The 72,089-nt window shown below is 41.6% G+C and overlaps 1 long non-coding RNA gene across 1 annotated transcript; it reads right to left on the bottom strand.

Moving 5' to 3' along the window:
* Positions 1-15,099: 15,099 nt before the first annotated feature.
* LOC137429211 (uncharacterized) lies at positions 15,100-45,547 on the bottom strand. Its single transcript, XR_013623713.1, has 3 exons — positions 45,480-45,547; positions 16,671-16,798; positions 15,100-15,266 (listed from the first exon to the last, which is right to left on the bottom strand). It is a non-coding gene; the product is annotated as an uncharacterized LOC137429211 (long non-coding RNA).
* Positions 45,548-72,089: the final 26,542 nt, after the last annotated feature.

Raw genomic sequence — 72,089 nt, 5'->3', positions numbered from 1 at the left:
AGGCATTGCACCGGGCTCCAAGGGACACCATGGTGTCCAGGTTCAGAAACCCACCAATCAGGGTGAAAGGGGCAGAGTTATGGGCTCCACCAATCGGGAGCCAGGAGACCTCCAAGATTTCCCCCCTCCCCCTTGGAGGGTGAACAAAGGTTTTTTTAAAAAGAGATTGATTCTCTCTCTTGGGTGTGGCTGACATCGCAGGCGGTCACGGTTTCTGCTGGCTCTTGGACATTGTGGACACTTTGCTCTCTTCACGGTCTCTCTCGCCCCACTGAGTACGTGGACATTAGTGCTCTTGGCTGGTCTCCCTCTCGCAGGCCTATGCACCTGCATTGTTATATTCCGGGCCTGGATTGTTGGCCTAGCACGTGTGCTCCACTCCTGGGGCCTGGGTCACTCTTACGTGCTGACGATCGACCTCACTCTGCCGGTCCGGGTTGGGATCGTCGTTAGCTGCTGGTGCTTCTCAGAGAATGTCTTTGCGTGTCTTTGCGCCAAGCCTCTGGGACATTTGGCGCCGCAAGGAGAGGCATTTGGGAGCACGTAGCCTTTGTGCTATCAGGTTCCTTCATTGTTTGTTACCCTCCCCTCCCCCATAAGTGTTCTGGGCCCATGTGATATTTATCCGTAGTAATTGTAATAAGGCGTAGAATAAGCTACGTTTCTGCTTCTCGTCCTTTTTTCTTTGTTATTAAAATAATCACATTGTAAATATCTGTAATAAATCAAATTGTTAATATCTGTAATAAATCATATTGTTAGAAACTTTTCCTTTCTCTCTGTCCGTGAATGTCTCTTCTCGATTGATCTGCCATTGTTCGTATCCAGTTTAACATCGACTGTAACGGCTTTAGCATCCCTCTGGCGGTGACCAATGGTTTCGCTTGGCCGTGTAAATTTCCATCAGGGAACAAAGGAAACCGCTTGAGGGTACGTACGGTACGTTCTCCGATTGGCGTTCATAGTTGCTGATTCACAACCTGCTAAGCACGAAGTTATTCGTGTGCGGCAGCCGCAGGTCCGGTAAGTTGGGAGAGAATGGAGGTTAACCCCCTTGTAGTAAACCCAAACGCCGGGCCATAACATTTGGTGTCTAGGAGCGGGATTCCTCCGAGCACCGTAATAAATTGGTGCCGACAGTGAGATTCCCCTCTGGATACCGTAACAAATTCGGTGTTCAGGAGTGTAGATGTTGAGATTTTCCGTGGATACCGTAAAATTTGGTGTCTGGAGTGGGATATTGGAATTCCACTCCGGCCGCCGTAACAATATATTTTTTTACTCTGTCTATCTGTCTGGCAATCAAATAAAATTGAAAATCATTCCAAACAGGAAAGTTACTGTTTTACGGACGTCATAAAAGACACAAACAACAGGCGCGAAGAACTAACATAATGTGTTAAATAAGGTGGTGTAAGAGACACTGCATTGTGGTAAACTTCCGAATGTTTTGTTAATTCTACGACCTTTAAAATCTTTATTATATTTTAATTCACTGATATACTTGAACACTAGAACACAAATCGCCTTTTTGGCACTTCCAAAAATCTACCGTTTAGCAGGACTTGGACAAAATATTATGGCGTTTTACATCATCTCGACCAATCAAATTTGCTGCTTGCTCTCTCAGCATTAGGGAATATAGAGATTTAGACAAATGGCAGCTCACAGAAAATATAGTTCGTGCTCAAAAACACAACAAGCAATAGTTTTAAAAAACCCTTCCCATGTACTTCTTTCTCGAGACTGCAATTCAATTTTGAACTTTTGTTTGTAATGTTGGGCCATGAACTTTTGTTTAGACAAGAAGAAAAAGACATAAAATGTCATAACCCCTGTGGTTTTAATAATTTTGCGATATGGAGTTAAAGGCTGCCAGTTGGCCATCTTTTGTCGGATTACAAAACAAAATTTGCATATGTATACTCTCATGTATTGTCTTTGCACCAAGTTTGAACAAAATCGGTCCATGCATTTCTGAGAAATTTTTGGGAACACATCTAATGAACAAAATGGCCGCCAGTCAGCCATCTTGGATCTCATCCAGAAAAAGAACTTACGTGCATATGTTAAGCCCCCATTTCGGACTAAGTCCTCCGGGGGATAATAATGTTGTGCAATAAACTTTTTTTATAAATAATGTTGGGTATTGCACATGATATGAGGCCCAGAGTTATTATATGTACAATACATTACCTGTAAATAGGATTTTTACCTCCGCCACCGAAGGTCGATGGAGGTTATGTTTTCACCCCCGTCTGTTTGTTTGTTTGTTTGTGAACAAAATATCTCAACAATGTGTGGACGGATTCGGACGAAATTTGGCAGAGATGTAGCGTATATGACAAGGACCAAATGATTAGATTTTGGTGAAGATCCGGATTCGGATCCGGCTACTAGAATTTTTCTGAAAATCGCAGAGCGAGAACCAGAATTATTTATTTGGTCTGGGAAGTCCATGCGAGGTTTCTTCTTCCTCAGCCTCTTTCAACCTTGGATGAATATGCGTTCTTGTGAAAAAAAGTTGGAATTTTGCCAAATCTGTTTTATTCGTTTGTTAATATACCTCAGCCATTGACAAACCTGGAACTAAGTCTTTATAAGTTCATCAAATACTGACACCGTGAATGACATTCGCTGAGCTAAATGTTGATATCTCTTCTGAGGTGAAAAAAAAACCAAAAAAAAAAAAAGGTTTTAAAGCATTATACGTATCAAACGATACATTTTATGAAACGGGAAACCTAATACACACTATGGTGATTTTAAAATGACAGAATATGTCTTTATTAGAAAAAAAAATGAACATTGAAGACGACGCTGCTAAAAAAAATACACCGCTCGAACGCATAACCATGAGTTTAAACTACATTCACAACAAATATGAAAACTATTTTCAAATCACAATGTTAAATATAGAATATATAGAAGATAATGTTAAAAAGAAATGAGCCCTATCTTCCAATGGTAAAAAAATCCTTCAAAAAATTCCTGGATCGGGAATAATATCCTGAGCTTCACTAAAAACTAATCAATTCTTCCTTATCCCAAGAGCAATCATCCCACCAACTTTCATCCAAATCCGTTCAAAACTTTTCCAGATATCTTGTTCACAAACACACGAACACACACACACACACACACACACACACACGGACACGAGTGAATGCATTACTCCCTGGCGGAAGTAACAATCACCGTTGCCTTCAACCACTCAGGTGGTTGAAATTATTTATGTCACGTCACATCGATGCCATTCGCACTCTGATATCCACTATTTTGTTGTTCCATTCCAATCAATCTCGCAATGCAACACAGAAACTACAAAGCTACTACTACTTTAACGACACAAAATATTCCCACCTTATTGTCAGATTGGCCGGAGAACGGTTTTGTCCCAAGTCTTTTACGAGGTTAAACAGCCCAGGTTATAGACAGCTCAAAGGTGAGTGCACACACCTCTCGGCTATCCTCCCAGCTCATTATTACATCAGAGTGCTTGGGAATTGGGATCCAAATTGCTCTTCACCTCATTGTGGCAACATGTTTTGTCTGAACGGTGGGAATATCTTCCCCAGAAAAGCAAAGGGTATGCATGCCTGAACAGCAAATGAAGGATCAAGCAATCTTTTGTAAGCTACCTGGATTACCAAGTAACACGAACTTTTTGCAACCTACCTTTATTTTTCGGAAAAGGTGTCCTGGAATTGTTTTTGGAGTGGCTGCCAATCTCGCTTACACCATCAATGAAGGTCAACCTACATCACTGATTGATCTACATCCTTGTGGTTCAGTCTTCCCAGACTCGTGGATTGTTTCCGATTTTATTTCCACTTTTGTACAATCAATTTTATATTATTTTGTATGTTGTCGGTAGTACGAGAAGTCCATCAGTCTCATCATCACTCTTCACCCTTTTTGTTACCTCCACCACCAAATGTGCACCACTGTTTGTTTTCACCCTACATTGTCTTGACTGTCTGTCTGTTTGTTTGTCCGCACGGAACGTGAGTATGCTTTTCTCTGCAACCATTGGTCCAATTGGCAATACATTTTCACCATATGAGCACCTCCTCCTGTATAATTTTTAATGACAATTATGACGTCATGGGTCACGTGGGACGGCACCATTTTGGAAAACCCGAAAAACTTTGCACTTCCATATCTCTGAAACCGCTTCATGGAAAAAATTGAAACATGGCTCATTGTCAAGTACTCCCATGGGGAACAATATATATTCATGATGTTATAGAAATTATGTTTACATACATTTCTACTGCCGTGTGGTCATATGGTGGTTAGATGCCTCCTGGTAATCTTCCGTCTCCATTACCCTCGACAAACATGGCGAAATGGAAATAATGGTGAATATTCCACCGAGATGCAACCAATGCTCCCCAGAAGCTGGTCGTAGGTCTCGGCAGGTAAACCCATCGTGAAATGTTGATTTTCAGGAGACGAAAATACCAATGCTTCGGGGTGACCAGAGCGGTGGTTAAACAAAATGAATATTCCACCAGCAGAAAGTGATCTAAAATGGCGAAAGAAAAATAAAACCCCAGGAAGTAGGAAAAGTTTGTCGGGTGGTCGTGAACAGCGAGCCGTTGATTGGGACTCTGCTGTTAGTCGCAAGGGAAACCCAAGAACAGTGAAGTACAGTATTCACTCGCTCCATGCTATCGCACCTTTTAGCTTCAAACCCCTTGAGAGAAGAGAGTCCACGTAACCCTCTGCTTCTTTACCCTCGTGCGACCTCCTCTGGTGTACTCAGAGTTGTCTGGTTGTTCCTGGTTTTAAACCACGCCACACTAACCAAACGTTTGCTAGGAGCACGTCAGTATGTAAGGGACGAGATTGGTGAATTGATTCTGCCTGCACCGTCTGTTCAGGTAGAAAATGATGCAAGTGAAACTAGATGTCACTACAGTGTCATCAGTTATGGCGTCATATCCGATCAGTTTGAAATTTATTGAACGAGATCTACACAAAAATTGAAGGGAAGAAATAAATTGATGACGTCATCGGTCACGTGTTTCGGCAGCCATATTGAATTGAACATAAATCTACGTTGTCATTAAACCGCTCAAACCCAGCGGCTTAAAAACACCACACAAAATACACCACACAAACACGTCCCAGGGAGGATCTGCAATCTCTGATTGCTCTTTCTTGTTCTTAGTGTTGCTTCTCTATGATTCATAAACAAAAGCCAATTCTTGCCCAACACTTCACTAATAAAATTTTCTCAAGGATACAATATACGTCACTACATCAGTTAAAGCTTCTATAATTCGCTGCAAATCCTTGAAACAACGGGCCACAACGAATTTGGTCCACTGACGGTGGATCCACATATCTCCGAAGCTCCTAAAGCGGTGATGCAAACCCGGCAGGTAGCAGAACCCAATCGGGAGAAATTCTCCATTTATCCAACAGGTTCCTTTACCGCAGGTTCTCTCCTGTGATTCACAGGAATTTGGAGCGTGAATTAAAATGCTAAAAAATATATGTCAAGAAAGGAATTACAATATTAAATCCATTACCGGTCACTGTTTTGGGCAAACGGTTTGGAGTCCTTGGAATTGTTTTTTTTTGGTGGACGGATTTTCTGACGACAGAAAAATATTTTCAATTCCACCAGAATCGGCTTGTGTTCCGAGTGGGAATTGTTTTCCTCTGTCATTGTAATCCTCGCGCATGCAAAGGCCACTTGCAGGTAGACATGTAGTTGAGGTAATCTTCCAGAAGTGCTTCGTGCATCATGTTTATAATTTTGTTTGGAAATTTTTCACTCGAGCATTAAATCTGTAATTTAAAAGCACAGACGCTTTTTGTCCTTGCAAACGAGATTGAACAATAAATACAGCAATCTACGTCGTGCAGGGAACACTGGGGTATTTGTGACTCTTGTTCGAGTTGCTGCCCCAAGATTCTTCCGCATTCCAAAAGGGTCAGTGGGATCACATTGGTTTGGGGATAGTCAGGGGGAAAGTCAGTGTGACATCTCCATGGTCTCTCCAAGGAAGGTCCTAATCTTCCTGATTGCCTTCGACATGTGGTCGTTATGGTTCACATGGGGTCTTTGCTGCAATCTCGAAGATAGGCCTCGTGTCATGATGCCATGGTCGGTCAACGCGCTCGAGGGGTAGAAGGTCAAATTCAACTCAAGCACTTCTTCAATTCAGAGTTACAACAGATTGGCACTATATCATCGATACCTGTGATGAGATGTGCTGTTTCCAATGTCACAGCAACGCTTGCCTACCGGAAGGGTTGTAGTGAGTGTCCGCGGTGTCCCATAACCTTATGAGGGTCGTTGGGATACCGCAGTGTTGTTTCCAAATCTCCCATTACACCCGGTGTTGCCCATCGTTTCTATATCGCCAATTACACCTGGTGTTGCCCATCGTTTCTATATCGCCAATTACACCCAGTGTTGCCCATCGTTTCTATATCGCCAATTACACCGGGTGTTGCCCATCGTTTCTATATCGCCGATTACACCCGGTGTTGACCATCATTTATCTATAGCCAATCACACGCGGTTTTGACCATCGTTTCTATATCGCCAATTACACCCGGTGTTGCCCATCGTTTCTATATCGCCAATTACACCGGGTGTTGCCCATCGTTTCTATATCGCCGATTACACCCGGTGTTGACCATCATTTATCTACAGCCAATCACACGCGGTTTTGACCATCGTTTCTATATCGCCAATTACACCCAGTGTTGCCCATCGTTTCTATATCGCCAATTACACCGGGTGTTGCCAATCGTTTCTATATCGCCGATTACACCCGGTGTTGACCATCATTTATCTATAGCCAATCACACGCGGTTTTGACCATCGTTTCTATATCACCAATTAGACCCGGTGTTGCCCATCGTTTCAATATCACCAATTAGACCAGGTGTTGCCCATCGTTTCTATATCGCCAATTACACCCGGTGTTGCCCATCGTTTCTATATCACCAATTACACCTGGTGTTGCCCATCGTTGCTATATCACCAATTAGACCCGGTGTTGCCCACCGTTTCTATATCCCTAATTAGACAAGGTGTTGCCCATCGTTTCTATATCGCCAATTACACCCAGTGTTGCTCATCGTTTCTACATCGCGAATTACACCCTGTGTTGCCCATCGTTTCTATATCACCAATTAGACCCGGTGTTGCCCATCGTTTCTATATCGCCAATTACACCCGGTGTTGCCCATCGTTTATATATCGCCAATTACACCCGGTGTTGCCCATCGTTTCTATATCACCAATTACACCCGGTGTTGCCCATCGTTTCTATATCGCCAATTACACGAGGTGTTGCCCATCGTTTCTATATCGCCAATAACCCCCGGTGTTGCTCATCATTTCTATATCGCCAAATAGACCCGGGCTGCCCATCATTTCTATATCGCCAAATAGATCCGGTGTTGCCCATCGTTTCTATGTAGCCAATTAGATCCAGTGTTGGCCATCGTTTCTTCTTGCCAATTACACCAGGTGTTGCCTATCGTTTCTATATCGCCAATTACACCCTGTGTTGCCCATCGTTTCTATATCGCCAATTACACCCGGTGTTGCCCATCGTTGCTATATCACCAATTACACCTGGTGTTGCCCATCGTTTCTATATCACCAATTAGACCCGGTGTTGCCCATCGTTTCTATATCCCCATTTAGACCAGGTGTTGCCCATCGTTTCTATATCGCCAATTACACGCGGTGTTGCTCATCGTTTCTATGTAGCCAATTAGATCCGGTGTTGCCCATCGTTTCTATGTAGCCTATTAGATCCGGTGTTGCCCATCGTTTCTATGTAGCCAATTAGATCCGGTATTGCCCATCGTTTCTATGTAGCCAATTAGATCCGGTGTTGCCCATCGTTTCTATGTAGCCAATTAGATCCGGTGTTGCCCATCGTTTCTATGTAGCCAATTAGATCCGGTGTTGCCCATCGTTTCTATGTAGCCAAATAGATCCGGTGTTGCCCATCGTTTCTATGTAGCCAATTAGATCCGGTGTTGCCCATCGTTTCTATATTGCCAATTGCACCAGGTGTTGCTCATCGTTTCTACATCGCCAATTACACCCTGTGTTGCCCATCATTTCTATATCGCCAATTAGATCCGGTGTTGGCCATCGTTTCTATGTCGCCAATTAGATCCGGGTTGGCCATCGTTTCTATATAGCCAATTACACCCGGTGTTGCCTATTGTTTCGATATCGCCAATTAGATGCGGTATTGACCAACATTTCTATATAGCCAATCAGATCCGGTGTTGCCCATCGTTTATATATTGCCAATTACACCCGGTGTTGCCCATCGTTTCTATATCGCCAATTAGATCCGGTATTGACCAACATTTCTATATTGCCAATCAGATCCGGTGTTACCCATCGTTTCTACATAGCCAATCAGATCCGGTGTTGCCCATCGTTTTTATATCGCAAATTAGATGCGGCGTTGCCCATCGTTTCTATATAGCCAATCAGATCCAGTGTTGACCATCGTTTTTAAATAGCCAATTAACTCCGGTGTTGCCCATCATTTCTTAATCGCCAATTAGACCCGGTGTTGACCAAAATTTCTGTATTGCCAATCAGATCCGCTGTTGCCCATCGTTTCTACTTAGCCAATTAGATCCGATGTTGCCCATCATGTCTATATCGCCAATTAGACCCGGTTTTGACCATCATTTCTATATTGCCAATCAGATCCAGTGTTGACCATCGTTTAAATATAGCCAATCAGATCCGGTGTTGCCCATCGTTTGTATATCGCCAATCAGATCCGGTGTTGCTCATCTTCTGGGCCAGATTTTTCGATCAACCCTGGGAATCGAACCAAGACCATTCAGAGCAATTCGGGCTCTAACCCACTTAATCACCGCGAAGTCCTCACTCTAAGAGCGGCTCACAGTTTGTAGAACGCGCATTGCTCAATGGGAAGTTTTCATTTTTAAGGTTTTTAAACCATTGTAAACATTTGCACGAGTAGTCCGGCAGCTAAGCTAAATATAGCACAACAATTGTGCATTTTGTGAGGAAAGCACGAAATTTGGCACACTAGTAGACTATCATATTATGAAAAGATCTGGATATTGGGCCATCTCAGGTTCAGAGATTTGATTTTTGCAAGATTTGCAGATTTTGCAGATTTGCAAGCTGAGATTGCAACGCCAGGGACGGCCGACTCCTTCCTGCGAGCTGCCCACGTCACCCGCACAAGAAGAGCTCATCAAATCACTGCAGCGGCACTGCACATCCTGCAACACCGTGCGTATGAACGCCACTGCATGACATATGCTGATGATGCAGAAGACCTGCCTGAGTTCGAAGACCGGTGTCACCAGAGAGGAGAAGACATTCCCAACTTTCAGTACTGGGCAACTGTGCTGGAACTAGAGATGTTGGTACTGGTCTACGTGCGTTCTCTGCGGCAGGCTTCATTCACGATGTACCTTGATGCCCTGACGGAACTGGTCCCATGGTTCCATGCCTTAGACCACACACACTATGCCAGGTGGGTCCCTGTTCACCTGAGGGACATGGTTGCACTCCCAATGAAGCACCCAGATGTAGCCAGAGAATTCAGGGCTGGCAACTTCACTGTACAGAAGACGAAGAAGGTGTTCTCTTTGATCCCACTCGAATCGAAATCTAGCAAAAATCAAATCTCTGAATCTGAGATGGCCCAATATCCAGATCTTTTCATAATATGATAGTCTACTAGTGTGCCAAATTTGGTGCTTTCCCCACAAAATGCACAATTGTTATGCTAAGTTGCCCCACTAGAGGTTCAAATCTCACGTGAAGGGACACATATGGTCATGTCGAGAGAGCCGGGGGACGGGTGACTGAATAGGATGGATCAGATCATATTCAGATCAATAAGCAGTGTTAAAATCGAATCTTTTCGGATCGATTCTGCGTTGCCATCTAAACTTGGAGGACTTGATTCAACCACGTGATCAAATATAAAAAACAACAAGTACACATACATTCAAAGTACACCGCCCCCATGCCAAATAATTAAATATCCGACAGCGCGGCATTGCCGGGGCGCCTACGGCACCCGGCAATACCGCAGTGCACCTCATAGAGGCTGCATTGGGAGGGAGAGGTGTACGCTAATTGATTGATTAATTGTAGAATTAAAATCAATAAAAGATTATCACAAATTATTTTCTTAATCAATTGGCTAATAGCATAACTAAACCACTCGTGCTTCATCCGAAGATGTATCTTTTAGGAATTTAATTAAATAAGTCATTAATAAAAAATTAAATAACTAATTGATTCACCAATAAATAATTAATCGATTAAATGATTAATCAATAAATCAAAAATATCCTTGATAGCCACATCACTTGGTCACTGTCATATCCAAATATTAGCTTCCCAGCTCAAAAGGTGCCTGAGATATTGGCCAAATGAGAAAGAAAATAAATAAATGATTAATAATGAAAATAAATAAATAATTATCATTAAAAAATTGCATTATCAATCAATTCGGTCACAGAACACATAAACCACCACCATTTCATCAGAATCTGTAACTGGGGGGGGGGGGAAAAAAATTTGGGTCATAAATCAAATAATTAAATAATTAATCGATTAATTGATTAATTGATTAATTAATAATTGATTAATCAATAAATCAAAAATATCCTTGATAGCCACATCACTTGGTCACTCATGTCCAAATATTAGCTTCCCAGCTCAAAAGGTGCCTGAGATATTGGCCAAATGAGAAAGAAGATAAATAAATGATTAATAATGAAAATAAATAAATAATAATCATAAAAAAATTAAATTATTAATCAATTCGGTCAGAGAACAAATAAACCACCACCATTTCATCAGAATCTGTAACTGAAAAAAAAAATTTTTTTCTCATCAATCAAATAATTAAATAATTAATAAATAAAAAATAATCATTAAAAAATTAAATTATTAATCAATTCGGTCAGAGAATGCATAAACCACCACCATTTCATCAGAATCTGTAACTTAAAAAAAAAATTTTTTTTGTCATTAATCAAATAATTAAATAATTAATCGATTAATTGATTGATTAATTAATAAATCAAAAATAGCCTTTGCAGCCAAATCACCTGGTCATTGGCATGTCCAAATGTCAGCTTCCTAACTCAAAAGGTGCCCGAGTTAATGGTCAGAAGAGAAAGGAAATTTGATTAATTAAATAAGTACTTAATTAATCGCTAATAATTAAATAACTCCTCAATTTATTGATTAATCAAAAAAAAAAAGTACCGTTTTTGACAAAGCACTTTCTCACTATTGTGCCAAAATTTCAGCTTCCTAGCTCAAAGGATGGCTGAGATATCGCCCGGACAAACAAGAAAGAAAACAAACAAACAAGAAAGAAAGAAAGAAACCAGAGTGAAAACTGAGTACTCTCTTTCAGCGTGCGTCACTGCCGAGCCCCCTTTGGTGCCCGGCAATGACGATTTGCAATGCCTGGAGATGGCATAGGAAAGGAGCGGTGTACAATACATTCAAAGTACACCGCCCCATGCCAAATAATTAAATATGCTGCAGCGCGGCATTGCCGGGGCGCCTCCGGCGCCCGGCAATACCGCAGTGCAGCTCATTGAGGCTGCATTGGGAGGGAGAGGTGTACACTAATTGATTGATTAATTGTATCATTAAAATAAATAAAAGATTATCACAAAATATTTTCATAATCAATTGGCTAATCGCATAACTAAACCACTAGTGCTTCATCCGAAGATGTATCTTTTAGAAATTTAATTAAATAAGTCATTTATAAAAAATTAAATAATTAATTGATTACTCAATAAATAATTAATCGATTAATCAATAAATAATTAATAGATGAAATGATTAATCAATAAATCAAAAATATCCTTGATAGCCACATCACTTGGTCACTCATGTCCAAATATTAGCTTCCCAGCTCAAAAGGTGCCTGAGATATTGGCTAAATGAGAAAGAAAATAAATAAATGATTAATAATGAAAATAAATAAATAATAATCATAAAAAAAACTAAATTATTAATCAATTTGGTCAGAGAACACATAAACTACCACTATTTCATCAGAATCTGTAACTTAAAAAAAAAATTTTTTTTGTCATTAATCGAATAATTAAATAATTAATCGATTAATTGATTAATTAATAAATCAAAAATATCCTTTGCAGCCAAATCACCTGGTCATTGGCATGTCCAAATATCAGCTTCCTAACTCAAAAGGTGCCTGAGTTAATGGTCAGAAGAGAAAGGAAATTTGATTAATAAAATAAGTACTTAATTAATCGCTAATAATTAAATAACTCCTCAATTTATTGATTAATCAAAAAAAAAAAAAACGTTTTTGACAAAGGACTTGCTCACTATTGTGCCGAAATTTCAGCTTCCTCGCTCAAAGGATGGCTGAGATATCGTCCGGACAAACAAACAAGAAAGAAAACAAACAAACAAGAAAGCAAGAAACCAGAGTGAAAACTGAGTACTCCCTTTCAGCGTGCGTCACTGCCGAGCCCCCTTTGGTGCCCGGCAATGACGATTTGCAATGCCTGGAGATGGCATAGGAAAGGAGCGGTGTACAAAAAGGATGGAAGTGGAGCATAAACAAAGGTGAAAAACTTTATTCGTGGCATCGATATAAATTTCAACCTCGTACCGAAGACATTTAATCGGAAGTTTAGATGTAAAGAAGCTGGCAGGATGGCCTAGAGGTAAGTGCACTCACCTTTAAGCTGTCTATCTTAGGTTCGAATCCCGACCCAGCTATACAACTGCCACCCTGGTATCTCGCAGGCAGGTGATTCATCAAGGTTTGTGCCATCCCTCGGATGGACGTTAAACGGGAGCCCGTCTACCGGGATTACCTCGTGGACGTTAAACGGGAGCCCGTCTACCGGGATTACTTAGTAGACGTTTAGGGTCCCCACGGTGTCCTTCACAAAGACTGGGCGAATTATCGCTGGCACCCTGGACAAATTACAAATCTCATACCCCAACTGGGAGGGGGATGGCAAACTGCCCAGCATGACCTTGGCATAGAAACTGCTTTGTCAGAACCAACGCTCTGCAACACATGTGTGGGACATGGGTCATGTGTATGTAACACATGTGTGGTACATGCGTCATGCGTACAGATGAGTCCAAAGCACACACGAAAGGAAAACCATGTGAAGCTTTTATTTAGCGATCTTGCAATATGACGGACGGAAAGCTTATTTCTAATACTAGGGCATGCCCGTACTATATATATATCTAAAATTATATCCCCCCCCTCTATTTACATGAAATGGTTTGGTCCAAAGCGAACGGCTTGCGAGTACGGTGACAATCCCCCCCCCTCTATTTACATGGAATGGTTTGGTCCAAAGCGAACGGCTTGCGAGTACGGTGACAATCCCCCCCCTCTATTTACATGAAATGGTTTGGTCCAAAGCGAACGGCTTGCGGAGTTTGGTAAAGAAATCGCCATAGCGTGCACAAACGCGCAGGAAAGCGAAAGAATCGCAAATTAGTTTTAATTAGTTTTAAAACATAGTTTAACGCCAACATAGTTTGCCAACGTGAAATAAATGAATACGCTCTCAAATGTGCCGTCCGAGGCAGAGTCTGTTCGCCACGTTCGGCACACGTGATAACTCGCTGCTCTCTGATTGGTTGAATCGTTTTTTGGACATAGCTCGGTAACTACTTGTCCGATTAATATGAAACCTTGAAAAGGCACATCCTCGGGTCCCCAGCAATATACCTGGCAAGTTTCAAGTATATCGGACTCGTGGTTGTCGAGAAACAGCGGTCACAGACAAACACACAGACATACACACATACACACACACACACACACACACACACAGAGATTACTGGAATTATAGATAGACTAGGGCATGCCCGTACTATATATAAGCTAGGACGTGCCCGTACGTGGGTGCCCGTTCCTTGCCAAAAAAAAAAAAAAAAAAAAATTTGTGTAGGGGTGTGTGTGTGTAAACATCCTAGGGCGTGCCCGTACGTGGGTGCAAAAAAACATGCGTGCAAACAACAACAACAAAAAAAAACTTTGAAACCACGTGGCAGTAACGACCACAGAACCCCCCCCCCCCCTCTATTTACATGAATGGTTTGGTCCATTCGCAACGACCACAGAACCCCCCCCTCTATTTACATGCAATGGTTTGGTCCATTCGCAACGCCAAAGCGAACGGCGAACGGCTAAATCGCCATAGCTCGGTAAGTACTTGTCCGATTAATTTCAAACCTTGAAAAGGCACATCCTCGGGTCCCCAGCAATATACCTGGCAAGTTTAAAGTATATCGGACCCGTGGTTGTCGAGAAACAGCGGGCACAGACAAACACACACACACACAGACACACACACACACACACACACACACACACACACACACACACACACACACACACACACACACAGAGATTAGTGGAATTATAGATAGATACACAAACACATAATATCCGCAATTTTCATCTAATTGACTTGAAATTTGAAGAGGATTTGCATATTCGGTCACAGAATTCACCCACCAATTATATTTGAGGTCAACATAGGCCAAAAGGTCAACATAGGACAAAGGTCAACAACTTAAAGCGGAGTTTCTAAAATCCTCAATTTTCATCCGATTCACTTGAAATTTGAACAGGATTTGCATATCCGGTCACTTAATTAAACCACCAATTATTTTTGAGGTCAACATAGGCCAAAAGGTCAACAACTTAAGGTGGCATTTCTAAAATCTTCAATTTTCATCCGATTGACTTGAAATTTTAAGAGGATTTGCATTTTAGATCATTGATTTCAACCACGAATTATATTTGAGGTCAACAACTGTATGCGGGGGTGCACCATCCTGCATAAACGAGGTCATGCTGAGCTGGTTTGGGGTGACCTTTTGGGCTAGATCATGATGGAACTTCTGGAGCACGGCCCGGTAGTGCTCACCATTGATTGTCACCGTCCTGCTGTTGTCATTCTCAAACCAGTAAGGTCCTAGCATTCCCGATCTGGCATTGAAGGCGCAGAAGCATGTGACCTTAGGCCCTTTCAGGTACCTCTCAGTAATCTCAGGTGGTTTTGCCCAACCCCTCCCTCCCCCCCCCCCTCCCCTGAAAATGTATGTTTTAGTCTCATACCACAGTGCCACCACTTTTGTCTTCTGCTCCACTGTCAATGGCATAGTTGATCTGCGGAGCTAGAAATCCAGAGAACAAATACCACGATAACATCACCAAACCCTGAAAAGGAAAATGGTATAGGTCAAAAAACAAATAAATGGCAGGAAGTCAATAAGTTGTATCAATCTTTTTGAAAAACCCTGTATATATATATATGTATGCGTGTCTGTGTCTGTGTGTAAGTGTGTGTATGTGTGTGTGGGTGTGTGTTTGTGTGTATGTGTGGCATGCATATATCTGTGTATGTCTGTTTGTGCATATATGGGTGTGTTTGTGTATATCTGTGTTGTGTGTGTATGTGTATGTGTGTGTGTGTGTGTGTGTGTGTGTGTGTGTGTATGTGTGTGTGTGTGTGTGTGTGTGTGTGTATGTGTATGTGTGTGTGTGTGTATGTGTGTGTGTGTGTGTGTGTGTGTGTGTGTGTGTATGTGTATGTGTGTGTGTGTGTGTGTCTGTGTATGTGTGTGTGTGTGTATGTGTGTGTGTGTGTGTATGTGTGTGTGTGTGTGTGTGTGTGTGTGTATGTGTATGTGTGTGTGTGTATCTGCGTGTGTGTGTGTGTGTGTTTCTGTGTTGTGTGTGTATGTGTATGTGTGTGTGTGTGTCTGTGTGTGTATGTGTGTGTGTGTGTGTCTGTGTGTGTGTGCGCGTGTGTGTGAAGGCAAAGGGGGTAAAGCAGGGGTTTTAGGGCAAGGGGCCGGGGTGTGATGAAAAGAGTTAGGAAGGACATCAGGACGTCATATCTACACCTCCTTTCCCTCCTTCCCTCCCACTGTGTGTTTCTGTGTTGTGTGTGTATGTGTATGTGTGTGTGTGTGTCTGTGTGTGTATGTGTGTGTGTGTGTCTGTGTGTGTGTGCGCGTGTGTGTGAAGGCAAAGGGGGTAAAGCAGGGGTTTTAGGGCAAGGGGCCGGGGTGTGATGAAAAGAGTTAGGAAGGACATCAGGACGTCATATCTACACCTCCTTTCCCTCCTTCCCTCCCACTCCTCATTACATTATTGTATTTAAATCATTTTCATGCCGATCTTTAGTATTGACTGAGGGATCGACTTCAAATGTGTAGATTCATTAAGTAAATATTTTCTCTGAACATTTTCCCCTCCCACGCCCCCACCCAATCTATGTCCACACACAGTCCTTTTATCGTAATCCAAATCATTATAAAATGCATTCATCGATTTACATTTATAATTACGCTTCACTGATTCCCATTAACGATTCTTATTTATCCTCCATCCCGTGTATCTCCTTGTTCCACACATCTCTGAGTATCCCACGGTCTCTTTGAAAAGGAGTAGCCCCGGTCCAGTTGTAATTATCCCTGCCCTCTATCGGTGGGACATTGGAGCCTCAGAAGTTATGCCACCTGGATCCAGGTGCGAGATGCATGAGAGTAAGAGATGCATTTGAGAATATGTAATGTCTATAATGAGTATAGATTTAAAAAACCTTTTATAAACGACCTTTTAGGGTGTTCCATTATTCAGGATAGGTCTTTAGATTGGTGTTGAGATGGAAAGAATAATCCCTCCTGGTACACACAAACTCCCGAAAGACGATTTATTCCATCTCCTCTTCACTGGAATGTCATCTGTTGGAAAAATATTTCAAACATTCAACTATTCCTCATATAAAGTGGGTTCGTGAACACCACCGTATCGTTTTGTAGGTGAGTTTTATGAGTTCATTAACATTATGGCTTTTTTTTGTTTTCGGCTCCATGCAGTGAAAACCAGGTTTTTGAAAACAACCTCTTGATAAAGACCAGTCCGACAACATGGGTTTGATGATTACATACCTGTCCACCGGAGAAAGAGAAATAGGTGTGCCATGACGTCATTTGAAGTCGATTTTAAGACCGAGTCAAAACGAAAAAGATGGCAAAGTTGTATTGAGGTTGGAATAAGCCAAGGAAAGGTAAGGTCTGTTTCACAGGACCAGAATGCTACATTTCGTGGATGAGTTGGTGTAAAGGACCAAGGGAGTCGCAGTTGTGACGTGGAGGAATAAATTCCGATGGAAGTATGTAGAGCACAAAGGTGCAGACAGCACTGAGGTGTCAGAGGAAGGACTGTTATTTGTCAGAAATGCCAAACTTTGGCTAGGTAGGAATTATTAAGGAAGTCATTGTGGTTTTCTTTATTTATTTTTTTGTATACAAGATCGAGGCTCATGTAAGACCAAAAGACAAACTGACACATAAAACATAAAACATATGATAAAGGGAGCGGGAGACAAATGGGGAGAGAGCGGGAAGCACACAAGTACAACATTTGAGAGCAGGGACATCGGTAGATCTGTGGGAGGGAGAGGGCTTGGGGGAGGAGGCATAGGAATGGGGGGGGGGGGGGAGGGATGGGAGAGGTATAAAACACATGGACACTGCTAGGACTTCCAGGAAAGAAGTTGGTATTTCAAAAAAGTGGATCTGGGGTGAATTAACGGGGGTAGAAAATATCAAGGTTTTGGATGGGGGAAGATAATATATGGTGGTGAACAGCTGTTTTAAAGACCTGGAGGGAGGAGTGGGATTGAAGAGAGTGAGGGAGTTTGTTCCAGAGGCGGGCGAAAAGAGGAATGAAAGAGTGAAGGTGAGCAGAGAGTCTTGATTTTGGAATTTAGTGGTGCAATTGTGAGCAAGATATCTCAAAATGTTGTGGACGGATTCGAACGACACTTGGTGACAGATTGGGTGTGTGACAAGGATGACTTGATTAAATTTTGGTGAAGATCTGGATCCAGATGCGAGAGTTTTCTAAGTGATTCTTCATCATTTTAGTGTAGCAGCATAGCAAACCTGTTGTGCATTTTGTGATACAAGCACCAAATTTGGCACAAATGTACATTAATATGTTGCGAACATTTTCAGATATTGGGCCACTTGAAATTCCGTAATTTTTTTTTTCAAATTTTTTCAAATTTCGTAATTTCAAATTTTTCGGGTGACACCGTCACAATTTCGGTCTTCGAGGCCGGCCGATATAGTGGGGCGGCTTAGCCCAAATATTCAAAAGAATTGTGCATTTTGTGATACAAGCACCAAATTTGGCACAAATGTACATTAATATGTTGCGAACATTGTGTGGTCAGCAATGAAGACGAGAGTCTGAATTACATGTATGCAAAAGACCTTGTGAACCAGTGAAGCAAATACACGGGTAAGCATGAATTAAATCTAGGGCATGATATAATTTCCATGATGTTTACCTCTACACTCAATGGTGGAAGGAGGTAATGTTTTGATCCCAGCTTGTCTGTATGTCTGTTTGTCTGTTAGTCCACAAAATTCCAGACAAAGCTTGTAGTAGTGGTAGTTGTAGTGGTAGTGGTGATAACAGAAATTGTTATATAGAACTGAACTTATATTATTATTATATGCAGAAAATAACTTCATTTCTATATGCCCTGCAGTGGACAGGTTAATTGGTTTATGCACTGAAGGGGTCACCCTGGTGTGCACTGCTGTGTTCTGCATCACTGAGTTGTTCAGGTATGATGTACTCAGCACAAGCTTCCGGTCGGCCCGGAGGTGGGAGTGCGGGGCCTGTCACGGAACGTCAAAACAAACGGCCTGCCGGGGCCGCCCAAAAGTCGGGCGTGAGGGGCGCGTCCACTAATGGAACGCCTCTCGCTTCCCAGATCGAGGGCCACGTGGTCAGGAGAACCTCGTCCCTTCCGGTCACACTTTGCCTATCGGCCGGCCTCGAAGACCGAAATTGTGACGGTGTCACCCGAAAAATTTGAAATTACGAAATTTGAAAAAATTTGAAAAAAAATATTACGGAATTTCAAGTGGCCCAATATCTGAAAATGTTCGCAACATATTAATGTACATTTGTGCCAAATTTGGTGCTTGTATCACAAAATGCACAATTCTTTTGAATATTTGGGCTAAGCCGCCCCACTATTTGAGATTGAGCCAAAAACGATATACATTATACAGTATAGTATATCTCCAAAGTTATGGACGGATTATGACGAAACGTAGTGGATGAGTTGGGTAGGTGACAAGAACTAGCAAGTTGCCCGTGCCCACATCGGATTCTAAACGGGGTAGGGATGGAGCTGGTAAAAATGCAAATGGCGTCTTCTGTCATCGAGAGAGCAACAATTCACATTCATTGCCACATCTGATGCAATTTAAATGCTTTAATGATGGCGAGGTGCTCCATTTGAAACTGGTTCTTCGATATATGTAGCTTTTTGATGCCTAGGGTCCGTAATAAAAAATATCTTGCGGTGTCAAAACAGTGACCAATTACAAATTAATACTAGGATTCCTTTATGTACTGAGTGGTGGAGCAGGTAAAGCCTTGTTGCATTGCCCTTCTGCAAGTACACTGGTGTGGGTTAGATTTCTATTTCCCCTCAGAAGAAACTTTGTCACTCCTACAATGGAGTAGCGACCTGTCAAGGATTGCTTCACAGCCATGAAAATGATCATTCCCGATGATTTGTCTTGAGTATGGACTTCCACGATCACATGTTTGGACGGTTTTTAAAAAGTACTTGCTTCAGCCAAAAGCCAAAATAGATTGGCTTCACACCCTTTAGATTGTCACTCAGAAAAATTCAGGTACCAATGTGATTGGTTAGAGAATATTGTTACAGATAAACGGGTGGGTTTCAGGAGGTTTGAAAGATCCCACTCCTGACACCAGAAATGTTATGGATAAACAGAGGGTGTTCAGGGGGTTGGAAAGGTCCCACTCCTGACACCAGAATGTTATGGTTCTCCTGTCTTCCTTTTTTGGGTGTAGCCTCTGGATAATTCCGAGAGGACAGCGTGGCAACTAGACCCCGGACGCCATTTGCAACTATTAACTCTGGCTGGATCCTCCTGCCCAAAGTCGGTTTACCATACCTGTGAGATCAGCGAGGCAAATGGGGGCAGTTATGTGACATACCCAAGTCAGTCGGCCGAGCGAAACCAACATCACGTAAACGCACCTGAGATTGAACTTAGATAACAAATCTGAGCTGGCCAAGTGCCTCAGCAGTCTCAAGTCACTATCAAAATGGACAGAATAAGTCAAGACATCATTTCCTAAATAAATGGCCTTTATTACCAGGCCAAGCAGGTATTTACACGCAGTTGAGACAAGGGCATTGCATATATGCACAATAATTACAGCACTCATACATTCCCCTTAACCCTACGTGAACATTCACGCCCTTAGATTCTTATCTGCAATGACTTAACAAATTTCAGTACATATGTCGGCCCCATGCATCCAATCTGGAAGGAAGAGATTGGTGATTGGCAAAGAATGATGGGCAGAATGATTGGTGATGAATATGAGCTGATAAGCAAATAAACAGATGGGGTAAAGGGTGGACCCCTGCACATCTTACACTTGTTGACTCTGGCTTCCACGTCCTGACTGAAGCTAAAGGACCCTCCAAACTTGCTCCCCTCATGTACCTTACATAGCTGCGGCCTCAGTGTTTCCCCACAGGGCTGTGATGTCGATGGCAGTATGTGTAGTGTGTGCCTACTGACATAGTACCAAAGGTTCCCAGGGCAGGTACGGTGCTGTGCGCTCGAGTATTTTCATCCACCACCTCAGCCTTTAAAGACCCCCAAGACACTCTTTTACATGCTTTTTACATGCTTGAGAGAATAGACCCCTTAAGACCCCTAAGACTCTTGAAACCCCCAAATATCCTTCAGTAGAACCGTTTAAAACCCTGAATACCCCAAAGACGCTTTAGACCCCCGTAAGATCCCAAATATCCCTAAGACCCATAAAAATCCTTAAATACCCTTAAAGACACCGAAGGCTTTTAAGACCCTTAAGACCCTGAAGACAGTTTAGACCCCAAAGACCCTTAACACCTCAAAGACCTTTTAAGACCTCTGAGACCCATAAGACCTATGAAAACCCCTAAGGCCTGCCTACCTACCAGAATCACCTCACCTCATCATTTTCCTCTATCTCTTTCTCTCCCACACCCCTCCCTGTCTCTTCCCCATCACCTCCCATTTTTCCCCCGCACATCCCCCACCCCTCCTCATCTCCTTCCCCTCATCCCTCCTCCCTACCTCACCTCCTTGGCCTCCTCTCCCTCACCCCTTCCTTCCCCCATCCCCTCCACTACCCTCCTCCACCCCTCCCCTCACATACCCTTTCCCTCCCCCCTCCCATTCTCTATCTTCCCTCTTCTCTCTCTCCTCCTCTCTTAATATTCCCGGCAGCGAAGCAACCCTGCGTTGCCCGGCAATGCCAGGTACCTCTGTTGCTGTGTGTGTGTGTGTGTTATGTATATATATATATATAATTATAATTAATTATAATTACAATTATATATATGTATATATATATTTTTCCAGTAAAAGCAGTTGATTTGAAGAGCGAGTCATCCCATTAATTATGCCTTGAAAGGAATCACTTATTAAGGTGGGAAAGGATTATCTCTGGAGGAGCCTCAAACAGAGTGAATAACAAATCGAATGAAATCCCCAAGGAGCGTTTTGTTAACATCGAAAGTTTCCTTTGTTTTCAGCAGACGTGAGACGTAATGGAAGCCAGGAAGGTTTAAATCGTGCCAGCTCCTGAAAGTTAACTCGGGTCACAATCAGGAAGGTCATGTACTTCCCACCAGTATCTTTCACTTTGAGATGAGGAACAATGACGTCCAGTCGGAAGAACTTAAGTGCAAGGTCAATTCGTCTCCGTTTTTTTAAATGATGACGGATCGGGGTGAAGCAGCGAAACATAAAATGATAACTTTATCTTTGTTTTCCACCGAGAGATTTCCTTTTCAATTCAGTCCGGGTTTATCTTCCTTGTTTTTTTCAACCCAGAGATTTTCCTTTTCCACTTCCTCACATTTTCCTTTCGGTTCATCTAAGGCGAATACTTGAGTTTGATGTTTATGAGGATTGGGTTCCGAGGAATCAATTGAAATCTTATTTTGGGAAGGATAGGCAATCAAAATAAATAATCTCTAACATATCTCTAACTTTGACATGCGGAACATTGACTATGGCAAATAAAAACGCAAATCAGCTTTAAAGAAGAACTCAAATGCAATTTTTTTTTCTCTTAAAACTATTGAAAATCATTACTCACTGTCTAATTTGAAGTGGGGAAAAATGGATGTTTTTGCCAATCACAAAGTGTCGATTTTTGAATTTGCCCGTGACGTCACACCCAGAACGCCCACCTTGATCCTCATGGCGGTTTACATAGAGAATGTGATGTCTGATACTGATTCCACCATCATTAGCAACTCTGAAGGTTCTCAGTATGTTGAAACTGATACAGTGCCTTCAGAAAGTATTCACACCCCTCACTTTTTTCACATTTTGTTGTGTTACAGCCTGAATTAAAAATGGATTAAATTGACATTTTTTGTCACTGATCTATACATAATACCCCATAATGACAAAGTGAAAACATGTTTTTAGAAAAAAAAATTCACAAATGTATTCAAAATGAAATACAGAAATATCAAATTTACATAAGTATTCAACCCCTGAGTCAATACTTTGTATAAGCGCATTTGGCAGCGATTGCAGCTTCGAGTCTTCTTGGGTATGTCTGTATCAGCTTTGCACATCTGGATTTGGGGAGTTTCTCCCATTCTTCCTTGCAGATTTGCTCAAGCTCGTTCAAGTTGGATGGGGAGCGTCGGTGAACAGTAATCTTCAAGTCTTTCAACAAATTTATCAATGGGATTCAAGTCTGGGATTTCATGTTTTTGGGTGGTGGCGGTTTGTATGCAGCCTGTGGCTGTTTGGCTGCATCATTTTCTGGGGGTGTGGCTGTGCCGCTGATGCAGTGACCCCCATCACCAGTCATCTGGTAATCAATTTGCTGACCCCAAAAGGATGACAGGCTGAGTCAACCCACCTGATGTTAATTCGACAGCATGATAGGGGCTGGGGCTTGAACTCAGGACCCTAAGATCTTAAGCCAGCCACCTTAACCATTAAGACAACAGCAAGCTTATTTTCACATTCTTGTTTTGAAACCAACCATTCCAGTGTTGCTTTGGCTGTATGCTTGGGGCCATTGTCATGTTCCAATGTAAAGCTTCGTCGCAGTCTAAGGTCCTTTGCCCTCTTTTGAAGCAGGTTCTCGTCTTTTTGCAGGTTTAAAGCAGGTTCTCCTCAAGGATTTTTTAAAATGGAAATAGCCTCAAACACGACATAAAGACACTCTAGGTAAGGGGCTAAGGCAAGGTTACAAAAGGATAAGGATAAAGCAAAACAAAATAAAGATAAATAAAATAAATATAAATACCAAGAAAACATCCAAGACACAGGAAGTAGCATAGGTCAGGTAAAATGAGATTAAACCTCAAAGTTGTAGAAAGCAAGAATTGACATTTTGCCTGTATTTGGCTCCAATCATTGTTCCCTCTATCCTTACAAGTCTCCCAGTCCCTGCTACTGAAAAGCACCCCCATAGCATGATGCTGCCAGGAGGAATGATGTTAGATGGGTGATGAGCTGTGCTCGGTTTCCACGAGACATAGCGCTTTGCATTCAGGTCAAAGACTTCAATTTTCATCTCATCAGACCACGGAATATTTTGCCTCATGCTCCCAGAATCGTTCACATGCCTTTTTGCAAACTCCAGGCATGCTGTCATGTGCCCTTTTTCTTAGGAGTGACTTCTGGCTGACCACTCACCGATAAAGCCTAGATTGGTGAATTGTTGCAGAGACTGTTGTCCTTCCAGCAGGTTCTCCCATCTCAGCCAAGGAACTCTGTATTTCTGTCAGAGTGGTCATTGGATTCTTGGTCACCTCCCTGACCAAGGTCCTTCTTGCCCGGTTGCTCAGTTTGGTCAGACGGCCAGCTCTAGGAAGAGTCCAGATAGTTCCATATTCTTTCCATTTTCTAATGATGGAGCTCACTGTGCTCTTGGGAATTTAAACACTCTAGAAATTATTTTATACCCTTTTCCTGATATATGCCTCCTCACAATTCTATCTCAGAGTTCTACGGACAGTTCCTTGGACTTCATGGTAGAGTTTCTGCTCTGACATGTACTGTGAACTATTGTACTGTTACGGACGCGGTTAAAGATGTTATATTTGCCGAGCGGAGGCTCCGCGACCGAACAGTTATTCCCCGACTCTAAAACCCGATTGACCCCAAACTTTGGCCGGATCGCGCCACCGCTATTCAATCGGGAAAACTCTAAAGCGACCGAATGCAAAGAGGAAAAGGAATAAGACGAGAAAAGGGTTGAAAATACTACTAAATTTATTTACCATTTACAGGCTCAAAATAACCAAGGAAGAAGGAAAGATAAGAAAATAATTTACAGAAGATATTAGAGACATAGTGCAACGCTAGCTTACCTACAGTCTTAATTAACCCAGGGACAGAACAAACAAGGACAGACTCACGTGGGGAATGATGATAGGACTGGCAGGAGGTGAATGGCTGGAGGGAGAGGAAGGTCCACGGGTACGGCAGCACGATCGGCGCGTTTAGCAGCCGTCGTTCTTTCGCGTCCTGCTCAAGAACTGCCGTCAAGGCCCCAAGCTGCTGTGGCTGCTGCTGTGGCTCGAGCTGCTGTAAATGCTGTTTCGGTGGCTCGAGCTGCAGCTCAACTCTGGACTTCTCTCGGACTCAACTCAAAGCGCCTCTCTTGGACTCAACTCAAAGCGCATCTCTTTGACCCAACTCAAAGCACATCTCTTGGACCCAACTGCTTGGACTCCCTCTCGTCTGCGCTTGGGAACGCCCCACCGGCGGGTTATATAGGCCCCGCCCCTCAACCTTTTCGAACCTCCCCCAAACGTTCTCTCTCCGCCCTCTCAAGCCAAACCCCTGGCTCATGGTTGGTCGAGTGGGGCGGGCTCACTCCTCCCCTCTATGACGAGGTGGAGACACGCCTTTCTTCTCCGACCCTGCCTCGTGGTCAATGGCGGCAATTGGAGGGGAGGTAATTGCCAATCGACGAAAGGGGGAATGGAGGTTTTGGGAATGGGAATGAAGGGAATCTATCTCTTTCACTTGGTGCAATGGAGTATTTAAGTTAATGGGAGACACAGCCTTACTCTAAGACACATAATAAGATATAACTATCGAACAGGGGTATTCTATGATTGGCTGACGTGTATGCTTTTGGACTAATTATGGGACGCCCTTTTGACCTTTACACAACTCTGGAGGCAGGAGGCGCAGAATAACCAATAATAATAATAAAGCACACAATAAAAAAATACAGTCCTCATATCCGCAACACTGCACCCTCCTCCTCTTAGGCACGTCCCGGGCCTACAACTTTTATTTAGTGTGACACGTAGGTGTAGTTCCCTCTACTTTTAACCTGACCCTGAGTGCGACAGTTTTTAAAACATAAATAAATGTGTCCCGCTGCTCCATTGCACCCTGCCTAACAGACTTACGCCCACAGTTAACCGAATTGCGGAATGGTCTTCAAACTACACACTGACGGTGGGGAGCATTATTTACAATGACTCTGCTTTTATTTACAAAACTAACCCAGGACCTGTAATTGTTCTTTCTGGGGGGGGGGGGGGGGAGACAGTCTGCTCTGCATCGACGCACCATGAAAGCACCCAAAAACGCACCAATACACCCCCAAGCACCAATCGGTGCAGTCATCACTGTTCATCAATGTTCAATAATAAAAATAAACCAACAACCCCTAACCCTGCAGGTGGTCTCTTGCTCTTCGGCTCCCTCTGCTGGCTATTATTATCTCTTCCAGTTGTTGTCATTTTCTTTGCTTTTCTTACTGGCGGCCTATTTGCAATAAAGCTTGCCCAAACATGTCCATTTTATTTTCTTTATTTATGGCCCACAGGGCCGACTACGTGTGGTTCACCTGTGGGGCATCGGTGCCCTGTGGCCAAGGTCCGCCAGCAAGAATTCGGGCCCTCATGGCCGGTTCCAACAGAGGGGCCAGGCCCCAACCCATGGGGTCCATAAGTGGTGCTCGGCCACTGACATGTGGTCCATAATGTGGTGCATCGATGCAGACAGCTGGTTCTGAGAGTTCCGGGCGCACAATGGCCGACTCACGCACGCTCCCCTCGGCGCCCAATGGCGCACAGGTCATGTGGGAGACAAAAGGGGGAAGACAAATGAGCGAGGGGTAAGGTCACAAGGGTACACATCAATAAGGCAATGCAAGGTGAAATGCGTACGGAGAGCGAAGTGAGAAAGCTCGTCCCTACCGTATGTCACCCCCCCTGTCACCTACACTACCCTTGCCCTTACCCCATATGTACAAAAATCTACACATTACCAATTCGTTGCTAATGTCTCGTCTTCCCATATTTCCCCAATACCAAATTCGTCACCACAATCCCTCTATCCAAAATTTGCCATCACCCAATTCATCATCAACCCTCATAAGGAGGAAGAGATGGAACATCAAGCACAATGTCACACCCACGTCATGATGCGTCTCACAAGCCAAAACATTTGCACATAAAAATAATTAAACCAACCTGGCATGGTGTGGAGTACCTGTCACTTCAGGTGAGTGGATGCAGATGGTGCGAGGAGATCCTTCATCCTATCTACCCTCTAAATGACTTTAACACTCTTTACTCTACCCGGGGTCTTTCCCTGCCAATCCATTGGCCAACTTACACTATGGGTTCTAAAAACCAAATCCCATTGACCAAACTGTGGTGCTTCTCAATTTGGGGTCTCACTCCCCCGATTCATCCCCCGGTGCCCTTGCACAATTTCTGGGCTGTGACGTGTAGCTCTCCCAGCAGGTCTACCTACCTGTACACCTCCACCACTGCAGTTGCCACCCGAGCTTACCTAGCTCCTCACCCTAACCTAACTAACTGGGGAAGGCCCCTCCTGGCTCTGTCACCCCTTGGTGCCCTCTGGCACTGGGCTACCCGGGTCCGTCCTCCGGATCCTCAGGCCCCATCCACAACAACTCTACCGGCTCCCAGAGCCCACCTGCGGCCTCACCTGGCCGACATCCTCACAGTGGTGGAGTGCCCAAACCAACTACACACACTAACAGGCTACACGCCCAGCCATTTCCACAACACTAATGCACCCATCCAAATACCATTCTTTCACCTCGCACCACAGATGCCAATATCCAACCACAATTTACCTATACCCTCTACCTAACACTTACACTACCCGCCCCGGGTATCCGTGATGGGGGTCCACTCTTCCCCCATTCACACCTACGCACCATCCACTCCACTCCATAGTTTCCATCATACTCACTCCACGACCATCCATTCCAATACTCCATATACTCCACACTACCATTTATTCCATACACCTGTTCCTCATACCTGTTGTTGCACACCTGTGCAATCACACCTGGTGCCACCTGCACCCTCCTTCTCTCTGGACCATTTGGTCAATACAACTCACATCACCATCACCATCACTCAAACACTGCTCCATACACCTGTCCAGTTGCACACCTGTGCAATCACACCTGTTCACCACACACTTTTCACAATACTCTTCTATACACCTCCAACACTCACACGGCATCATCTGATCTACCTGTTACCCTGCTAACTTAGTGCTCCCCGTCTTCCCTTTAAACTAAGCACATACCACGTCATTATCATCCACACAAATCTACCTGCGTCCCCACTACAGGTATCCTTGTCACTAACTAATCTTAACGTTACCTAATGTCAGCTTCGCTAGATCCCTACACATTATCCAAACCCTCCCTCGGCGAGCTTACACTGCCATAAACCCCATAAGCTAGTGCTCCTTTGCCCCCCCCCCCCCCCGCCTGTGAGAGATGGCAAGGTTGCCATCCCACCACATCGGGGAGGTCCCACTATCAATTTTGCTCGTCCGAATTCCAACAATCAAAAATTTTCTATCCCAAAATTTCGAATCCAAAAACACTATCAGTATCATCATCATCACAGTCCGCTATATCCTAGCCTCGGTGCATCATGACATCATTAAACTCGGCTTCGTAAAGCCGAGCAATGAATTCGGGTGGTTTGGTTGCCTGCAGGTTGAATCCGTCCGGCTTTCGGTTCAAGGGAGGTGGTTTGGTCGGGCCGAGATTCCACGCACCATCTCGGCACGGCACCTTGCGGTCCCGGGCCCGATGGCTCAATCTCCCTCGGTCGGAACCCCGTCCCCACGAGGGGGCACCGTTCCGCTTCCTCCCACTCGCCCTTGAACCGGACCGGTCGCCTGGCCCGACAAGGCCCGGACTCGACCGTGCGGGGCGGGGCCAAGCCCGAATCGGCAACGACGCTTCGAAGAGAAACGACGCAGCTTCGATCCGCGCCGGGCCTCGCATCCAACAAAGCACACCGCGCCCCGAGTGCTCGCATCGGCTATCCGTCGCCCTAACCGCTAACCCGGTTACCGTCGATGCTTCACCTGCATGCTCACACGCATACGCTACCCCTTTTACCCTCACAAAACCCGGCGTTCCAACGCCGTCCGTACATTCCACCAACGCTCTCCCTGTTACACACCACACCTCTCGCGCACACTCTTGCGCACACCTCGGTCCACACCTCTCCTCCGTTACATCCTCCGTAACACTCACCATGGGCGTGCACTCTGGCATCCATCCACTAACGCGCTCAGATGGGCTCTCCCACACTCGCGCCATGACCAACTCAGGTGTGCTTCCTCGCACTCAGGTGTGCTTTCGCTCTTTCACGAGCCTCGATATTGTATACAAAAAAAACAAAAAAAAAAACACCCTCAACCATTCCAAGCGTGCATTCTCGCACCCGCTCCACCACCAACTCACTCCCCGGGTCACTCTCCGTACACACCGACGTGCATTCTCGCTCGCACTCGGTTTCACTCCCACAATTTATAACACACCCACTCGCCGACGCACACTTTTTCCTCCCACGCGTGCCATTTCCACTCACACGGGACCCTTTACCAACGCCCGGGTGCCATATCGATCCCAATCGCGCAACAATTCTTTTGTCGCTAAACATCCTTTTACAAAATCTACCCGCACAATATACAGCACGACTCACCTGGGGGATCCTTTTCTCCACGCGAACCTGCAAACTTCCATTTGGATTAGCGAGTACATCATCATGATTTGAGCAGGGACTTTGTACATATTCCATTTCTTCCTCCCGCCGCGAGTGGTTTTCTAAGTCCCCGGTCTCTTCAATTTCAATGCCCACTTCCACTTTTTCTTTACTCACCTCGACGACCGTTGGTTTTAATAAAATTCCCTCTACCTCATCGGTCGCCGGCTTTTCCAAACCTCGTGTCGCGATTTCTACCCCCGTCATTGTACCCGCGCTTTCCTCCGCTTCGCTCAACCAGCGCTTCTCGACCCGCGTTACCTCCTCGTGCACCCCTGGGACCCTCTCGCCCACCATGCGATCCATGGTCTCCCTACATCCTTGCATGCGGTCACCCATTCTGTTCGCAATTTTGCCGATTCGCTCCATTTTTCTTCCTAGCCTCTCAAATTTAGCTTCTAGCCGTTCCCCCATTTCTTCCATTTTGCCCCCCATTTCGCCCATTTTGCCCCCCATTTCGCCCCCCATTACCCCCAATTGCTCACTCTGAGCCCTCATTTGCTCACTCTGAGCATCCATCCGGTTCCCCATTAGTCCCATTCGCTCACCCTGAGCATCCATTTTTGCTTCTAGCCTGTCCATAAGGGCCCCCATTTGTAACATAAAAAGGTCCGAATTCCCCAGCGGCGCTGCTACGGTCACGGGCGCGGCTAGATTTGGTGCCGCTGTAACCGCTTGCGCAAAGGCGCCATTTTGCGCACCTGATACCTCGTGCGCGAGAGCGCCATTTTGCGCGTCTGATACCCCCTCAACCACATCCTCCATATACATTTCCCCGAGGTCCTGGGTCGATTCCACCCCGTCTATCTCTAGCTCACCCACCGGCATCCGATCGCCTTGACCAGCCATGGCGCGATTTCAAAATTCGGGTTTTTCTTTAAAACACAATTTTTCAGCAGCTTGTAATTTTGAGCGCGTTAAGCACGCTTCGGGCCTCGTATCTCACTCCCTGACACCAATTGTTACGGACACGGTTAAAGATGTTATATTTGCCGAGCGGAGGCTCCGCGACCGAACAGTTATTCCCCGACTCTAAAACCCGATTGACCCCAAACTTTGGCCGGATCGCGCCACCGCTATTCAATCGGGAAAACTCTAAAGCGACCGAATGCAAAGAGGAAAAGGAATAAGACGAGAAAAGGGTTGAAAATACTACTAAATTTATTTACTATTTACAGGCTCAAAATAACCAAGGAAGAAGGAAAGATAAGAAAATAATTTACAGAAGATATTAGAGACACAGTGCAACGCTAGCTTACCTACAGTCTTAATTAACCAAGGGACAGAACAAACAAGGACAGACTCACGCGGGGAATGATGATAGGACTGGCAGGAGGTGAATGGCTGGAGGGAGAGGAAGGTCCACGGGTACGGCAGCACGATCGGCGCGTTTAGCAGCCGTCGTTCTTTCGCGGCCCTGCTCAAGAACTGCCGTCAAGGCCCCAAGCTGCTGTGGCTGCTGCTGTGGCTCGAGCTGCTGTAAATGCAGTTTCGGTGGCTCGAGCTGCAGCTCAACTCTGGACTTCTCTCGGACTCAACTCAAAGCGCCTCTCTTGGACTCAACTCAAAGCGCATCTCTTTGACCCAACTCAAAGCGCATCTCTTGGACCCAACTGCTTGGACTCCCTCTCGTCTGCGCTTGGGAACGCCCCGCCGGCGGGTTATATAGGCCCCGCCCCTCAACCTTTTCGAACCTCCCCCAAACGTTCTCTCTCCGCCCTCTCAAGCCAAACCCCTGGCTCATGGTTGGTCGAGTGGGGCGGGCTCACTCCTCCCCTCTATGACGAGGTGGAGACACGCCTTTCTTCTCCGACCCTGCCTCGTGGTCAATGGCGGCAATTGGAGGGGAGGTAATTGCCAATCGACGAAAGGGGGAATGCAGGTTTTGGGAATGGGAATGAAGGGAATCTATCTCTTTCACTTGGTGCAATGGAGTATTTAAGTTAATGGGAGACACAGCCTTACTCTAAGACACATAATAAGATATAACTATCGAACAGGGGTATTCTATGATTGGCTGACGTGTATGCTTTTGGACTAATTATGGGACGCCCTTTTGACCTTTACACAACTCCGGAGGCAGGAGGCGCAGAATAACCAATAATAATAATAAAGCACACAATAAAAAAAAATACAGTCCTCATATCCGCAACAGTACTTTATATAGAAAGGTGTGTTTCTTTCTAAATAATGTCCAATCAATTGAATTGGCCACAGGTGGACTCCAATCATGTTGCAGAGACATCTCAAGGATGACCAAAGGAAATTGGATGCAGCTGAGCACAATTTGGAGTAGCATAACAAAGGAGTTGAATACTTATTGACTCAAGACATTTCAACTTTAAATTTGTAATGAATTTGCAAAATTAAAGAAATTTAAAATTCCACTTTGACATCATGGGGTATTATGTGTAGATGAGTGACAAAAAAAAAATCTCAATTTCATCCATTTTAAATTCAGGCTGTAACAACAAAATGTGGAGAAAGTCAAGGGGTGTGAATACTTTCTGAAAGAAAACATTTTGCAAGCCCGATCCACACTCGGGTATTTCAGACAAACCTCGTCCAATTCCTGGCAAATCTAGGGTATTTTGGCCATTGTTGTAACATGAAAACATGTCGCTTTGTATTACTACAATCACCAAGGATGCATCGACCTGGCATATTTGTGGAAAATCGAAAACTATTCGCCGTTTGAGTTAAATTGTGCCGCGATCTATCCCGAAGACAGTAGGAAAATGTCGATCGGCCTCGGAGAATGACGTCACAGTTATTCGTGAAGAAGAAGATTTCCATTTTTTTTTAATCGCAAAATTACCTACTTTATAAATTAGAAATCGGAAAAATACACCAAGGTCATTTTAAGGCGATTTGGGTGGGAATTTGAAATTAGTTAATGATGCCGGCGACAACTCGCCAACTATTCACGAAGGATACCGTGCAATCTTTAACATCCACCAACTACAGCTAGCAGATGGGACAACCGGCTTAACATCCATCCTCGGGACAGAGAATTACAAATACAGGTTTTTTTTGGAAATGCAAATACGCTCACTAAAGATGCCCCCAGCCCAGGAGCCTTCTGGGTACTCGAAGTCACGTGTTCTATAGGTTAAAGTTTGTGGATGTCATGTATGCTTCATGTGTCATATCGTGCTGTGATCACGTGATTGATGCGATGACGTGTGCGCGCAGGGCTTATGCACGAAGTCTCTCTGTTCATTATAAATCAAACAATGGCTTTGGATGTTTACTTTTGAGTTTTGTTTCCATGGCAACCGTCCATTAAAATGCCTTGCAACAATGAGAATGACAGGAGATTAAAGTTGGGAGAAGATCAAAAGGTTCTTTCCGATGGGTCTGATAGAAAACCTTCACAAACAGATGAAAAGTGATATCTGTGACGTCATAAAGCAAACATGCTGGCAAATATGATTCCTCATTTGTCCAATGCACGTTTTCCTTATTAAAGCAGCAATGATAGTATTCTGATGAAATGAGGAAATTGGCATTTTCTCTGTGAGGTTATAAGTTGTGGGTTGAGATTGATTGTGTAAAACATTTTCACCTTCATTGCCCCAGCTCCGAATGAATCATTTGTGTAAGGGGAATTCTCATTGATAAACCACACACCTTCTCCTCCTTTTCCTGCACTTCCCAAACTTTAGAATGCATTGAGAACTGTACATCCCTAATCCCCATAACTTAGACTGATATGTTATAATGTCGCAGCTCGTCTACCTCAACACCGGTGGGAAGGCAAAGGATTTAAACTAACAAGTGCAACCCTTAGTTTTGAGCTGATCTGACAACATCTAACCTATCTTTGGGAGGGACACCACAAGGAGTAAGAGAAGGGGTGGAGGTGGAGAGAGAGAGCGAAAAGCGAGAGATAGAGAAAGACAGAGAGCGTGAGCGGGAGATGGTGTGGGTAAGAGAGAGGGTGTGAGAGTGTGGGTAAGAGAGAGAGGAGGTGATAGATAGGGGGTGAGAGAGAGTGGGTGAGATAGAGGAGGGGAGAGAGATGGTGAGAGAGAGGGGGTGAGAGAGATGGTGAGAGAGAGAGAGTGGGTGAGAGAGAGGAGGTGAGAGAGATGGTGAGAGAGAGGGGGTGAGAGAGATGGTGAGAGAGAGAGAGAGAGAGAGAGAGAGAGGGTGAGAGAGAGAGAGAGGGTGTGAGAGTGTGGGTAAGAGAGAAGGTGAGATAGAGAGGGTGTATGAGTGTGGGTAAGAGAGAAAGGAGGTGATAGATAGGGGGTGAGGGAGAGGGGTGAGAGAGAGAGAGAGGGGTGATAGAGAGGGGGTGAGAGAGATGGTGAGAGAGAGGGAGAGAGAGGGTGAGAGAGAGAGAGAGAGGGTGTGAGAGTGTGGGTAAGAGAGAAGGTGAGATAGAGAGGATGTGTGAGTGTGGGTAAGAGAGAAAGGAGGTGATAGATAGGGGGTGAGGGAGAGGGGTGAGAGAGAGAGAGAGGGGTGATAGAGAGGGGGTGAGAGTGTGTGTAAGAGAGAAAGGAGTGATAGAGAGAATGGGAGAGAGGGGTGAGGGAGAGGGGATGAGAAAGAGGGGTGAGAGAGATGGGGTGAGAGAGAGGGTGTGATGGAGTGGGTGTGATAGAGAGGGAGTGAGAGAGAGGGGGTGAGAGAGAGGGAGTGAGTGAGAGGGGTGAGAGAGAGGAGGTGAGAGAGAGAGAGGGTGAGAGGGAGAGGGTGTGAGAGTGTGGGTAAGAGAGAATGGAGGTGATAGATAGGGGGTGAGAGGGAGAGGGTGTGAGAGAGAGGGGCTGAGAGTGTGGGTAAGAGAGAAAGGAGTGATAGAGAGAATGGGAGAGAGGGGTGAGGGAGAAGGGGTGAGAGAGAGGGGCTGAGAGTGTGGGTAAGAGAGAAAGGAGTGATAGAGAGAATGGGAGAGAGGGGTGAGGGAGAGGAGATGAGAAAGAGGGGTGAGAGAGATGGGGTGAGAGAGAGGGTGTGATGGAGTGGGTGTGATAGAGAGGGAGCGAGATCACCAGAAAGGATTCAGTGAGTCATGATCGTTCCGTTTACTGATGAGGAAAAACAAAAACCTGTTACTCTTTCCCAAAACACCTGAACCTACAATATGAAACATGCGTTTCCACGTCAACTTTGCGCCGACATTATACTACACCTGTGTACATGTTTATGGTTATTCCGTTTACAGTAGAAAACGTTGATAGCATGCATGTTGTGAGTGTTGAAGCAAAACAAGGTGGAACTTTATGAATGGGATAAGATGATGTGGTCTAAGGGTCGAACGATCGATTGTTACATTCAGTTTTTGCAATGAAAGCGTTTACTGCCATGTGCGTCAGAACCATACCTACAACTAAGGGGTTATTAATAAGGTTTCTTAAATACCGATCACATAATTCATTTTCATCACAATTTGGAAGATTTGTGAATGGAGCAATTTTCATCATAAATGGTCTCTGTCATCTGCTCTCCATCATCCTTGCCCTCCAGCACCATTGGATTAGAAACATTACTTAGCCTATCCGCTCCTGCCACATCTCCTCCAGTGTAACGTTTCCATACAACTAACCCAACGTTTTCCCCTTTCTGAAAAACCCTTCCTGTGTTTATCTAATTTGATCCTTACCTTCAGCTTTTCAAGCTGGCAACTCTCACCGCATTGTCTCATCAAACTCCATCAAACCCCATGCCACCATGAGATCTATTGTAACCCTCCTTCGTTTACATATCCCATATCAACTTGCTTCCGACCGCTCTACTCATATTCGTAATTTGAATGCAATGTTGAAGATAAACACAGGAAGGAGTTGAGCAACTTTTCAGAACAGCAGACTCAGAGAAGGCGAAGAGAGGTGAGGAATGTTCCAATAAACTGAAGCACCTGTGCATTAAATGCCACTGGGCCCAATGGCAAAAGGAGACATGTTCAAGGTCAGCAGAACCTGTTCATCCGTATCTGGTGGACATGTTCCAGGGATAGTGAAATATTTGTCAGGAAAGAAGGGGTCAAGGATGTCGCAGGAAAAACTGGTAGTCGGAGCATGTGCCGAGAAGTTGAAGCTTAGGCCTTCAGTGTTGCTTCTAATTACACCGATGCTACATTTTATATACAAGTGTCAAGTTTCATAGAAATTATGAATATGAGTAGAGTGGCGGAAAGCAAGTTGACATGGGTTGGGTGAACGGTTCAACACCATCAACTGCAAAAAGAGATCAGAACTAACCCATCAGTAGTGGATAAATTAACCCTTTACTAACCATTATAAATGTCATAAAGACAATCATTTTCAAGGATATCAACATGCTCCTCTTTTCTGTCTATACTATAAGAGAGATATTTGTGTGTCTGTCTGTCTGTGTTTTGCCATTTTTCGCAGAGATGGCCAAACGGATCTTTGTCCAACTTCCAAAGGCTCATCAGTGAGTGCCGGGTAGTATTCCAGGCAAAAAAAAACAAACATTTATTGAAAATTTTGAAAAAATTGGGGATATTTTTAAATTTTTTAAAAATCGCTATAAGCCTTTGTGGCGACGTGAAAGGTTCTATTAAATTTGTGGCGATGTGTGGCGATTTGTGGCGAATTTGTGGCGAAAAAATTGGGGATATTTTTGAATTTTAAAAAAATCGCTATAAGCCTTTGTGGCGACGTGAAAGGTTCTATTAAATTTGTGGCGACGTGTGGCGATTTGTGGCGAATTTGTGGCGACGTGTGGCGATTTGTGGCGAATTTGTGGCGATTTGTGGCGAATTTGTGGCGAAAAAATTGGGGATATTTTTGAATTTTTTAAAAATCGCTATAAGCCTTTGTGGCGACGTGAAAGGTTCTATTAAATTTGTGGCGACGTGTGGCGATTTGTGGCGAATTTGTGGCGACGTGTGGCGATTTGTGGCGAATTTGTGGCGAAAAAATTGGGGATATTTTTGAATTTTAAAAAAATCGCTATAAGCCTTTGTGGCGACGTGAAAGGTTCTATTAAATTTGTGGCGACGTGTGGCGATTTGTGGCGAATTTGTGGCGACGTGTGGCGATTTGTGGCGAATTTGTGGCGAAAAAATTGGGGATATTTTTTAATTTTTAAAAAATCGCTATAAGCCTTTGTGGCGACGTGAAAGGTTCTATTAAATTTGTGGCGACGTGTGGCGATTTGTGGCGAATTTGTGGCGACGTGTGGCGATTTGTGGCGAATTTGTGGCGAAAAAATTGGGGATATTTTTGAATTTTTAAAAAATCGCTATAAGCCTTTGTGGCGACGTGAAAGGTTCTATTAAATTTGTGGCGACGTGTGGCGATTTGTGGCGAATTTGTGGCGACGAAAATAAGCCTTTGTGGCGACATGAAAGGTTCTATTAAATTATCCCCGACCATATTCTTTAGTAGGTGTAGGGAAGTGTTTAGGACCCCACAAAAAATAGTAAAAAATAAATTTTGATTTCTTCAAAATGTCAACAGGATTCGAATAGCGCCAGGCATGGCCGGGTACCCCTGATAGTCTCTTATGAAATCGATCATCAGTTCCAGCCTGTACGTTGGAATTCCATTCTTAACCCGTCTTGCTGACTTAATCAGATAGTTGGCCAAACCCTTAAATTGAGGTAGGTATCGGTTTTATGGGAAGGTTTGGGTACTTTTACTGGAGATTATTTCCATCTTCTTACTGACTGTTACTATTAAGTAGGGTAGATTCCAGGGTTCGATATTTCGTTTGAACATTACAAACTATCAGCCATTGTGGACAAAACTTTACTTTCACTCTGGAGACAACTTGAACTCTAACCTTTGGTATGGAGTGTTGCAGTCGATTAACAGGAGTGGTTTCTCTGTTGCTTTGAGTAATCCATCTGGTATACCCAATGATATTGTCGCCTCCAGAGGCCCAGCTACCATAGGCGCTCTGAGCCGTAGTTCTAGTAAAGCCCTCCACAGATGACCAATGTTCGAGTTTACTGCATTATTTTAGAAATTTCAACAACTTACGATGATTCCCCAACGATCGTTCAAATAAAAGCCAAACCTTGCGGTTGCTCACGCAGTAAGGAAGGATAACGTGAAAACGTTTCTTATTTTTAAAGTGTTTATTACCCTCGCCATGAGGAGAGGGTATTGCATTTGAGTCCGTGTGTGTGTGTTTGTCTGTCCGCTCACTTATACTTTCCTACAGGTCACAATTTTAAACCAATCATCACGAAACTTCACCAAATGGTAGAGTTCGTGGTCCGACAAAATCCTATATGTATTTGACGTCAAAAGGTCAACATAGGCCAAAGGTCAACCTTTTTTTCAAATTTCTAAAATCCTCAATTTTCATCTGATTGACTTGAAATGTGAATAGGATTTACATATTGGCTAACTGAATTCAGCCACCAACTATTTTTCAGATCAACATGGGCCAAAAGGTCAACATAGGCCAAAGGTCAACCACTTTTTTCACATTTCTAAAATCCTCAATTTTCATCCGATTGACTTGAAATCTAAAAAAGATTTGCATATCAGCTTACTGAAACCCACCAACCAACTATTTTTGAGGTCAACATAGGCCAAAAGGTCAATATAGGCGAAATTTCTAAAATTATCAATTTTCATCCGATTAACTTAAACTTTGAAGATGATTTGCATATAAGGTCACTGAATTCAACCACAAATTATTTTTAAGGTCAAAAGGATGCTCTACTGAGTGCCATTCTACTTTGTTCTGTTTTGACAAGTGTCGCTCTATGATTGATCTTTCATTTGTTTGTTTGTTTGTCCACACAGAATAAATATGATTTTCTCTTCAGCCGTCGGTCCGATTGACAGGAAATTTTCACCATCGGTGCACCTCCACCTGCATAATTTTTCTATGATAATTATGACGTCATATGTCACGTGGTTCAGAAGCCATCTTGGAAAAAGCGAAAAACTTTGCACCCCTATATCTCCGAAAGCGCTGCATAGAAAAAATTGAGACATGGCTCATTGTAAAGAACTCTCCATGTGGAATAACATATATTAATGATGATGTCAAATGTGCCTCCATTATGAAGTCATAATTCGACAAGTACAAAACTTCATCTGATCAAGATGAAATTTCTTAAGCATCATCTAGGAATAAATTGATGGAGAAAAAAAATAACCGCCATATAAGGTTCGGCCGCCATATTTGTTTTAACACAAAAGCCTAAAAAAAAACACTGAAAACAAGTCCTGGCGAGGGTCTGCTGTTTTTGATTGCTCTTTCTAGTTTACTATGTATTTGGGAAAAAGGACAGACAGGACAGTATAAATTATGGAACAGGTTTGGTGGTCGACAGACACAGATAGGAACTAGAATGGCACTCGTTGGAGCACATACCTCCACCAAGCTGAACAGTTTACATTTTGTATCCCACTGATTGGCCGGATTTGCATCTGGACCTTAACTAAAATGTAATCTGCTTGTTCTTGTCACCTACTTAACTAATCCATCACGTTTTGTCATAATCTGTCCACAACCTTTTTAAATATCATGCTATATGTCGTTTTTTGGCCCCATCTCTCAATGGTGAAAATTCATTTTGAAAATAAATAAAAATTCTCGTATCTGGATCAGGATCCACATTTTCACTTTAATTGAATAAATTCGTCCTTTTCACACATCCAACCTGTCCACTAAGTTTCGTCCGAATCTGTCCATCACTTTTTGAATCTATATACGGTTTGTGGTCCTATCTCACAATGGTGAAAAACATCACTTCAAGTATCCCTATTCTAGTATTTGGAGCTGGATCAGGTTCTTCACAAAAATCTAATAAATACGTCCTTGTGAACGCTCAACCTGTCCACCAAAGTTTGTCCAAATCCGTCCATGACTTTTTAAGATATCCTGCTCAAAGACCAACAAATAAACAAGAACACGTCCTGCAAAGCACAATTTTTGCAAAATCCATCTCTCACCAAAACAAAAAGTTGCCATGGATACATCAAATTGTCCATTTCATTAAGATTACTTAATTAAGATTGGCATGGGGCCCGCAAAGCTAACCCCCGCTCTAGCAGGGAAAATGGCCTCAAAACGATAATTCATTCATTTTTCATTCAATTAAGATTGGCAAGGACCAATCGGATTAAAATTGATGATTTTTAAGATGAAAATTGTTGATGTTAGAAGTTTGCACTTTAGTTGACCTTTGACCTTTTGACCTCAAAAATAGTTGTTTCCCCAATTCAGTGATACAATATGTAATTGCTGTTTAAGTTCCAAGTTAATAGGATGAAAATGGACAATTTTTGCAGATGAAAATTTATTATTTTAGTATTTTGACCTTGAATTGACCTTTGACCTTAAAATAGTTGGTTCCCCAATTAAATGAGACACTATACAAATGCTATTAAATTTTCAAGTCAATTAAATGAAAATTTACTATTTTTCAGTTGAAAATTGATGATTTTTTAAGTTTGACCTTGAGTTTGACCTTTGACCTCAACATCAATAAGGTTCTTCCTTATGATAAACTCTACCATCTGGTGAAGTTTCCTGAAGATCGGTTTAAAATTGAGACCTGTAGCCGATTGACAGACAGACAAACAGACAGACAGACAAACAGACAGAATAACACACAAGACCAACCAATATACTTTTTAAAATCTTCTATTTCGCAAGTAACAAACAAGAAAGATGTCTTGCATAGCACAATACTTGCGAAATCAAAAGAAACAATAGTTGTCATGGAAACAGCAATTTGCTAATTTCGACATGCTGTATGAAGTGTTTTACATGATTGAATGTTATGCATAACAAATTTGGTTGATACATTTTCTAATTGCGTTTTACATGTTTCAGATAACCTTTACCTTGACCTTTGACTAAGTTTGAACAAAATTTTCTCACATATGCTGCACATATGTACAAATGAGATTGTAAGTTTCATTTTCATACCTTGAGAAATTACAAAGGTATGGTAATAATAAATTTACAAAAGGCCCATTTCATTATAATCGGATGAACTTGGTGTCATGGGAACCATTGACATCTCACAAAGGCAAATTCTGTCGTTCTGATTTTTGGTGAACCAAGTCTGTGACCGAATATGCAAATCCTGTTCAAACTTCAATTTAACAGAATGAAAATTAATTATTTTATGTGACCTTGAGCTTTGACCTTTTGAGCCTTTGACCTCAAACAATAGGCTTAAGTGTCCGTACATGCAAACCTTCTTCAAATTTTAAGTAATTCGGAGGAAAATTGATGCTTTTGACTTTGGACTTTGATGCCTTGACCTTTGACTTTTTAAGCTTTGACCTAAAAAAACAAACCTATTCAGTGACACAATACAGTATGTAATTTCTGTTCAACCTAGTAGAGTACCCACTCTCCGAGTGGCTGAAGATTGCACATTACTTGCTGAAAAAAGTATAATATGTATATTGCAAGAAGACTCCATATATGTTTGTGTAGTGTGGATCTAAAGGGTTATAATGTGTCTACAGATCTAAGGGGTCTAAGTGGACCAAAGGGTCTATAGGGGGATCATAATGGTCTATAATGGTATTAAGTGGGTCTAAAGATCTAAAGTGTATTTTCCAATAGTAGTTAGGGCCTAAAGGGGTCTAAGCAGTCCAAAGAGTGTAAATATCTTCAGGGGGAAAAGTGTCTTAAGGGGTCTAAAATGTCTAAAGGGATCTTGAGTGTGTAAATAGGTCTTAAGGGTCAAGGGGTTTAAGCGGTCAAAAGGGTCATGGCTTCTAAGTGGTCTAAAGGGTCTAAGTGTCCAAAACAGACCAAAGGGTCTAAAAGGCATAATGAGTCTAAAGGTCTAATGGGTATATTCCAATAGTAGTTACAGGTCTAATGGGGTCGATAGCGCCTTGGGGGACTTCGGGGTCTAATGGTTCTAAAGGATCTAACATGGTCTATAGGGTCTAGTGGTTTTAGGGTTTTTAAAGGGTCTAATGGGGTCTTAGGTTTCTAAAGGATATAACACAGTCTATTTGGATGTAAGAGCTAAAATAGAGTCTATGGGGTCTATAAGGTCTACAGGGTCTTAGGATTTCAACATGGTCTATAGGGTTTACAGGATATTAGGGGTCTAAATGGTCTTAGGGGTCTTATGGGTCTCAAGGGTCTAAAGTAAAAAACAGAATGACAGACCAGACCAACCAATATACATATACTAGACCAGACCAACCAATATACACCCTCCACCCCCACGCTACTAATAGCACCGACAATACCGGATTCAGCTGGACACAAATGAACAGGCATGGAGTTGAGCAGGCATGATGATCTTGAGCTGGTGTCGGCTACAGTATGGTCGTGTGGTCGTGCAGGTTGGCGTGGCACAGGGCGAGGTGCAGCTTGGGGTGGGAAAATGGGAGCGAGGAGCGATGGAGCGATGCCGAGTTGGCTAATCTCTTGAACGTGTCCTCCTCGGACAGAGACTACGCAGAAATAGTGACATTGTCTTTGAAGTCCAACTGTGGACGTCTAAGGGTCATTTAAGGAACTTTGAATTCCAATTTCCAACTTCCAGGCGCAAACACGGACACGGCCTTTACCCCAACCCCCCCTACCCCCGGGAGCACCTTCCCAGCAAGCAACTGCTTGTATTCATTGGCCACCCTCTCTCTGTGTGTGGCGCCATTGTTAAAATGTTGGGTGCGGGTGGTGCCTACTCCACCACCGTGGCCTGCAGTTCTCTGACCAAATGGCCTATGATATTGTCCATTTAATTTCCTTTCTATGCCAAGTGCCACAAGTTCTCCACCTGGCCTCACCCGCACAGGAGGTTTTACATGATATAGTCTCACCATATTCTGCCCTTTTTTTTTTACAATCACTGCTTCAGACAGTGTACATACAGTCACGTGAAAAAGTAAGTACACCCCATGTAAAGTTTTGACTTTTTCAACATATTTCAACATACAGCTATTTGATCTTCATTTTAACAATATTGATAGATAAAGGTGATATAATATAACAAATATCATGAAACATTTACATTTTGTAGTCCATTGTATAATCTAAATAAACATAAATGCAAATTTCACATGTGGAAAAAGTAAGTACACGCTTGGCTCTAATAGGTGGTATTTCCCCCTTTGGCAGAAACAACCTCAAGTAGGCATTTCTTATAACTGTCTACCAGTCTCTGACATCGACTGGGAGAAATTTTTGCCCACTCCTCCATGCAGAATTCTTTCAGCTGTGAGATGTTTGAGGGGTTTCTTGCATGCACAGCTCGTTTCAAATCCCCCCACAACATCTCGATGGCATTTAGATCCGGGCTTTGACTTAGCCATTCCAGAACCCTCCATTTCTTTCTTTTCAGCCATTCCTTGATGGATTTACTGGTATGTTTAGGGTCATTGTGATGTTGGAAGGTCCACCTTCGGTTGAGCTTCAACTCTCTGACAGATGGCCTCACATTATCCTCAAGCACCCTCTGGTACAATGAAGAATTCATAGTGGATTCTATGATGGTGAGCTGCCCAGGCCCTGATGCAGCAAAGCTGCCCCAAACCATAATATTTCCACCACCATGCTTTACAGTTGGTATCAGGTTCTTGTGGTCAAATGCTGTCTTTGGTTTTCGCCAAACATGTCTTCTGGTACTGTGGACAAATAGCCCTACCTTTGACTTATCTGTCCAGAGCACATTGTTCCAGAAGTGCTGGTCTTTGCCTGGGTGTTCATTGGCAAACTTTAGTCGAGCCCTGATGTTCTTTCTGGACAGCAACGGTTTCCTCCTGGCACACCTCCCATGTCGATCAAATTTGTGCAGCCTCTTTCTAAGGGTAGACTCGTGCACTTTGACATCAACAGTGGCAAGAGCTCCCCGTAGGTCCCGTGTTGACATTCTGGGGTTCTTAGAGACTTCTTTCAGCATCTTGCGGTCTGCTCTCGGGCTGAACTTGCTGGGGCGGCCTGGCCTGAACAAGTTGGCAGTTGTTTGGAATCTTCTCCACTTGTCGATGATCTTCCGGACAGTCGAATGTTTGATTTCAAATTGTTTGGAGATCTTTTTAAATCCCTTCCCAGACTCGTAGGCATCTATAACCTTCTTTCTGAAGGCCTCAGAGAGCTCTTTTGATCTAGGCATGGTGATGCCGCACACTTCAACAACAAAGAGCAAACCAAACTAAATGTCTGTGGTTTAAATAAGATAGGTTCCTCCAAGATCCTCTCTAACGATGTTCTAATCATTTGCACCTGAGCTGCTGCACCTGATTTTAATTTTAGGTATTTGAAGTAGTGATAAATGTAGGGGTGTACTTACTTTTTCCACATGCGAAATTTGCATTTATGTTTATTTAAATTATACAATGGACTACAAAATGTAAATGTTTCATGATATTTGTTATATTATATCACCTTTATCTATCAATATTGTTGCAATAAAGATCAAATAGCTGTATGTTGAAATATGTTGAAAAAGTCAAAACTTTACATGGGGTGTACTTACTTTTTCACGTGACTGTATGTATGACTTACCTCTGACAGATCCCTAATACAGGCATAATTCTACCCTCCTTGATCACATGGTCAATACTATTTTTAGCACAATCTATCTATGGACCACATGCCCCCACATTTCCACTTAATATATTTTGTGAGCAATCCTTGGCCGTAGGCCAGCCACTGGAACTCCTCGAGCTAACTATCGACCAAACTTGGCTCGCACCGATCTTCAAGACAGCCTTCAAAGGCATACAGGCCGTCCCTGTATTCTGCAACTGTGTGAACCAAATAGGCATTTCGTTTCACGTTTCACCTTTGATGTAACCACCAACAAAGCACAATGTCCCCTCTCCTTTTCACTGTTTAGTGTTTACATATAAAGTGTCGTCTTTGGCAAGGTAAAGGGTCATGACTTCCAGCTGTTTGTTTGGGTTTCACATTGGGAGTATGTCTGGCAATATTTCCCAAAAGGCTCCTAATTTTTTTGATTAAGATAATTACACCTTCCGCTCTGTTTTCTTACACTGCCTAACCAAAGGATCGATTACTTGTTTCTATTCGGCTCAGCTGACTCGTTGTTATGTTGAGCTAGAGGAAGTGGGGTGAAGAATGGTTTCAGAGAGGATGTCGAGTGCAGCAAGGGGTAGGAAAGGAGAGGGTTGAGTGGTTGTACAATTATGCGAAAATATTCTCCTGGGTACAAATAGTCCTCCCTTTTAATGGTTATTTCATTGTCAGACGTCCAACTGCAAAACAAAGTCCAACAGATCATTAAATATCCATTTTCCTCGACAAACACGGACGTATTTTATTTATTTTCTAACCGGGAACCGGGAACATCAAACAAAGCTCGGTGAAAACAGCAGTTTGGATCTTTTTATAAATACCGATGACATCCTGGCCTTGTGACTAATATCAAAGTCCGGTGACTCACCGGTCACTATGGAGACGAGACAACAAAGAGAGGCATCTTCCCCGTGTGACTATACATGCGAATGTCACGGGATGCTGAAGATGGCACACTATATTCTCTACCCGGGTGGGGTGAATGCCTTATCAGATTAGCCTTTCGCAATACGACATTGCACAGCCGAGCCTGAGCGCATTATGCGGTTGCATTCGGCCAACGTGTGCATTTTGAACGCCTCCGTTTGTTAATTATTTATCATCTACTTATGACGTATACAAATATAGCAGATTGTACCAATCAGATTGTACCACTTCCCAAGTGGGTTCCTTACATTACACACACACAATTCAATTTATCCCAGGTTCAAATTCCACATACTGTTGATTCTCCTGATGCCCTCGTCCCCACCTGTGATTTAGGTATAAGCTGATTTAGGTAGGTAGGCCTATATATGAGCCTTAACATCAAGTCTGATGCTCTGAAATATGACAACTGTCACATTAATCTCCTTGAGCTGGAAAGCAAAGACAAAGAAAATTGAAATTCTTTAAATTTTAGCCACCACTGCATGGAAACCAGAAAACAATCTCTCTGTTGAAACCAAATTGAAGCCACTGGTATTATTTAGAATGGTTAGGGTTAGGGTTAGGGTTAGGGTTAGTGTTAGTGTTAGCGTTAGTGTTAGGGTTAGGGTTAGGGTTAGGGTTAGTGTTAGGGTTAGCGTTAGGGTTAGGGTTGGGGTTAGGGTTAGGGTTAGGGTTAGGGTTCGTGTTAGGGTTAGGGTTAGGGTTAGGTCAGGTCTCCTGAAATTCTTTAAATTTTAGCCACTACTGCATGGAAACAGTAAACAATCTCTCTATAGAAACCACATTGAAGCCACTGGTGTTATTTAGAATGGTTAGAGAAGGCTGGAAAAAAAGGAAAAAACCTTGTGTGAATGGGCTGTGTTGATTTCCTGAGCTGTGCGGAAAAAGCGAGTGGTTATGTCAGCGCATTCCAGGCCTCTGTGCTGCAGAGATTACGTGTTCACGAAAAACGTCCGGCCAACCCGGATGCGGCCAACCCCCGCACTCTTCCCAGCCACACCATGGTTGTGACACCGACAGACCATTCATACACTTCCTCTTACGGCAACCCCTCTCGTTTTCACCATACACCTCCAATGTCACATCACCACTCGCGCTCATCTCGTACTTCTGAACCGCTTATGGACTGCCTTCAACCAATTCTGCAAATTTTGTTTGTGCAGAAAACAAACCGAGTCAGGAGATGACCCACAAGCTTTTGCCAAAAGGGTAAGCCAAAAGAGAGACACATGTGACAAATTGCAAGGGGAGGATGGGAAGCATTGTGGGTGACAAAACCCAGGACTACAGCAACGGATCTACAGCTTGCCACGCTTCTTTCATGGTTTTACACCAAGACAAGGCCTCTCTTGTGTAACTCTGCTGAGCATGTCATTCCAACTCGCTTGACTACAGCATACTGAATTAAATAAATAAATAAATCCTCGAGGAATAAAATATGAAGCAACGTGGAGAGGGTCAGATATGCCATCTGCAGTATGAGAACTACGTCGTAGCACGAGTACCTGGCTGTGATGGGATGGCCGCATTCACCTTGAATTGAGAGTTACCGATAGGTCTTGCCCTCTGGAGAGGGCCAGAAAAAACGTCTCAATCTGAGATTACCTGCAAATTTAGCTCTTTCACGAGCCTCGATCTTGTATACAAAAAAAAAAAAAAAAAAAAAAAAAATGTGAAGAGGCCTCATGCTGTGGGTTCCTTCCCTTTTGTATGTTTTTCTGTCAACTCCAAAGTGACCTCGGCTTGTCTTGTCACATAGCAACTAGATTTTTTTTTTAATTTACGTTTGTGTGCTTTCTTTCTCCGTCTCCTGGGAGATGTGTAGTGTCAGTCGTTTCAAGGCCATATGGACGGTTTCCTGTGTCCAAAAGGGCTATCAATACAGCTCAGGAGTTTGCAACAACATCCCCATAGACAGCTTGCCTGGCCATTTCATTCTCCTGGTGTGGCACGAACTGCTCCAGTGCGAGGCCGGGAATGGAGACGAGCTCGGTGCATAACCGGTAAATTTCTATCCGGAGGTGTTTTTGTGCTGCTGTTAACAGTTAAAGATCAGAATGGAACAATCAGACTAGTGCATTCATATTTTGCTGATTTGATAAAGACTAGCACATCCTCAGTATGCGCATCGTTAGATAACACTACAACCTACCAAATTAGTAAGATCAGACAAGCAAAAATGGAGTGGGACTTACATTTAGATGAAATTTCTCTCTCACTCTCTCTCTCTTTCTTTGTTTCACTCTCTCTCTCTCTCTCTTTCCCTCTCCCTCCCTCTCTCTTTCACTTCCTCTCTGCCTCTCTCTCTCATCTTCTATTTCTCTCTCCCTCCCTGTCCCTCTCTTTCTTTCGCTCTTTGTCATCTTTTATTTCTCTATCTCTCCCTCTCCCTCCCCCTCTCTTTCACTTCCTCTCTGCCTCTCTTTCCCCATTTCCCTCCATAACCCTCTCTTTCTTTCACTCTCTCATCTTTTATTTATCTCCCGCTCACTACCCCTCTCTTTCACTTCCTCTCTGCCACTCTCTCCCCCTTTCCCTCCATCCCCCTCTCTTTCTTTCACTACTTGTCATCTTTTATTTCTCTCTATCCCACTCTCCCTCTCCCCCCTCTCTTTCACTTCCTCGACTCTGCCTCCCTCTCATCTTCTATTTTTCTCCTTCCCCCTCTCTTCCTTTATTTTTACTTCTGTTGTAAAGTTCAAGATGTGGAACATCAGGAACAAACGATGCATGATATATATATATATATATATATATATATATATATATATATATATATATATATATATATATATATATATATATATATATATATGATATATGATATATGATATATATGATATATATATATATATGATATATATATATATATGATATATATATATATATGATATATATATATATATGATATATATATATATATGATATATATATATATATATATATATATATATATATATATATATATATATATATATATATATATATATATTGTTACGGAACCGGAGTACGGCACTCCCCTTAGGGGGGGGCGGGGGGGGGTTAATCCCCTCTTCTATTTTCACTGGCCGTCTCCGCTCCTGACGCTACACAGCTACCTCCGGAAAGGCAGGTGCGCAGTCCCGTTCGTACCGCGGACAGATGTTAATTGCCGAGCGGTTTTAGCAATCGCGGCACGAACTATTAACAAAAACTAACCCGATCCTTGAACGTTGGCCAAATCATGCCACAGGTTTTCAATGGGGAAAAGACAAAGACGAACGGCTGTCAAGAAGAAGAAGAAGAACCAAGGTAGGGAATACAAATATGATTTATTACGATTATTTACACCATTGAAAGAAACCAAGGAGGAGGAAAGATAATAAAATAAAATACAGAAGAAGAAGAGGACACAGGGCAAATTAGCTTACCTACTACAGTCTTACTTAACCCCAAGGACAAGACAAAAGACAGACAACGATCACACTTACACGACTGGTGAATGGAGGCAGGAACGAATGCTGGAAGGAGGGAGGAAGGTTCAGCTGGAGCAGATGGTTCGGGCTTGATCCCGCACGGGACGTCGGGCTGGACCTCGACGGCCACCGATGCCACCGATCCTGGTTTCCGCGTGGCAACGGGTCAAAGCTGCGTGGTGGAGTCAACGCTGCCTGGTGGCGTCAAAGCTGCCTGGTGGAGTCAAAGCTGCGTGGTACTGCTCGTGGGGCTCCGTTGCTTCCCTTGCTCTGGACTCATCTGCTGCATCTCTCTCTCTCTCTCAAAAGGCTTGCGCACGCGCTTTTATCACGCCTGGGGCAATCAAGCCGCCGGCCTCCAGGACACGCCCATCGGTGAGCTTGCCTCGGCCTTGATTGGTCGCGAGGGCTCACCGATCACGCCCCTAGAGGAGGCGTTGGCAAGGCCACGCCTTGTGCCTGGCGCTGGGCTAACTCCTCCCACCTTCTGCTCCGAGATGACCTCGTGCTCAATGGAGTCTTGCGGCGAAAAACACGGTCCCGAAGCAGCAGCGGCGAATGCAGAAAACCGCCCGATGCAGTTGGCAATGGCTGACAAAAGGGAAATGCGGTTTGAAATGGAGGCTTTGGGGAATTTGAAAAGGGATTCTACCTTGTTCCAATTTGATGCAATGTAGTGTCAACTAATGGAAGACAGAACCTTAACCTAATACACATAATAAGGAGATAACTACTGAACAGGGAGATCTATGATTTGCTACGTGATTGTATATGAACTAACTACGGGGACGACCTTTAACCTTTTCACACCAAATGGAGGAAGGAGGGTGATATTTCCAACACACAAAAACACAATTCTCAAATCCATAACACTGCACCCTCCTCCTCTTAGGGAGGAGCCTATTAACTTTTACCTTTAGTGTGGCACGTACGTGTAGTTCCCTCTACATTTAACCTGACCCTGAGTGCGACAATTTTAAAACACAAATAAGTATGTCCCGCTGCTGCATTGCACCCTGCCTAACATATTTATGCCCACAGCTAACCGAATTGCGGAGTGGTCTTCAAACTACAACATGAACGATGGGGGAGCATTATTTACAGTTGACGCTACTTGTATTTACAAAACGCAACCCGGGACCTGCGATTGTTCTTTCGGGGGGGGGGGGTGCAGCCTGCCCTGCATCGACGCACCATAAAGCACCAAAAATGCACCAAAACACCATAAAGCACCAATCAGTGCACAGTCACCACAGTTCATAATAAAAATAACCAAACAAACCCCTGGTGGTGTTCTTGCTCTTCGGCTCTCTCTGCTAGCCAATGTTCTTCCTGATGTTGTCTTTCTTCATCTTCTTACTGGCGGCCTATTTGGACATAATAAAATGAAATGCACAAAACGTGTCCGTTTTTATTTATGCCCCACAGGGCCGACTATGAGTGGTTCACCTGTATGGCATAGGTGCCATGTTACCAAGGTCCGCCAGCAACATCTCGGGCCATCATGGCCAGTTCCAGCAGAGGGGCCATGCCCCAACCCGTGGGGTCCATGAGTGGTGCTCAGCCACAGACATGTGGTCCATAAGTGGTGCATCGATGCAGACAGCTGGTTGCGGGAGTTTCGGGCACACAATGGCGGACTCCTGCACGCTCCCCTCGGTGCCCAGAGAGCACAGTCCTCGGGTGGGAGACAGGGGGATAGAAGACAGGTGAGTGAGGGGTAAGGTCACAAGGGTACACATCAAACAAGGCAATGCGAGACGAGGTGCATACGGAGAAAAAGTGAGAAAACTCGTCCCTACCGTACGTCACCGCCCCCCCTGTTACCTACTCTACCCTTGCCCTTACCCCATATGTACAAAAATCTACACATTTACAAATTCGTCACTACTGTCACGTCTTCCCCATATCTCCCTTATACCAAATTCGTCCCCACAATCCCTCTAACCAAAATTTGCCATCATTCAAATTCATCATCAATCCTCATAAGGAGGGAGAGACGGAACATAAGCACAATGTCACACCCACGTCATGATGCGTCTCACAATCCAAACATTTGCACAAAAATAATAAAAACAAACCATGGCATGGTGTGGAGCAGCGCCACCCCGGTAAGTGGATGCGGATCGTGCGAGGAGATTTCAATCCTAACTATCTTCTAAATGACATTAACGCACTTTACACTACCTGGGGTCTTTCCCTGCCAGGCCATTGGCCATCTTACTCTATGCGGTTTTAAGAACCAAATTCCCATTGGCCAAACTGTGGTGCTTCATCAATTTGGGGTCTCACTCCCCCGATTCAACTCCCTGTGCCTTTGCACAATTTCAGGACTGGGTCGTGTGGCTCTCCCAGCAGGTCTACCCACCTGCACACCTCCACCACTGTAGTTGCCTCCGAGCTTACCTGCTCCTCACCCTAACCTATCTAACTGGGGAAGGCCCTCTGGCGCTCTCCCCACACGGTGCCCTCTGGCACTGGGCTACCCTGGTCCGTCCTCTGGATCCTCAGGCCCCATCCACAACTCTACCAGCTCCCAGAGCCCACCTGCAGCCTCACCTGGCCGACATCCTCACAGTGGTGGAGTGCCCATTCAACTACACATACTAACAGGCCACACACCCAGCCATTTCCACGTCACTAATGCACCCATCCAAACACCATTCTTCCACACACACCACAGATGCCAATATCCAGCCACAATTTACCTGTACCCTCTACCTAACACTTACACTACCCTCCCCGGGTATTCGTGATGGGGTCCATCCTCCTTTCCCCCATCCACACCTTCGCACCATCCACTCCACTCCACAGTTTCCACCATACTCACTCCACGACCATCCATTCCACACAACCATTCTCCATACACCTGTATTTGCACACCTGTGCCCTCATACACCTGGTGGCACTTGCACCCTCCTTCCTCCCAGGACCATTTGGTCAACACAACACACAATCACGATTACTCACTCATACACTGCTCCATACACTTTTGGTCCTCAAACACTCGGCATCACCTGAGCTAACTACTCCCCTCTGAAACTCGCGCTTCCCAGTCGCCCCTTACATTATTGCGCTCCCTCGTCATTTTAATCCAACTACCATCTCTATGTCCCCAGTACCTGTCCAATGTCTCTACTTAACCTACAGTTACCTCTGGTCATCTTCTCTAGATCCCTATACATTATATCCTAACCCTCCCTCGGCGAGCTTTCACTGCCAACCCCATAAAACTATTGCTCCTTTGCCCCCCCCCCCCCTGTGAGGGATGGTGGATTGGCCATCCCACCACATCGGGCATCTTCTACTATCAATTTGGCCCAACCAATTCCAACCAATCAAAAATTTGCCAATCACTGCCAATTCTATTCACTCTTCTAAATTTCGGATCAAAAACACTATCATTATCACAGTCCGCTATACTTGAGCCTCGGTGCGTCGTTATATTTTCAAAGCTCGGCTTCGCAAAGCCGAGCAATGAACGCGGGTGGTTTGTTGCCTGCAGTTGGATCTGTCCGGCATTCACGATTCTGGGGAGGAGGCATGCTCGGGCCAAGATTCCACGCATCATCGCAGCGTGGAACCTTTCGGTCTCCGGCCCGATGACCAAGGCTCGCCCGGTCGGAACCCCATCCCCGCCAGGGGGCGAAGGTCCGACCCGGCTCCCCTCCCCCGGAATCGCGCCGATCGCCGCTCTGACGCGGCTCCGACCATTCAGTGCGGGGCCCGACCCGAATCGTGCGCGACGCTCCGAAGCGGGGCGACGCAGCATCGATCCACGCGAAGCTTCGCATCCAACAAAGCGCGCCGTGCACCGAGCGCCCGCGTCAGCTATCCGTCACCCTAAACGCTACCCCATTCAACGTCGATGCCTTACTCGCATGCCCACACGCACACGCGACCCTTTCCACACTCACCAAGCCCGGCATTCCAACACCGCCCATCCATTCCACACACTCCGTCCATTCCACCACTGCACTCCCTGTTACACACCACACCTCTCGCGCACCCTCTTGCGCACACTCGCCGTTCGCACACTTCGGTCCACACCTCTTCTCCGTTACGTCCTCCGTAACACTCACCATGGGCGTGCACTCTTGCATCCACCCACTAACGCGCTCCAATGGGCTCTCCCACACCCACGCCACAACCAACTCAGGTGTGCTTCCTCGCACACGTTCCACCACCACCTTACTCTCCGTGTCACACTCACCCTCGCACGTACACTCCGTATCGCTCTCACTCCCTGTGTCACACTCTGTACACCCCGACGTACATTCTCGCTCTCACTCGGTTTCACACTCGCGCTTTGTAACAGGCTCACTCTTTGATGCACACTTTTTCCTCACACGCGTGCCATTCGCTTTAACACAACACACACAGGACCTTCCACGAACGCCCGGGTGCTTTCGCGATCCCAAGCGCGCGACAATTCTCTTCGCGCCAAACACTCTGCCGAAAAACCTCCTAGCACCATATTCAGCCCGTCTCACCGTCGGGGTTCTTCTTCCTCCCTGCACCAACACCTGCAAATCTTTATAAGGATTAAGCATGGCATCAAGGTGTGAGCACGGACTTTGCACGTATTCCATTTCTCCCTCCAATTCCCAGGCTACCTCCGTCGTCTTTTCAATTTCCACTATAACTATTGCTTTTTCTTTGACGACCGCTGGCTTTATTAAAATTCCCTCTACTTCAGCGGTCGCCGGCTGCCCCATACCCCGGGTCACGATGTCTACCCCCGTCATTTTACCCGTGCTTTTCTCCACTTCGCTCAACCAGTGCTCCTCGACCCGCTTTACCTCGTCGTGCACCCTCGGGACCCTCACGCTCAACATGCGATCCATGGTCTCCCCACATTTTCGTGCGTGGTCACCCATTCTATCCCCAACTTTACCGATTCGCTCCAACCTGCTTCCTAGCCTCCCGATTTGATTTTCCAATCGCTCCCCCATTCTGCTTTCCAACCCCTTCAATTTGGCTTCCCAACCCCCTGTTCTCTTCCATGAGGGCCCGCATTTGCAGCATGAATAGGCCCCAGTCCATTGGCGGTGCTGCTACGGTCACGGGCGCGGCGAAATTTGGTGCCGCTGTAACCACGTGCGCGAGGGCGCCATCTCGTGTACCTGATACCCTCTCAACCACATCCTCATTTCTCTCCTCCTCCCTCTCCCCCTTATACATTTCCCCAAGGTCCTGGGTCGACTCTACACCCTCTAATTCCCCCACCGACATCCCGTCGCCTTGACCATCCATGGCTCGATTTTAAATTTAGATGTTATAAATAAAATCTCGGGCACTCGTAATTTTGAGCACGCTATTCGCGCTTCAGGTCCGAATCCGACACTCCTGACACCAATTGTTACGGAACCGGAGTACGGCACTCCCCTTAGGAGAGGGGGGGGGTAATCCCCCCTTCTATTTTCACTGGCCGTCTCCGCTCCTGACGCTACACAGCTACCTCCGGAAAGGCAGGTGCGCAGCCCCATTCGTACCGCGGACAGATGTTAATTGCCGAGCAGTTTTAGCATCCGCGGCACGAACTATTAACAAGGACTAGACCCGATTCTTGAACGTTGGCCAAATCGTGCCACAGGTTTTCAATGGTGAAAAGACAAAGACGAACGGATGTCAAGAAGAAGAAGAAGAACCATGGTAGGGAATACAAATATGATTTATTACGATTATTTACACCATTGAAAGAAACCAAGGAGGGGGAAAGATAATAAAATAAAATACAGAAGAAGAAGAGGACACAGTGCAAATTAGCTTACCTACTACAGTCTTACTTAACCCCAAGGACAAGACAAAAGACAGACTACGATCACACTTACACGACTGGAGAATGGAGGCAGGAACGAATGCTGGAAGGAGGGAGGAAGGTTCAGCTGGAGCAGATGGTTCGGGCTTGATCCCGCACGGGACGTCGGGCTGGACCTCGACAGCCACCGATGCCACCGATCCTGGTTCCCGCGTGGCAACGGGTCGAAGCTGCGTGGTGGAGTCAACGCTGCCTGGTGGCGTCAAAGCTGCCTGGTGGAGTCAAAGCTACGTGGTACTGCTCGTGGGGCTCCGTCGCTTCCCTCGCTCTGGACTCATCTGCCACATCTCTCTCTCTCTCTCTCAAAAGGCTTGCGCACGCACTTTTATCGCGCCTGGGGCGATCAAGCCGCCGGCCTCCAGGACACGCCCATCGGTGAGCTTGCCTCGGCCTTGATTGGTCGCGAGGGCTCACCGATCCCGCCCCTAGAGGAGGCGTTGGCAAGGCCACGCCTTGTTCCTGGCGCTGGGCTAACTCCTCCCACCTTCTGCTCCGAGATGACCTCGTGCTCAATGGAGTCTTGCGGCGAAAAACACGGTCCCGAAGCAGCAGCGGCGAATGCAGAAAACCGCCCGATGCAGTTGGCAATGGCTGACAAAAGGGGGGGAATGCGGTTTGAAATGGAGGCTTTGGGGAATTTGAAAAGGGATTCTACCTTGTTCCAATTTGATGCAATGCAGTGTCAACTAATGGAAGACAGAACCTTAACCTAATACACATAATAAGGAGATAACTACTGAACAGGGAGATCTATGATTTGCTACGTGATTGTATATGAACTAACTATGGGGACGACCTTTAACCTTTTCACACCAAATGGAGGAAGGAGGGTGATATTTCCAACACACAAAAACACAATTCTCAAATCCATAACAATATATATATATATATATATATATATATATATATATATATATATATATGGTAGGTGGGGGTAATATGGACCCCCTAAGTCAAAGTCCCGATCGAGCCTATTACTCCTGGGTCTGGGTCGGACCATATGCTGAAAATATAAAATGTGAAAGACTGATAAGCCACAAAGAAACCCATGTTTATCCCTATTAAAGGGCTTCATAAGGAAGCTTCTGACAAATTTTGGTTGCTTTATCTACATAATTGGGTGTATGAGAGGTGATCGGATTTTGAGCGCCTTTCAAACTGAAAGTGATTTTTGGAGAAAAAAAAGCTAAATGACGGTTTTTTTTTCTAAAAAAGACAGTTTATAGTATTGAACCATGCTAAAAATGTGTTAGTTATGTCTAAACATGATAAATAAATGTTACATTTGAATCTAAAGCTGCCTACTCTTGAATTATTCCATGAAAACTGAATTTTGCTATTTCGGCTAATTGGCCTCAAGTCATAATCACGTATTGGGGTGTGCAGAAAAAACGTACTTGATCTGGGAGTGTTACCCAGATTTTTTCCAAGGGTCTCAACATATAGAACAGGAAAATCAAAAGTTTTGCCGTAGAAGAGAGATGTACACAAGCAACCCCCCAGAGCCTATACTATATACAAATAGATAAGGAATATTTCCAAATAATGGTTTATTTAGACAACCAGACAGACTACATCCCCGTGCAGATTGGGTTGAATAAAATCAAAGACATATGATTGAGGGGACAAATAAAAATATGCCATCAGTGTCCATATTCCAAACAATGTGGGGAATATGGACCCCCCCCCCCCCCCATGGGGTAATATGGACCTCGGGTCCATATTACCTCAATGTGGTAAGTCTAGTTTATTTTCGACAAATGTTCCCTGGGACAAATGTTACTTTCCGATTTTTCAGTGAACAACAACCTTAGCGACACTCGTCACAGACGAAAGCACCTATACCCTCATAGTCAGTCTCGTTTTTGTGGGCCCATTGCTTGCATTCACTGCATTGGAAGTAGTGTAATAATGTTGCTTCTGGGACACCTCCGTTTAACATGTGAAATCCCTATCTAATGTCATTTACCCCCTTGTCTTTTTCAAAAATCATAAACACCTCTATTTCTCCCACCCTCATCTTTATGAACCTTTTGTCTGTAGTACCTATCCTTAATGTTGTTCATTAGACCACTCAAACACTACAAATATTTGTTTTCTCTTATAGACCTATCATCCTTCTTCTACATATCATCTGGCAGATTAATCTTTGACCCACTCAAACATTGACCCATTCACTTCCATATTAATTCTTTCCCTCCCTCATTGCCCCTAAACACCTATATTTCTCTCACCCTGTTCTTTACGAACCTTCTAACCTTTTGACATGTTATCCTTATTCATTAGACCACTTAAACACCTGTGATCCTTCTGACCTCATGGACCTTTTAACCTTTTACTCTTAATATCATCTGGTGAATATAACCCACTCAAACAACGACCCTACAAATATTTGTTTATGCGTGGGAAATAATTTAATTCTCCTACAACTCTCTTCACCATCTAATATATTAACAAAAAATATGTTTGAGTTTGGTTCTTTATTAAGATATTTTAACTGAGCTAAGATAAAATGGTAAACCTCCCTCAATGTTCTTGCTTGAGCGCCTCCAGTGCCACATACCATTTTTAAATTAAAGTATATATTTTCCTGACAACCATCAAAGTTTTCCGTCCACTCAAAAATATTTCCATCTTTTTTACCCAATTCACCGGTATTTAAATTAATTCTCTTATTTGTTTTGTGAACTTTTTTACCAGTTGCCTTTTCAATTATACCTATTTGATATTTTTCACATTCATTATGTTTTCCATTTATATACCAAGGTTGATTACACCTCCACTCTTTAGTCTGGTTGATACTTGGTTCTATCATTTATATAATAGTAAAAAAGGCGGCGGTAGCCCGTTAAAATCCCCAACCCCCCCCCCTTTTTAACTTATCACTTATATATATCTTATCACTTATATATATCTTATCACTTATGTATATCTTATCACTTATATATATATCTTATCACTTATATATATATCTTATCACTTATATACTTATATAACCATAAGGGAGACTATCAATTCCATTTTCTAAAATAAACCTCTTATCATCAAAAGCCCCCAATGCTTTCTTATTTATCTCTTCTGAATATAATTGATGTTTATAACTTCTTATTCCATTAATCTTTCTAAACTCTTCTTTCTTTGTTGTTAAACAGTTATAATAATCCTTAAAGTTTATTGTTTCTTTAATAACATTTTTCTTTACACCTTTTAACTTCTTATCAGTCTTTTCAACGTTATTCACAATGTATTTATAAGCATAAGCCTTTGACCTCAATCCCACAAATTCACTCATAACATTTCCTCCTAATTCATCCTTGAACTTTCCAATCACCTTTTTATTTTTAGAAGAGAACAACTCACTCTCTGGACTGTAATTACTCGTGTCATAGATATTAATGTCTCTTTTCATGTCTGAATAAACATCGTTGGTATTAATTTTCAAAATAAAACTATCTGTATCCATATAAAGTAGATTAACATCATTTTGATATTTCTTCCTCAAGTTATTATAAAAGTAATCATACATTAATGACTTTGATAAATCAAGAATTGTTGTTCCAATATAAATAGGTTTGTTCATTTCAATACTCTCTTTAATCAAATGGATCGCACAAAAGTTCTCAGTAAAGACCTCAGCTCGAGTAAAACTCGGTCTATTAATTAATTTTGATGCTTGTTCCCAAGATGTTGATAGTCTGATATTTTGTCTTTTCCTCACATTCTCCATAGTCTTACCAAAGACCGCATTATTCATCAATTTATAAAAGTCTTTCTCAAAATCTGTTTTTGACTCTGTTCTTCTTTGTGTATTAAAATCAATGTACCCCTTTAACCAATGACTTTGATTGAACTTTAGAACCCTATGGATCTTCTCTACTCTTAGACCTTTTGATAAATATTGTCGCAAATTTCTTTGGTGTAGAACATAATTTTTCTTGTTATATAATGTAGTAAGTAATTTTTCTGTTGATTCACCTATATCAAACGATCGTTGATAATCACTCAACCATTCTTTCTTTGGACTTGCTTTCTCACAAGCAAATGGGAGATCTTTGTGTAGGTTATGGAGTTCCTCTGGATATTTTAAATCAATTTCAAAATAATAACCAACTTTTTCTTCATCCAATTCTTTTTGTGTAGAGATACATACATCTTGTAAAACGTTTTTGTAGTCTTTTTCCTTTACCCATCTAAGTTTTCCATAAGGAAGAGCCTGAGACATTGCCCAGCCATACAGGTTGTTCGCGTCATAGTACATCAAGTAAGAACTCTCTTTCGTTGGATCATAATTTGGAAGATATTTGTTATTTGCTTTTGCGTATCTACTCGAGCAGACTTGTGAAATTCCACCTCTTTTTGCCTTTTCAATCATCAAAAGCATATCAACATCGGTTATCAAATCCAAATCTTGTTTTGTCATTTTCAACATCGCACTCCAGGCCAATCCAGGTGCTGTGTAGTAGTGAGCAGGATCCAATCCATATCCAGTGCGACAAACAGATCTAAAGGCTTCAAATACATCGGCCAATAAAAGCACATCAGTTTTGAGATACAAATCGTGATACTCGCCAAGATTCTTGATGTTATATTTTTCCCAAACATTTTGTGCGTGTACATAATCTTTATCAGATATATGACTATTATTTAATTTGTTATAGAAATTTTCTTTTGAAGGAAGTTGTGTTTCATTGAATCTCTCAAATGAGTCCATATAGTCATAGGGGTAAATTCCCTTTTGTGTTAGAAAATCTTTATCTAAAAAATACTCTGAAAGACATGGAAACTCTTTTAGATTTTGAACCAAGTTAACCAATGGACTTGCCATGAATTTAAATGTATCAAGAAATCTGATATGAGTAATAGGAGATGTGTGAATTGTTTTTGTGAATGAAATGTATTTCTGATCCGTGTTTGGAATTGCTGGGATACTTCCAGAAGTCTTTGAGAGTTCCTTGATAAATAGATGTGTATCATAATGAGCGTTGTTATGAAGAAAGACAGGAATGAAAGAGGGGAGTTGATAATTAATATTACAACTTTGATGAGCCGGACCTCTATATTTACCAGTGAGATGACAATGGTCTCTAACCTTTAGACCTTTACCAATTTTCTCCTCACAAATATGACAGACATTGTTTTTTATAAATTCCCTTTTTTCTTTACTTGTTAAGGACATTGGTTTATTGGTTTCTCTCATTATCTTGGTTAATCGAACACAGTCTTTTTCTAGTCGTTTCACAAACTCCTCTGGGGTATTTGAGCCTCTATACATCTCTAACTTGTTATATTTATCACCAACGGAAGATTTGATATAATAACAAAAACCACAAGGAGTATGTTTTTGATATTTATTTGTGTATGATTCTTTTGGATCTTGAGAAGCAGTATCAATTTTTTCTAAAATACTTTCAAAATCAGCATATATAACAAATGGATGTTTGATCTTTTTATTTTCATCTTTGAATGTGATCTTTGAGCCTTCTTTAGGCATATTGATTACCGTTGATTTATGTTCGCCACAATAATTTGAATGTTTATCTAATCTTTCTTGTGAATTGAAGAAGTTAAGACAACGCAAACAAATATATATTTTATTTGTTCTCTTACAGACTTGTGGTTTTATTAATTTAGCAATATCTTTGATGTATGTATAATGTGAATTTTCGTCTGAATTAAAATATAGAAGATTAATATGAGTTTGTTTACAATTGTCAGAAAGCTTTAAAACCTGAATGTTGTTTGTTTCTGTTAGACCATAAACATTAACTGATAAATTATTCATCTTTTCAAATTTAGGAATATCATTTAAAGTCATCGGAAACTTTAGATCTTTCGTATTTAATGTATTCTCATATTTTTTATAATGAGATACTCTTTCATCATGAAAATGTGGAGGATGTAAGTGTGCTAAAATAGACCAGAGAAAACATTTATTGTCTTTATTTTTGATATTGATAACTGCTTTTCTATTTTTGATAACACTGGGTAAATCAATGTAAGAAGAAGCTTTTAGAGGATCTGATTTAAGAATATGAATGTCTATGTAAATAATTTTTCCTATATTGAATCCACTTCCTACGATTGAATTATCCACATCTTGCTCTTGTTTAATAAGTTCATCATAGACTCCTGATGTTTTAAAATCTTGATATGAAGATATAAAGTGTGGCTCAGTTCTCATGTATGGTGCATCTATAACTCCTTCATCCTTTGTCATTTCTAATTTTACTCCCATATAAAATTTAAGTGGTTTCATTTCCTTTAGTGTTTTTTCAATCAACGTTTGAACAGCAGGTTTAACTATTTCTACAGCATCAACTATAGACTCTGGTTCAGGAGGTTTGAAGTTAAAGACTCTTATTTTAATATGTCCTTTGAATGCTCCATCAGAGTTTTTAGTTGTGATAAAATTTGATAAATGTAGATTTGTTTTAAGATGTATTTTGAAGCCTTTCTTGAGGATATTTTTATTACATGTAGAACAGTGTTTTGTTTCAGGTGGAAGAGGGGAAAGTTTGTTTAAAATGTTGTATGTATGTTTTGCGGTGAGAATATGTTGTTTATAATATTTTACTTCCTTCTCGCAAGTATCACAATAAACCATATTTATAGCGTGAGAAAACGTGGTGTTTTATATATATCACTGTGCTTAAAATAAAACACTTTTGAGCTTTACAGCTCCGTTTTATATATATCGCTGTGCTTAAACTAAAACACTTTTTCACTCAGAATCATCTAAGTCATAACTATCACATGAATACTCAGAATCATACTCAGAGTCATCAATAAAGCTACTCTCATAACTATCATTTGAGCACAAACTATTAGTATCATAACTATCATCTGTGTTCAATGAAATACTATCATCACCATCGTCCAAGTTCAATGAAATACTATCATCACTATCGTCTGAGTTCAATGAAATAGTAAAATCTTCACTGCTGTATTGACTCATATTTAATTAGCAAGAAAAATATTCCCATCAATATCTATATACTTTCTTTCATTAACAGATTCAATCTCTACAATTTTTATATCAAAAGTTATCTTTAAATAATCTCTAACTATCATAGAACGAAATGACATTTCACCAGAAATATTAACATCATTCATTTTACTTAGATCTACACCCTTTGGATTATTAAAGAAAATACAAATGTCTCCTCTAGAATTATTAATGGTCTTATCATTCTTTTTCAAAGTATCGTGGTCAATCACTTTTTCAAGCTTTGAATAAATTGCCAGGAGTAGAGGAGAAACTTTTGTTAGATTTACTTTAATGGATGTCTTTCCAGGTATAGTTAGAGCTCTTCCTTTAAATGAAATAGAGGGGCTCATGTTATTTTCCATAACTGGTTTTACCCAAAAATTTCCATATTTATCTTTGTTCAATTTAACATCTTTGACATATTTTTCTATATCTTCCACCGAAGTAGAGATTGATTGAAATTTGTCTTTTGTGCTTTGAAACATTGTATTTATTAATGAATAAACTTGCGTTTAGTTTAAGTAAAAATTTACCACATAAATATGATAAGTTCTGAAGGATATTTAGAATTTCCAGACTCTCCATATGATAAATTAGAGAATTGTCCGGCTTGTGATAGAGTGGGGCTTAATGATGAGGATTCATATAAACAATGTATTTTCTGTGATTTAATTTTAATTAATGATAATAAGAAATATAAAAAAATATATAACTCTTTTAAATTAGAACCAAAAATGAATTACTTTACAAGATTAATAAGAGAGATGAATGTTAAGTATTGTGATGATAATACACCATTTCTTTCAAGGGAAGAGACTAATTGTATTGAGGAAATGTATAAGGGTTTAATGATATTTATTATTCAAAATAATTTTAATGGAAATGTTAATACAAGATACTATATAAATAAAATAATGGATTATTTTGAAATTAAACCCGAACTCAGGATAAAATATAGAGTTTCTCAAATAGCTCAAAAAAAGTTGGATAACTTGTTTTCCAAATATATAAATGAATGATTTTTTACCCGTTTGGGAAAATAAGATAAAATTTAATAACCATAAAAACATTCCAAATTCATTGAGATGTCTAATAGTTGGTTCAAGCGGATGTGGAAAAACCTGTTTACTTTTAAAGATGCTCCTTGGTTCTAATTTTTTAGATTATGATAATTTAATAATTTTTACAAAGTCAAGTTTTCAACCCGAGTATCAACTACTCTCACAGGGTTTTAATGCGGGTCTTAAAAAGGAAGACATTATCGGTTTATTTAAACTTCAAAACAAACTAAATGATTATAATATTGATGATATAATACAATTATTTTGTGATACACAGAAATCAAAATCGAAACCCATAACTTGTATTCTCAGTGATAATACGGATGATATACCTTCACCTCAAGATTTATATAAATCAAAAAAGAACCTTGTCATCTTTGATGATTGTGTTAATGAGAGAAACCAAACAGTAATGGATAGCTACTATACAAGAGGGAGACATTCTTCTTGTAATTGTATATATCTTAGTCAATCATATTTTCAACTCCCTCGACGCTCAATAAGAAACAATGCCAATACTTTTATTTTATTTAAGTTAAATTCAATAGATGTAAATAATTTTTGGAGAGATAATTGCTCTACGTTATGTAGTAAAAAAGAATTTGAAAATTATATGAAACACACGATTGGAAAATATAAATATATTGTTGTGAAACAAGATGAGATACTAAATGATATTTTTCAATAAATAAATACAGAAAATGAATACTGAAGAAAGAGAAAGAAAGTTTAAGGAACATCAACAATTAGTTTCAAAAGTTGTTAAACAACAGGAAGAGATAAAGAAGAAACGGAGACAGAAACTAACTGGTGAAGAAGCCTTTGAAAGAAAACAAGAGAAATTCTTTAAACCACTTTTGAAAACTCAACACCCTACAGTTCCCACGGTAGAATTTACTCCGAAAAAACTTCAAATGCTCAAAGATTTTAGTCAGATAACAAAACAAGAACTTGGTGAATTAGAATATGATGACGAGGGATTATTTCGGAAACTTGAGCAGGTAAATCAACCCCCTAATTATGTTGTGGAAGCTCTTCAAAACAATGAATATTCTGCGGGTTCAAAAACCAGAGCAGGTCTCATTCCAACAGAAGAACCAGCAGTGTTTCATCTTGTGGAAGAAAAGGTATTGATATTTAATGATGAATTGATGTTCTTGAGTTCTACTCAACCAAATGTTAAATTAACTCCAAGATTAATGTTTCTTCTAACAAACCCCGGATTCAGCGGTTCAAAATATTTTGAGGAACCACTTGATATGGAAAGAGAGGAAGATAGGGTATATATTGAGTTGTTAAATACACTTGATTATGGAGTTTCTGTTGCTGGTAAAAGTAAGAAGAATGAGAAGGAGAAACATATTATTGATGCTTTAAGTAAGCTTGGTTCGGGTGTTAGTTTTCTTCCAAATGACCCATCACAATTAGTTAATAGGCTATTATTGTTATTAGGTAGTAAGAAGGCTGGAAACAACAATTGTTTTAATGAATCCTCAGCCATTTTAGATCAGTTGATGAACATGAAAATAATTAATAAATGTCAATACAAAGATATTTTATTAGATATTAAATAAGATGAGAAGCACAATTCTTAGTTTTAATTTCACAACGAGCGATTACACAGCTTCATTCCCTTACCCACTACAACTTGACCCCCTTACCTCATATGAGGCATCTTTGTTGTCAATGGAAACTTACAATACCCTTTTTAATATCACAGAGAAAAACAACAAGTTTAGTTATAATCCAGGCACTGCCTACAAAACTATAACTGTTTCACCTGGAGCTTACGAGATTTCTCAAATATCTTCAGAAGTCTCTCGCCTTATGAAAGAAAAAGGTGATGAACCAAAAAATATTGTAATAGATATTCAAACACACACTTCAAAATCAACTATTAAACTGAAAAATAATTATAAAGTTGATTTCACGATTGAAAATTCGTTCAGAGAGCTATTGGGTTTCTCTTCAAAAAAGATTGAAAATAACGGGACGTTTTACAGTGATAATGTTATCCAAATATCCTCCGGTATAAATTCAGTATTAATTCATTGTGATTTGATTGATGGTGCTTATAACGATGGAATAAGAACAAATACAATATTTTCATTCAGTGCATACTCAACCCCGATTGGTTATAAATTTAATATGGAACCAAAAAATCTTGTCTATTTACCTGTGTCAGGAAAAACCATATACAGAGTAAATTTTAGGATAACCGACCAAGATAATCGTATGATATCCTTTAATGATGAAATTATATCCATCAGAATTCACCTACGTGAAGTTTTTCAATAAATAAATAATGGTTATTGTAAGAAAACACGAGTTGGGAAAATATAAAATAATTACAGGGGAGGGCATGTTCCTTTCACCAGACTATACAAGGTATGTGGGTAAAGGATACTATAAACCTAAGAGACAACGGGGTGTGGGTCATCAATTTCGAAATAAAGGAGATGGGATAATTGATACTCTAATGGGTATTGGTTCAACCATTCTTAAACATAAAGACCTAATTGGTTCAACTGCTTCTCTCATGGGAAATGTAGCAGGTGTTGTAAAGAGTATAAAAGATGCTCAAAAGGAGTCCCATAAATTACAAGCAATCAAAGAAATTAAAAAAGGTAAAACTCAACTATCTTCACAAGAACGACAAAAAATCATTAAAATACTTGGGTCAGGGTTTCAACAATTTTAATACTATATAAATACAAGTATGGAAGCGATTGATAGTATCCATGATTTGGATGATACGATTATCATTTCAAACTCTACTAAAAAGGAAGACTATTTTAAGGTAAATGCTATTACAGGAACCGACTGGAATTCAAACGGAACAAAAAGTTTTGAAATAAATAATCAACAAACTTACTTGAATATAGCTGATAGTTTCTTGCTGTGTAAATTTAAATTCACTAAGGCTGCGAATAATACTAATGCTACACTCGTAAATGATTTCTTCTGGAAAATGTTTGACAGTGTTCGCCTGTATATTGGAACACAAGAGGTTGAAGCGGTTGATTATGTCTCTGCTACATCTGAAATGATGAAATTTACACTATATTCGTTTGGTGATAGAATGGGTAAGGGAGCTGTTGAAGGCTTTATTCCTGATATGTCAACGGGAACAAACACAGACCCTGGTTATAGTCAAAGGAAGTCAATGTATAATGATGACGCAAAAGCTGAGAATAGTTTTACCGTAGCAGTACCTCTTAAAGGTATATTTGGATTTTGTGATTATGATAAAGTTTTGTATGGTCTTAAAATTAGATTTCAACTACAAAGGAATGATAATGTAAATAGATTGCTTTTTGGGGCTGACAATGCTTTTGGCGACAATAATAAATTTGTTATTAATGATTTGTGTTGGTATATCAATGAATATACTCCTAATCTTAAAACGGAGGAGATGTTAAATAGAAGACTTAACTCAAAGAAACCGCTAAATGTATCATACCTTAAAAGAAGATGTCAACACGTTAAACTGGAACACACTACCTACACTTGGAATTTGGGTGTTCTTGAAGGAAAGCCACGATACCTATGGCTCATTTTTAAAAAACCAGATGGAGAGGAGGGTACTAATAAGAATAATGCGCTGAGTGATAATGCTAAGGTGAAACAACTTCGGGTTTCTCTTGATGGCACATTTTATCCGCGAGATAGATTGGAAATTGATTGGGAAAAAAATGATTATGCGGAAGCCTACAAGTCCTACCAAAAAGTGTGTGAAAGTAATGGTAATAATGATCCTATTTTGGATATGGTTGCATTTAAAGGTTTATATACAATCTACGCAATTGACCTGAGTTCTCAAAAGGAAACTATAAAGTCTAATCGAGTGGATACTTCTCTATACATTGAAAGAGGGGAGAATGAAGAAGTTGATGCTTATTGTTTGCTTTTGGAGGAAACAGAATTACAGATTAATACAGATAATGGTGTTATGATTAATATCACATAGGTTTTTTCTCATAAATAAATGGTAGGGGTATATGTTAATCAAATCAATCTTAATAAATTAACATCTTGTATTCAAAATCAAAAGCCTTGTATTATTAATGTTAATACAATTCAAAGAAAAGGAGCTGTAAGAATTGATGTTTTACTCACACACACACAAGTAAAAACACTAAATGATGTTGGATCACTTAAAATTAAAATGACGAAACCTATGTTAAAGAAATATTCAATAGACGAGTCAAGAGGAGGATTTCTCCCGTTTCTAATTCCTTTATTTGCTGGTTTAAGTGCGGCGGGAGCATTGACTGGTGGTATTTCAGCAGCGGTAAAAACTGCTAACGAAAGGAAGGCACAACTAAAAGCTCAAAAAGAATTGGAAAGACATAACAAGGAGTTGGAGAAACAAATTAGTGGAAGTGGTGTAATTGTAGATTTTGCTCAAAAACTTGAAAGTCTACCTGATAAAGCTAGATTGTTGGTTGGTGATATGCTTTCCTCTATCGCTCAAGCGGGTGTTAAACTAACTAAACGGGGTAATGGATTGTATCTTTCTCATAAATAAATGGATAAATGGTTTAAACAATTTGGAAAGAATACAACGTCAAATATAGAACTAGCCAAGTATTGTAAAACACTAAAAATTGATAATGTGGTAATCTGTATGAGAGATGAATTAATACATATAAATAAGAATACAAAGAATATTATTATGAATTTAGACACACAGAATGGTTCTCATTGGGTTTGTATTCATAATAGTCAGGATAAATATTATTTTGATAGTTATGGTATGCCACCACCTGTTGAAGTAATACAATTCTTACAGAATGGTGTTTATCAAACATTTCAAGTTCAAGAAATTAATTCTAAATGTTGTGGTCAATTATGTTTATATGTATTATTTCAACTCAACAATAATGAAAATTTTTATGATATCATTTTTAATCTAATATAAATGACTTATGTTGGAAATGATGGTTCTATCTTTGGAAAATCCTCTCAGGATATTGATTTATCAAATTATTATACAAAGGCACAGGCTGAACGACAAAAATATAGTGTAAGTAAAAATATTAATATGAAGAATACTTATAAATTAATCAATTATCCAAACCCTACAGATGCGAATGACTTAATTAGATTAAGTGATTTATCACAATATATATTTTTAAAGAAAACAGCACGTTTTGTGAAAGAAGTAAAATTTACAACCACAACACCTGGTTATACTGACCATACACCTTTCCTCATTGAATTTAACTACCTGCTTACAATTGAATTTTATAAAGAAGGACATTTAGTTAATATGCGAATTAATAAATGGGGGTATGATATGCCTGATTTAGGGTATAATTGGTCTTTTTCAATAAACATAGAAGACCTACATGATTTAAATCAGTCTCGTAAAGAAGAATATTATCCACTTGGTGAGGATAAGGATTTATGTGGAAGTACAATTAGTAAACAACAAATACGTGATTTTAAGAAAAGAAAAATATATGATAGTATAGCGATGGTTCGCATGACAAAGAAGGAAGGTAATGAGATAAGGATAGAAAGCCGAGGAATACAAACCGATTTGGTAGTGGGAAGATGGGGTGGTATTACCTGTCATAATATTAATCTCACATATATTTCTGATACATAAATGGCAGGAAGAAGACTACAAGAGAATTATAATTTTTGTATTCAAGGATACCTACAAGAAAAGGGTGCTCGGTATTACATACCTTATGATTTGGAGCATATACATGGGAATTTTGTCATTAAAAACTGGCCTTATACTGATATTGTTAAACCCACAAATAGAGACTTGTTTAAAATATTAAATAAAAATGAACTTCTCAAAGTTATGAAATATAAAACTCTTTTAGAAATCGTCAACAAATCTTATTGGTATCCTATTATGAGAAAAATAATTATAGATACAAGAATATCTCAAAATCCAGATGAGTATATGTATAATATTCTTTGGGGTTCAAACTCAAGGGTAGCAAGGGATGAGGAAGGAGTTGAAGAAGAGAAGGAGGAAAGAGAGAAAAAGGAGAAGGAGGAAAGGGAGAGGGAGGAGAAGGAGGAGAGGGAGAAAAAGGAGGAGAAGGAGGAGAGGGAGAAAAATGAGAAGGAGGAAAGGGAGAAAAGGGAGAAGGAGGAAAGGGAGAAAAGGGAGAAAAAGGAGAAGGAGGAGAGGGAGAAAATGGAGGAGGAGGAGAGGGAGCAAAGAGAGAGGGAGGAAAAATATAAAAAGATGGAAATCATTGAGATTCATAAAAGATTGAGTGTATTAAAGCAAATAAATCAATCTCAACGCACCGAAGAGGAAATTAAAGAATTAACAACTCTTATGAAGATAATGGTTTCAAAAATAAGAACGTCAATGTCTTCAATTTCAGGGAGGAGATTTAAACGAGAAAGTGGTGAAGAAGAAGAAGAAGAAGAAGGAAAAGATTATGTGATTGATGATGTTGGTGTCATTGACTTTAGTTAGTTTTTATTTGTAAATAAATGGAGGAGAGAGTGAAGGCATTCCTTAGGATTCTTTATGTTTTAAAAATAAAGATTGAAATGTATATGTTGAAAACCAAAAAGGTTTTGATACTCTGTCGGAATTTTTCTGATAAATAAATATGAGTTATTGTCTCAAATGTAAAAAGAAAACTAAATCTAAAAATATCTCTTATGTTAAAGCTAAAAATAATAGAGTTTATCAAAAAGGAATATGTCAAGTATGTGGCTCTAAAAAGTGCCAATTCATCTCTCCTAAAAGAGGAGGAGACATACAAAAGTTTCTGTCAGGAAGTAAATTTACAACAACTGGAATTCCAGGGGAATTACACCTTCCAGGGTATTCTTTCTGTGGTCCAGGAACAAACTTGGATAAAAGATTAGATGAGGCTGACAATCCTAAACCTTGGTCTAAACCTACAAATAGGGTTGACGAAGTGTGTATGAAGCATGATATTGCTTATGGGAAAACCACTACGTTGACTGAAAAACATAAAGCCGACAGCGAAATGTTGTATAATTTGTCCTTGATACAAAATCCAACGTTGAGAGAGAAAGTTGATAGGTTTATTGTGAGAAATTTGATAAATGCTAAATTGAAACTTGGTCTTGGTTATTCCTCAAAAAACTATTAGGCTCTAATGATGTCATCAAGACTGAGGAGCTTTTGGCTGAAGAATTACACAAACCTATAATCACAAAGTTTAAAAGAAGGAAGGTTTATTCTAAATACACTGACCACATATGGTCCGCTGATTTAATTGAATTGAATAATGACAGGGGATACAGGTATGCTTTAACTGTTATTGATTTGAGGAGTAGATTTGCCTGGGTTGTCCCTTTAAAAAATAAAAGGGGTGATACTTTAATGTTAGCCTTTAAGCTAATATTTGATCGGGATAAAAGGAAACCAAAGAAGTTATGGACTGATGAGGGAACAGAGTTCTATAACAAAATATTCATGAAATTTCTTAAGGGGAAGGGTATTAAATTATACAGCACCTTTAATGAAGGAAAGGCAGTTGTTATTGAGCGTTTTAATCGTACTTTAAAAGAGAAATTATATAAAAAATTCACACAACTCGGTTCTCAAAAATGGGTGTATTTAATTCAGGATATTGTAGATAATTACAATAATACAGTTCATTCATCAACACAATCAAAACCATCAGAAACATTTACAAAATTAGAATATGAAAAGGAGATTAATTTGAGAAAGCCCAAGTTTAAAGTTGGTGATATTGTAAGAATATACAAATGGAAAAGTCATTTTGAGAAAGGTTATACACAAAAATGGACTCGTGAATTATTTAAAATCATTGATGTAATGGATACAGTCCCTTGGACCTACAAATTATATGATTTAAATGGAGAAGAAATCTTGGGTTCATTTTACTCACAAGAATTACAAAAAACACAAGTAAGCAGATAATACCCTTGAAAATAATAAATAAATAAATAAAATGTAATGGGGATACGTTTTTAAATCTGTGAACCCCAAACACAGAATCCCACAACTTTTTAGTTGGGGCTTAAATTTTGTGTGTGTATAATGGGGATACGTTTTTAAATCTGTGAACCCCAAACACAGAATCCCACAACTTTTTAGTTGGGGCTTAACTTTTGTGTGTGTATAATGGGGATACGTTTTTAAATCTGTGAACCCCAAACACAGAATCCCACAACTTTTTAGTTGGGGCTTAACTTTTGTGTGTGTATAATGGGGATACGTTTTTAAATCTGTGAACCCCAAACACAGAATCCCACAACTTTTTAGTTGGGGCTTAACTTTTGTGTGTGTATAATGGGGATACGTTTTTAAATCTGTGAACCCCAAACACAGAATCCCACAACTTTTTAGTTGGGGCTTAACTTTTGTGTGTGTATAATGGGGATACGTTTTTAAATCTGTGAACCCCAAACACAGAATCCCACAACTTTTTAGTTGGGGCTTAACTTTTGTGTGTGTATAATGGGGATACGTTTTTAAATCTGTGAACCCCAAACACAGAATCCCACAACTTTTTAGTTGGGGCTTAACTTTTGTGTGTGTGTGTATGTGCGAGTGAGTCATAATAATATACAAACCCTAACCCAACCCAAGCCCTAACCCAACCCCATCCCTAACCCAAACCCATCCCTAACCCAACCCATCCCTAACCCAACCCCATCCCTAACCCAACCCCATCCCTAACCCAACCCCATCCCTAACCCAACCCCATCCCTAACCCAACCCCATCCCTAACCCAACCCCAACCCTAACCCAACCCCATCCCTAACCCAACCCCATCCCTAACCCAACCCATCCCTAACCCTCACATTCAAAATCCCAACCCTAACCCAATCCCATCCCTAACCCAACCCCAACCCTAACCCTCACATTCAAAATCCCAACCCTAACCCAACCCATCCCTAACCCAACCCCATCCCTAACCCAACCCCATCCCTAACCCAACCCCAACCCTAACCCTCACATTCAAAATCCCAACCCTAACCCAACCCCATCCCTAACCCTCACATTCAAAATCCCACCCAAACCCTAACATAATCTTTCTTTTCTTCTTTTTTAAATACGTATTTCTTTTTTTTTTTTTCCTCTTCCTCCAATTCTGTCTTTCAAGGCTTTTAAGTTTGAAGAAGTAGAAATGGGAAGAAAGAATTTTCCAGCATTTTCTTCCTCGAACTTTCTTGATATTGCTTAAATCAAGCGTCATTAAATAAAGAACATTGTTCATTGCTTTAGAATCCAAAGAGTCTCCAAGAGGAACCCCACAGGTAGAGTCTCCAAAATAAAACCAACTTTCCAAGTTCCCAAGGTATAACCACATTCCTGTTGAGCCTCCAAGATAGGTATCACATTCCGAGTCATCAAAACAAAACCCCCATTCCGAGTCTCCAAAAATATAACCATCTTTCCAAGTCCCCAAGGTAAAACCACAATTTTCAGAAATATTGGGGGTTTCCGTGATAAGTCTCACATAGTATAACTGCGGACCATCAGGGAAAACTTCCCTTTCCCAATTTTTTAGGGTTTCTATGATGTGTCTCACATAGTATAACTGCGGACCATCAGGGAGAATTCCCATTTCACAATTTTTTAGGGTTTCTATGATGTGTCTCACATAGTATAACTGCGGACCATCAGGGAGAACTCTCCTTGCCCAATTTTTTAGGGTTTCTATGATGTGTCTCACATAGTATAACTGCGGACCATCAGGGAGAACTCTCCTTGCCCAATTTTTTAGGGTTTCTATGATGTGTCTCACATAGTATAACTGCGGACCATCAGGGAGAACTCTCCTTGCCCAATTTTTTAGGGTTTCTATGATGTGTCTCACATAGTATAACTGCGGACCATCAGGGAGAACTCTCCTTTCCCAATTTTCAGAAATTTGTGGGTCTCCAATGTATGACTTGTATTCTGGCTCATCAAGGTAGAACTTGTTCAGTGGGTTTTGTTTTGATAACTCACAACAAGTATCATCATGGTAAAACTCTTTTTCAGGATTTTGTGGATCTCCAAGGTATAACTCTTTGGCTGGGTCATCAAGGTAGAACTCGTTCTGGGGGTCTTGGTTGTTCAAAATGTCTTCAAACAAAAAAATAACTTCATCCCAAGTTGTGTTAAAAGCAGAATTTTCATTTCGTATCTC

Source organism: Myxine glutinosa, chromosome 6, assembly GCF_964187855.1.
Source record: "Myxine glutinosa chromosome 6, kmMyxGlut1.1, whole genome shotgun sequence".
In the NCBI taxonomy this organism is placed as follows: Eukaryota; Metazoa; Chordata; class Myxini; order Myxiniformes; family Myxinidae; genus Myxine; species Myxine glutinosa.
The sequence above is the reverse complement of the archived record's forward strand: the minus strand, read 5'-3'. Positions and strand labels throughout refer to the sequence as shown.